The 72,089-nt window shown below is 39.7% G+C and overlaps 3 protein-coding genes across 3 annotated transcripts in view; 2 read left to right on the forward strand and 1 right to left on the reverse strand.

Moving 5' to 3' along the window:
* Positions 1 to 7,241: 7,241 nt before the first annotated feature.
* On the reverse strand, positions 7,242 to 21,186 carry PRSS55 (serine protease 55). The gene is made up of 4 exons (XM_059409940.1): positions 20,948 to 21,186; positions 19,349 to 19,599; positions 18,015 to 18,157; positions 7,242 to 7,559 (listed from the first exon to the last, which is right to left on the reverse strand). The coding sequence occupies exons 1-4, from the start codon at positions 21,184 to 21,186 to the stop codon at positions 7,242 to 7,244; spliced, it is 951 nt and encodes a 316-aa protein (XP_059265923.1).
* A 12,886-nt stretch (positions 21,187 to 34,072) lies between these two features.
* On the forward strand, positions 34,073 to 52,639 carry PRSS51 (serine protease 51). The gene is made up of 5 exons (XM_059410025.1): positions 34,073 to 34,078; positions 49,680 to 49,771; positions 50,784 to 51,049; positions 52,021 to 52,163; positions 52,343 to 52,639. The coding sequence occupies exons 1-5, from the start codon at positions 34,073 to 34,075 to the stop codon at positions 52,637 to 52,639; spliced, it is 804 nt and encodes a 267-aa protein (XP_059266008.1).
* Positions 52,640 to 66,430: 13,791 nt separating this feature from the next.
* The window catches only part of LOC132023964 (serine protease 52-like), a 29,046-nt gene continuing 23,387 nt past the window's right edge, over positions 66,431 to 72,089 (forward strand). The window contains exon 1 of the mRNA XM_059410098.1: positions 66,431 to 66,556. Coding sequence (XP_059266081.1) covers positions 66,431 to 66,556 — 126 coding nt within the window. The remainder of the gene's footprint in view (positions 66,557 to 72,089) is intronic.

The raw sequence follows: 72,089 nt of genomic DNA on the forward strand, positions 1-72,089 counted from the left end.
CTCCTCCTGACCTCCATTATAGAGTGGTAATTCAAGTTTCCCTTGGTAATCAGGATTCATTACCTCAGCTAACACAGTAAGGTCCCTTACTTGTCTGTTGTTGATTCAGAGGCATAAGGAATTCAGAATGGTCAGGTGGCAGTCTTCTCTTCCAGTTCAACGAAATCATTGTTATGTCTCCTTTTGGAAATATTCCTCTAGTTAGAACTAAAACCTCTAAGTATAAGTTGTGTGGACAGGAAGCAAAAATTTTACTAGCAGGTGAGTAAAGCTACTCCTCCTATTTCTAGTCCTAGATTCCTAGACCTGTAAATCCCCACTTTGGAAGAAACAGCATCATATATTGGTTGACTCAGAACATACATAACCTCCTGCAAAGAATTTTCCTAGTCTTACAAAGCATTTCTACCTGTCTGGCACTGAAATCAAATCCTCAAAGGCTATTCCGCTATTTTATAAAGCCAGATGCTTCAGGATGGTAGGAAACAAGGTTAGACCAGTGAATTCCACAGCATGAACCCACTGATGCACTTTATTTGCTGTTAAGTTAGTTCCTTGATCAGAAACAATGTTTTGTGGATTACTATGGATAATACATTCTGTAGGTACATGGATGATATTTTTGGTAGAGGCATTACATACAGGAAAAGCAAATCTGTATCCACAATAGGTGTCTATTCCAATAAGAACAAAATTCAGCACCTTCCATGACAGAAGTGGTCCAATATAATCAACCCAACACAAGTAGCTGGTTATCACCCTGGGGAATGGTGCCATATTGGGAATTTATTGTTGGTCTCTGCTGTCGCAGTTTGGGCACTCAGCAGTGGCCATAGCCAGGTTGGCCTTGGTGACTATGAGTCCATGTTGCTAACCCCATGCATAACTGCTATGCCTGCCACCATAGCTGCTTTGTCAAGCAGTGATTTGGAGATGACAGGGGTGGCTGGGAAAAGAAGCTGATTAGTATTCACAGAGTAAGTCCTTCTACATAGTGCATTATTAAAATCCTCTTCTGCTGAGATTTCCTTTTGGTGGGCATTGACATGGAACACAAGTATCTTCACTTTTTCACTCAATCAGAGAGGTTTATCCACACATTTCTTCTCCAGATTTCTTTGTCACCAGTTCTCCAATCATGTTTCTTCAAGTCCCTGATCCTCCAATCAAACGATTGCCTATAGCTATGAATCAGAATATAACTGTACATGTGGCCATTTTTCCTTCTAAGCAAAATGAACAACTAGGTGCACTGCTTAAAGTTCTGGGAGAAATCCTCTTCCTCACTTTCCTCCAAGGATTCCCCAAGAAGGAACTATAGTGCTACCACTGTCTACTTTCAAATAGTGACTGCATACAATACAGAACCACCTATAAGCCAGGGCTGAGTTTCCTCTTCCTTGGTCAATTGATCGTAAAGAACTCCTCCTGAGTCCATAGGTGAAAACTGGGAGATAGAAGGTGGTGTGGCTGGGTTGGAGTGAACCAAGGGCATTGGGATACTTCATGTATTTATTTCTTCAGGGCCTGCTTGAGCCCAATCTCATATATACTAATGTCCATAGGATGATGGAGTGCTGCTGTATGTACGTGCTCAATTTTATGTTTTGGTATATCAGATAACACTCAGTTAATGATGGGCAGCTCAGGTCATATGGTAACTTGGTGGCCCATGGTCTAGTGGTCAGTATCTACAAGTTCCAGCATTGGGCCAGAAACTGCTTCTCAAAAGGAAAATAGTTCTCTACAAAGGATGGAAGTACTTTGTTCCAAAACCCTAAGGGCCTATGCTATAATTTACATTTAAGGGCCTGCCACAGTCTCCCAACAGCATCCCTATCTGCCACTGATACTTCAAACTCCTGCTGGATCATATGACCCAAGTGGCAGAGAAGCTTATATAGCAGGCTGGACCTATTATAGAGCCTTCTGTCCTGGGATACATGTAGCAACTTTTTGGGTCACTTAGTAAATGGGCCAGAATAGCACACTCAAATGGGGAATATGTTGCCTCCAAAATCCAATGAGGCCCACTTGGTTATACCTCTTCTTTGGTTGCAGGAGGTAAAGTGACAATTTATGCTTTACCTTAGAAGGGGTATCTCAATATGTCTGACTTACTGAATCCCTACAAATTTCACCAATGTAGGAGGCCCCTGATATTGGTTAGATTTTTGCTCATTGCCTAGCATGTAAATGTCTTACCAATAAGTCTAGAGTAATTGATTTCTCTTGCTCACTAGGTCCACTCAGCACAATGTCATTAATGTAATGGAATAGTGTGATATCTTGTGGAGGGGAAAGTGATCTTATGATCAAGATCCCCATGAATTAAATTATAACATAGGCCTGGAGAGTTGATATATCCCTGAGGCAGGGCAATAAAGGTGTAATGCTGGCCTTGTCACTAGAAAACAAACTGCTCCTGGTGGACCTTATGAATAGGGATGGAGGAAAAGGCATTTTCCAAATCAGTAGCTGCATAGCAGATACCAGGCAATGTGTTAATTTGTTCAAGTAATTAAAGAGCATCTGGTAGAGTCACTGCATTTGAAGTCACCATCTTGTTATGCTTACAATAATCTTCTATCATTCAGTGTTCTGTCCAGGCCAGACAGAAGAGTTGAGTGGGGATGTGGTGGGAATCACCATCTCTGCAACCTTCAAGTCTTCAATGGGGACCTAATCTCTGTGATTCCCTCTGGGAATGCAGGATTGCATTCGGTTCACTATTTTCCTAGGTAAAGGCAGTGCCTCTTGGCCTTTTCCACCATAATATCCCTTACTCCATAGATCAAGGAACCAGTGTGATATTCTGCCAGCTTCTCAGTATGTCTTTTACAGTTATTTATTCCAGAGCTGAGGAAACAACCACATGGTGGATTCAGGGATCCACCCGACTTCCTGTGAGATGGACCTCAGTTAAAACCCCATTGATCACCTGACCTCCATAAGACCCTCCTCACACTGGAGGGCCACAGTTGTGTTTGTCTCTCCTGGAACCACTGTCCCTTCAGAGTCAGTGTCTGGTGGTCCCCCAAAATATTATTTTCCTTTTCCCCAGTGCACGATTATCCTAGTATAAAGCTGTAGGTCCCTGTAAGGAAGCCTTGGAAAATTAACAGTATAAATATTTTGTGTGTACTGAGGTACTTCCTCAAAGGTACCCAGCTTCCCTTTCTTTTTTTTTTTTTCTTTTTCAGCATAACAGTATTCCTTGTTTTTGCACCACACCCAGTGCTCCATGCAATCCGTGCCCTCTCCAATACCACCATCTGGTACCCCAACTTCCCACCCCCCGCCACTTCAAACCCCTCAGATTGTTTTTCAGAGTCCACAGTCCCAGCTTCCCTTTCATCTAAGTAACTCCAGGTTTGCAAACTGGCTCAAGTCTGAGGAGAAGCCATGACTATTTTTATAATTCAGATTAGACTTTTGTTCACTTGACCTAGAACTTCTCTGCTTATCCAGAACAAGTAAGATTTTCATAGGCTTCCTATCTGTTTCACCTCTAGGCACACTATGACCAACAGGCCAACACCATGATCCGTGCATGTCAGCCTATCCCTATCACTATGCTAACTCTGCTATCTATTATGGTATGCAGGCTCTCCTTGCCTTAGGCAGTTGAGTGCCACAATTAGATATTTAACACCCCCGGACCCAATTATTGTTATTGTGATTAGGTTTCCCAATTCAGAGACTGCAGTTCTTCCTGAAAGGTCTAACATACAAAGAATGATCATAGTGCTCTTCAAGGATTCTAAGATTCTCCTCACAGATTTACTTCTTACAGTGGTGGGGAAAGGCATGTCTTCTGGACCCTTCCAGGGTGGGTAAGTGGGTCTCAAATGACAAAACCACTCCAGCATCCCACCATCCCTGTCTTTGAATCCCTTTCTTCACATGAAATTGAGGGAGATCCAGCATTTCTCTCTCACTCACTGTGGGCCAACTTTTGGCCCATGCTTCAGCCCACCAACCAACCAAAGTGTTAGACCCTTTCTAATTCCCCAGGATGCAACGTTAAATAAAATTTTTTTAAAAAGTTAGCCCATATCAAATTCTGCCTGATCCAACATTATGTTTCTTCCATCATTATTCAACACCTTTAGTATCCATTACCACAAATATTCTTTCTGCATGAATTAGAAAACTCAAGTAGTTCTTTTGAAGTATAGCACACCACCTCATGGGTCATACTTTGTACCTCACCTTTAGGGTCCTGATGAGAACTGAGTTTACATATAGGTCTAGAGGCAAAGAGGGGTGGTGGGGGTGGGTCTTCAGAGAATCAGCATTGTCTTGCTTGGTAGTGGGGGAGGTCACTGCCCTCTCCTCAGACAATGTAGGCTTCAGACAGGGGTAAAGAGGTCACTTTTACTGAGGGTAGAGAAACTGCTTCCACTGTCAAAGATGATTTATCAGAATTTAGGTGTCTAGTGTTCCCAGCTCCATCAGGGTCTTCCCTGATCCCTTTCAGGATTCTATTCCTTCCCAATCAATGCCTTTAACAGTAGACACTCCATGAGGTCAGGAGTTCAACTCACATTGTATTTCAGTCAGATACAGAATGAGATTGTGAGTTTGATTTTTAACAATTTCAGCCTTGTGGTCATAGGAAAAAGGGTTTCTTTCAGAAAAAAAATGAAGACTTCAAGTTATTTCTGGGACTCTTGAGCTGGAAATTTGAACCAGGAGCTCATTCTTTTCTTTCCCCACTTTATCTAACATCATTAGGAGCAACCAACCGATCTCATTATACTTACTAGTTTGACAAAAATGTTTGAACATATCATAAATATGGTCACCCTGATCTTAGTTTCTTTTAAGTTTTGGAAAGGAATAAACAATGGTGATATTTTGCTTATCTCAATTGCCCCATCACACCATGGACTATCACTGCTCTCTTCACTACTAGAAATCATTAGTGTCTTTAAATCTAATCAGATTAGAAAACGAATTCCAGAAACCCCAGAATGAATTCAGAAAATTCCTCCTTAAAATTTTGTTCTTCTAGAAGCACTCTCAGGATGCCTCGGTGGCTCAGGTGGTTAAGCATCTGCCTTCAGCCCAGGTCATGGTCCCAGAATCCTGGGACTGAGTCCCACATTAGGCTCCCTGCTCAGCGAGAAGACTGCTTCTCCCTCTGCCCCTACCCCCTGCTCATGCTCTCTTTCACTCATGCTCTCTTTCTATCAAATAAAATCTTTAAAAAAAATTAGTATCATTCTCCATACCAAAATCTGTACAACTCAGAATTCCCCAGAGAAAAGTGTGTGTGTATGTGCATGTGTGTATGTATGTGTATAATAAGAAATTGCCTCACATGATCATGGAGACTGGTAAATTCTAATCCACTGTGTGATCTATCAGGCTCAAGACACAGAAAAGCTGATGGTGATAAACTCTGAGAAGACCACCCAGGAAAGGTGATAGTGCAGATGAAATCCAAAAGCAATGTATTGAAGAAAGTCTCTCTTTTTTGTGGAGGCTAGTCTCTTTGTTCTATTCAGACCTTCAACTAATTGGATGAAGCCCACCACCTTATGGAGAGCAATCTGCTTACTGGAAGTTCACTTATTCAAATGCTAATCTCATCCAAAAACCATCATACTTTCCAAGTTGAGATATAAAATTAACTGTTTTAGTCTCTCAGGTATCTTTCACATAGTATTTTGTTTTTCCCATATGTTAGAACTAATAACTTGCCAATACTTATCCTTACTTTGAGGACAACTTATTTTTACCTCTTTCTTGAGCAATGTTAATTTTTTTTCTCAGGACCCCCTGCTTAAAAATCACATTTTCATTCTCTACCTTAGAACTCTTCTCTTTGGGGGCAGAAGGGTTTGTTCTCTTTCCCCCTTGCTTTCATCTTATTACCAGTTTTCACTTCCAGTTTATTCTTTAGTCAAATTGATGATGTTCATCTCCAGTTAGCCGTGTTTGTTCTCTTTTCCACACTTGGAAAAACGTCACTTCTACCTTCAGTAGATTCTCCTCCATGTTTCAGTCTCTCTGAGGAGACTTCTGGGTCCTGCCAGCCCATGAAGATGGTCCCCTCTGTACTCTGCAGGATTCCTGGGTCCCAAACCCTCTAGCACTCTGTTGGAAGGGTCAGGTGTGGGACATATCAGTGTTTGCCAAAAAGCTTCTTGAAGATGGGATCCTGTCTTCTGCTAAATCCTCCAGCATCTGACTCTGTGAGCTATCAGTGTAAGACCAAATTACTGAGTGCTGCCATGTGACTCTTTTCTTTGGCTTCAGTCTCCATTGGATTCCTGGGCCACACTAAAGATGCAGTGACAATTTAGCAAATGCAAAACTTTAAAAGGAACCTGGGAATTTTCTCATGACCTACAGCATGGCTGATACTTCAGAAAAAGATTGTGAGACAAAGCACTTCCTAGTTCTTTTTCCCCCACTCTAGCCTTGCTGTCCCAGTGGTCCTGAAACAGCAATTTCTGGACATATTTTTCTTCAGAAGCACCTGGGAGCCTGGAATTTGGCTATCTTGGAGGCCAGCCAACCAGAATGTCCACCATCAAAGGACATCTTCAACACACAGTTCCCTTTTCCTGTTCATAGCATTTTTATTTCTGTGTAGGGCACCACCTGCACCCACTATCAGTTCACATAGTTCTAAATGGATGGCCCTTTGCTGGCTCCTGGAGTGGACTTCAAGCCTCACCTAGAAGAATGCCACTGTTAGCCACAGTGACTGGGGCAGCAATGGGCTGTGGGCTTATGAGCTATGAGAATTAATTGCTGAGATTATCAGGAAGAAGGCTCTCTCTTTTGACTGGGGCTATTAAACTGGTAGGATGCAAACTGGAGGTACTGGTAGTCATTATGGTCACCACTTGGAAGCCCTTTTTGAGGGTGATAACTCTAAAAAAAAAAAAAGTCCTTGTTGACATTTGTTGAGTCCCTAGATTCAGCCATGCCCAAAGCCAAATACCACTCCTGTTTTTTTTCTGCTATGTACATCTACATCTATAAATAACAGTTTTGACTTTAGTTTGAGATAGATAACTCACTTGCATTGGAAAGAGTCCTGACTAATGGAGGAACCCAAAACCTAGTCCGCAAGGCAAGGCTCCATCCTGCCTCTCTGGTCTTACTATCTATTGTCACCTTCAGTTCCTGGCCCTTAGATCTAATCTGTAGCCTATCTGTCTGTTGGTGGTACATTTTCACACAGCTTCACTGGTTGAGGAATAGCATCTGCTTTATTATCAGTAGAAAATGTCCCAGCATATCACGTAGGACAGAAGTGAAATCAGGATCCAGAATCTGGGGCTTCCTGGCTCTGGAAATTCTGCAGCGTGGGACCTCATTTGTTTCCTGTTGGGAGGAGCTTTCATTTCCTCAGCATCAAAGGGCCTTCCCTCTATCTCAGTCACTTTCTTAATCCAGAGGTTGTAATTTTCTAACAAGGTGTATATTCCTGGTGTGTTTTTCTGTCCACAGCTCTTGCCCCAGCTGATAATGCCCACCTGATACCAGGTCTTGTCCGACTCTGTGGTGCAGACCAGAGGGCCCCCACTGTCACCCTGTGGGCAGAGAACACGGTTCAATAGTCAGTCCCATTCTAGACTTCTCATTTAAGACAAAGCATAAGTCACTCATTGAGACAATGCACTGATCTCCCCTGTTCCAGGCTGCCAGAAGAGATGTTATCATTGCTGACCATGCCCACCCCTCTCCTGGGTCCACAGGAGCAGTATGCTGCTGTCAGGCTAGCTCTGAGAGTTATAGACAGTGGAGAGGACAAAACTGAAGAGGGAGGAGAGAGAGGGAGTTGGTGAGAGAATAACTGCATATAGCACAGAAGAAGGGAGTTGGAGGAGAGAGCAAATGCTGCACAGACCAAGAGGAGTGGAAGCTAGTTTTTTGGGCCTTACCAAATGAGCAGCTCTGGAAAGGGCTGTAAAAGAAAATAACAAAAGCAGGATATGAGAAGTATTGTTAGAGTTGGTAGAAATGCATTGAATCTCCTTTCGTGTTCTTCTAGAAGCATGAAGGAGAATGATGTTCCTTTTTAATTCTTTGGTGTGAGTGTCTGTCTGCAAGCGACCTAAAGCTTTTCTGAATGCATGACGCATCTGGGGTGGAATCACAAGGGCCTATGGCTCCCATGATTACATATATAGAAAATATATACCAAGTCCTCCTGTGTACCATCTATCTATCTATCTATCTATCTATCTATCTATCTATCTATATGTATATATATGTATGTATATGCGGCTTTCTTCTACCCATTTTAATATATGCAAAATTAAGTTTAAGGAGACTCTAAAAGCTTGATCAGAGCTACACCATAGCCCAGCCAGAACTGGAACCAGGACTTCCTGATGCCAAAGCACACATTCTTTCCACCTTGCTACTTGCCTTTCATGGAAGTTGCTGAGTGTCTACAATCATTCAGGAGTCCTTTCTGCAATGGAGAAATAGCCTCTTTTCCAAGATCATGAACAGGTGGCTAGAATGAATGGAATCTTACAACAAGCTCTAACAGAAGGAGAAGGATTACCTGGACACGATACATTGAGGCACAGTGTTAGCCCCTGGATTTTTGTTTCTCATCAATCACATTATCTCAGTGAGGTAGGTATTTTTTTTTTAAGATTTTATTTATTTACTCGACAGACAGAGATTACAAGTAGGCAGACAGGTAGGCAGAGAGAGAGAGGCGGAAGGAAGCAGGCTCCCCACTGAGCAGAGAGCCCGATGTGGGGCTCGATCCCAGGACCCTGGGATCATGACCCAAGCACAAGTTTAACACACTGAGCCACCCAGGAGCCCCAGTAAGGTAGATATTTTGATTCCCATTTTATAATTCCAAATTTGAAGGTTAAAGAGGTTTGATCACTCTCATTTAACAAATCTTCACTGAGGGAAAAACTAATCGTCAGGCCTTTGGGATACAAGACCTTATGCTCTAGTGGAAGAGATCAAAAAGTAAGCAAAAAGGATCAACTGTGTTTGATGGGACAGGAGTATGAACACAGTAAAGGAGGAGTACAAAGCAGGGAATAAATTGATTCTGTTGAGGGAAAGTTCTGTCAGGGTAGACTTCAAAGCATTTAGTCTGAAGGGTACATAGGAATTTGACAGGAAGTGTGTGTGTGGCAGGGGACTGACTGGAGGGGAATCAGACAGGAAGTAGAGGAACTAAGAGGAGGACATAAAAATGAAGATCTGAACCAGGGATGACTTTGGATATAAATGATTAACTAGTTCCCAGGTCATAGAGTGTGGATAGCAGAGATAAAGTGTAGAGGGGAGATAATGAATAAATGTGTTCAAATGGAGTTTGGGTTGACTGAGGGGTGCATCACCAAGCAGAGGGATACACAGAGCAGAATTACAAAGAGGTCATGGCTCAAGGACATCCAATAAATGTGGTACAAAATCAAAATTGCCCTTTCCAGTATAAAATGTTGTCTCTAACACTTGTCTGGTTTTTGTGGGTGTTTTTGTTTGTACTGGTTTTGTTTCAGTCATTGGGCAAGAACCAAATAAATAGAATCTCCACTCTACTAACTCCTTCCATAAATTTTGTTTTTATAATGTTCCTCATTTTATGAAGGGGTGAATGTTATTAAAAATCTCATTAGGAGCGCCTGGGTGGCTCAGTGGGTTAAAGCCTCTGCCTTCGGCTCAGATCGTGATCCCAGGATCCTGGGATCGAGCCCCTCATCAGGCTCTCTGCTCGGTGGGGAGCCTGCTTCCTCCTCTCTCTCTGCCTGTCTCTTTGCCTACTTATGATCTCTGTCTGTCAAATAAAATCTTTTTAAAAAAATCTCATTTTTCTGTTGCCTTGATTATTCGTTATTTTCTTATACAACTGTCCCCGGGCAAGTAACTCTTCTAAGCTGCAGTTTCCACATAGTTCAAGTGAAAATAATACCAAGTACTTGCCAAGACTGTCGGCAGATAAAATTTTAAGAATCTATGAATCACTCATCCCAGGGTAAATGCTATGTAGTAAAAGCCCTAGAAATATATTAATATTGTTATTTTTACCCTTATGTGTTACAAACATTGCTTGTATATTTAGGAAATAGAGATTCTCCTCACAGACTGCTGGAGCCAAGAAGGATGTCTGTAAATACATGTCCTTTTATCCATGAACCTTTTTTTTTTCTTTCTGTTGGAAAGAAAAAGCACACATTGCTTCAAAGGAGGGTCTGGTCTCAAACAGTTAAGGACCTGGTGCTGATGACAACCTAAGTGGGACTTTCTTCCAAAGATGAAGTCTGATAGCCAACTGTCTGTCTGATTAGAAACATACTGACCATGAGAGCCTGGAAGTTCACCTCTGTGAGACAGTTAATTATACCATGTCATTACTCCTCTCTGTTTTGGGGTAGAAGCAGATGACTCAGCTTTCAGCCTGGCACCACTACCACCTGGACTTCGCACAAGTCGCTTAAATTCTAATCCTTCTTTTCTCATCTATTAATCAGGGAAAGTGAGAGCTGCCCAGCCCCTTGTTCAGGGTAGTGGAGAAAATGAAAATATTGAGTATGTGTAAAAGAGCTATGAACTTATTACACTGCTTTGGATCCAATCAGATAGTGAAAGGAATTATAGATGATTAAAATAAATATTATCTCACCTGTGAAGCAGAGTCTTGATTAAATATTTCTATATATTTCTTCATAGTTTTTAAATCTGTGATTCTAGGAGCACCTGGCTGACTCAGTTGGTAGAGCATGTGACTCTAGATCTCAGGGCTGTAAGTTCGAGCCCTATGCTGGGTGTAGAGATTACTTAAAGTAATTTTTTTTTAAATTAAATAAAAATAAAGTGTCCGTGATTCTAAAAGTCAAAGAATCTATGTAGTGAAATAAGACATCTGTGACAGCAGCAGGGATGATGAGCTCAAGATAACACAGGGCAGTGGAACTACTCTGTATAATACTATAATGATGGCTATGCGTAATTAGACTTTTTTCTTAACTTACAGGATTCATAACACCATAAATGAACCCTAAAGTAAGCTACGAACTTTTGGTGATAGTGATGTGTCTGTATCAGTCTGTAGGTTGTAATAATTGTACCCCTCTGTTGGGGGATGTCGATAGTGCAAGAGGTTAGACATGTGGGAACAGGGGTAAATGGGAAATCCCAATACCTTCCTCTCAATTTGTTGTGAACCCAAAACTCTCTAAAAAAATAATGTGATAAAAAAAATAAATAAAGTGGATCAGGTCTAAATCAAGTCAGCTTGGCAGTCCCATAACCAGACTTCTCAGCAGCCCAGTTGGATGCCAGTTCTTAACCTGCAGACTCTTAGCCTCCTTGAGGACCTCTCTCAAGTGTCCCCTCCCCTAGGGCCATTTTATGGACAGATAGTTGTTGGCTTACTTGGAAGGTTCATCTATTTGGCAAACATTTTTTGAGGATTTTTCATGTGCCAACCACTGTGCTATGCAGTGAGAATTTACACATGAGTAAGACAACAATTCTGTTGGAGCTGAGAAGACAGACCTGAAAACAGTTAGTTCATTGTTATGACTGTTGCTCTGGAAAGTTGATAGTCCTTCACAAAAGTATTAAATTACTAGCTGGCGATAAGTTTGATTTTATATTGTTTGACTATGCCATTTAAAAATTAGTTTTTAATTAAACTTTTTAATTTTCATAGTGTAACCTGAGTAAGGGTATTACAAAGAGGAAAAGTGTTGGGAAATGTTAATGAAAAATCCATTTTTCCATTGTTAACACTTAATTTTAATTTGTATTTTAAGTATAGCATCATCATATTGTTATTATTTTGAACATATCTAAATGTTTTCATTATAAAATTATCATTTCCCTGAATTATATGATGATATGGTTTGTAGAAGTTTGCTAAATTTAAAAGCATGATTTTATTTTTAAAGACTATTTTTGAACCCAGGGGACTACCTGCCTAGTTTATCTGTTTTAAAGTGATGATAATATTAAATAATTTTATAAAAATTTCCTTGACTGCATCACTGTCAGCTTATTGTTAATGATAGAAAGCTGTCCAAACAGAAAGCAAAGATTTTCACTTCACGATTTTATAAAAACAAGGCCTAAAATGATAACCACACCTTAATTTATAATATTCTTAAGTAATAGACAATTAATTTTAGAAGTTTTCACTACAGTACATTTTGATGGGAGAGGTCTTAAAGAAAAAGTCCTAGATTCTAGATAGTGGATCCAGCCACTGCTTGAAGCAAAGGTACATAAAATGTCATCAAAGGTGACCCTTGATGCCTTTGAAGTTTGCCACAGTTGGCTTTGGCTGTTTGAATGTGGGACAGTGTTAAATCAAAGAGATTGAAATGGTCCAGAGGGAGTGCCCATGGGGCCTGATTGTTATATTCTTGGGTAAGCGGTGGGGATGACAGCAAGTCTTCCATGCCTGGCACATACCTCCCCTGCTGATCTTGTTCTGTCCAGCTCTCCAGACTCGTCTCTTATAATTTCTAGCTTCCGAAATCCTGGAGATTCCCTGGGCGCATGATGCTGTTTCAAGCTTTTATGATTTTTCCCACATTTTCTCCAACTTCCCTCTCATTCCAATCTTATCTGTTAAATGTTGTTTCCCCTTTTCTATTGATCTTGGGAGCCCTTTGGCTCATGCTTCCGTATGAAATAGTTGCTCTCTGAGTCTGTGATAGAGCTAGGATCTGAGATCTTTCTGTAACTGCTATTATTGGGAAGCTTTGTCTTCTTTTTATTATTTAATTTTGATATAACTGTGGTTGTGTAAGGCAATGACTGTAATGTTGTAATTGTATAATGCTGTTGTAAGAAGTGTATGTTATAATGCTAAAATGCAGTTGTAAGAAGTAATACAAAGAGATCCTGTGTTTTCTCCAGTAATAACATCTTTATATGTTTCTTCCAATAACAACATCTTACAAAACTACAGTACAATAGCACAACCAGGATGTTGGCATCTACACAGGGATCCCTCATGTTGCCCTTTCTGGGCTGCCTCCATGTCTATAATTTTGTCATTTCTAGAATGTTTTGTAAATGGAATTATTCGCTGTGGGACCTCTGGAGATTGGCTTGTTTCACAGAGTGTAAGTCTCATGAGATCCATCCACATTGGTGCATGTATTAACGGTGTATTTTTGTTATAGCTGAGTGGTATTGCATGGCATTGATGTATTATAGTTTAACCATCCACATCTTTAAAGAAATTTGTTTCCAATTTTTGTCTATTATGAATGCTATAAACACTCCTGGGCAGGTTTCAATGTGAACACAAGCCTTCATTTGTCCAGAATAAGTGCCTAAGAGTGGCATTAGCTGGCTTGTATGGCAGGAGTGCATTCCATTTTTCAAGAAACTGCCAGTTTTCCAGAGTGGTTGGACTATTTTACATTCCTACCAGGAATGCATGAGTGCTCCAGTTCCTCTGCATTTTTGTCAGCATTTGGTGGTGTCACTATTTTTTTTTTAATTTTCAGCATAACAGTATTCATTATTTTTTCACCACACCCAGTGCTCCATGCAATCCGTGCCCTCTATAATACCCACCACCTGGTACCCCAACCTCCCACACGCCCCCCGCCCCCCCGCCACTTCAAAACCCTCGGATTGTTTTTCGGAGTCCATAGTCTCTCATGATTCACCTCCCCTTCCAATTTACCCCAACCCCCTTCTCTCTAACTCCCCATGTCCTCCATGCTTTTTGTTATGCTCCACAAATAAGTGAAACCATATGATAATTGACTCTCTCTGCTTGACTTATTTCACTCAGCATAATCTCTTCCAGTCATGTTCATGTTGCTACAAAAGTTGGGTATTCATCCTTTTGATGGAGGCATAATACTCCATAGTGTCTATGGACCACATCTTCCTTATCCATTCGTTTGTTGAAGGGCATCTTTGTTCTTTCCACAGTTTGGCGACCATGGCCATTGTTGCTATGAACATTGGGGTACAAATGGCCCTTCTTTTCATGACATCTGTATCTTTGGGGTAGATACCCAGTAGTGCAATTGCAGGGTCATAGGGAAGTTCTATTTTTAATTTCTTGAGGAATCTCCACACTGTTCTCCAAAGAGGCTGCACCAACTTGCATTCCCACCAGCAGTGGAAGAGGGTTCCCCTTTCTCCACATCCCCTCCAACACACGTTGCTTCCTGTCTTGTTAATTTTGGCCATTCTAACTGGTATAAGGTGATATCTCAATGTGGTTTTCATTTGAATCTCCCTGATGGCTAGTGATGATGAACATTTTTTCATGTGTCTGATAGCCATTTATATGTCTTCATTGGAGAAGTGTCTGTTCATATCTTCTGCCCATTTTTTATATGATTGTCTGTTTTGTGTGTGTTGAGTTTGAGGAGTTCATTATAGATCCTGGATATCAAGCTTTTGTCTGTACTGTCATTTGCAAATATCTTCTCCCATTCCGTGGGTTGCCTCTTTGTTTTCTTGACTGTTTCCTTTGCTGTGCAGAAGCTTTTGATTTTGATGAAGTCCCAAAAGTTTATTTTTGCTTTTGTTTCCTTTGCCTTTGGAGATATATCTTGAAAGAAGTTGCTGTGGCTGATATCAAAGAGATTACTGCCTATGTTCTCCTCTAGGATTCTGATGGATTCCTGTCTCACGTTGAGGTCTTTTATCCATTTTGAGTTTATCTTTGTGTACAGTGTAAGAAAATGGTCGAGTTTCATTCATCTACATATAGCTGTCCCTGCCATCTTGTCCCCCTGTCACTATTCTTTTTAAGCCATTCTGAGAGGTATGGATTGATAGCTCATTATACTTTTAATTTTCATTTGTTTAATGGTTAATAACATTGTACTTCTTTTCATGTTCTTATTTGCCCTCTGTATATCTTGTTTAGTGAAATGTCTGTCCATGTCTTTTGCCCATTTCCTAACTGGATAGATTTTTTTCTACCATTGAGTTTGAGAGTTCTCTATATGTTCTAGATAATTCCTTTGTTGGATATCATCTCCCAGTCTATAGCTTTGTTTTCATCCTTTTGTAACAGCACTCCAATCAGTCTTAAGTGTTGACTTGCTTCATCTTAACACACTCCTTACTTGCTGACCTGAGTCCCCTGATCTCTAACAGAATGAACTTACTTTCTTTGAGGTTTTGTAGACCATGGGCCTTGAGGAGTGAAGGACTAGAACTTTCCCATGCCACAGAAGCCAGCAAGTCTATTTGAAACCTCCTCAGCTTTCTGATTAGCTAAAAAAAATTTTTAAAAAATTTAAAAAAAATTTTTTAAGGTCATACAAATGATTTTTACTGTCCTCTCTTTGTGCATCTGTAGACCTGGAACACCTTTGCAGAAAGAACAGAGTACTCCCAGTACCAGATCCCCTTACATTGGAATAATGCTTACAGCTGGCATCATCAAGTCTTCATGTAATCAAGAAACATGGCTGCCACTTCCTTTGCTGATTAACCACACTAAACCCCTTTAAAAATCCAGGACCAGGCAGAAACATAAGAGTTGGCTTTTGTTCAAAAGTCCATCTTCTCCCTGGGTTGCTGGTTTCCTGAATAGAGCTCTAATTTCTTTCCAGTCAAAAACCTGTCTCTTGAGTAATGGCCTTTCAAGTGACTGGGAAGCTGAACTTGAATTTGGTAACACTCTTAATGGGGTCTTTCACAGAACAAATTTTTTTTAATTTTGATGAGGTCCAGTTTATCAGTTTTTCCTTTTATGAGTTGTATCTTTGATGTTATTCTATGTCTCAAGGATTGCCTGTGTTTTTTACTAAACTTTTTATAGTTTTACATTTAAGTTCATGATGCATTTTGAATTGTTTTTCTTTAAGGACTATTTATTTGAGAGAGCATGAGCAGGAGGGAGGGGCAGAGGCAGAGGGAGAAGTAGGCTCTCTGCTGAACAAGGAGCCTGACATGGGGCTCCATCTGAGGACACGGAGATATGACCTGAGCCAAAGTCAAATATTTAACTGACTGAGCCACCCAGGCACTCCTTAAGTTAACTTTTAATTGAACTTATTCTAGGAATTAATGGTTCTCAATGAAAAATATAGATTTATCCTAATTTTTGGCTTTATTTTTCCTTATTTTCTTTATCCTATGATTATCAATAAATTAAATCCATCTCTCTATTCTAGCTATGACAGATCCTACCTAGAGTATTGCCTGGAGTATTAGGTTATGAGACTGGTTGTTATTTAAAATCTTCAGTTTTAATAGGTTTCTTTGAAACTGGAGTCAGGGAGAGGGGATAGCAACTCTTTACCATGGGATTGGGGTGGAAGCCCTGATTCCCCAACTCAGGCCTGTGATGACACCTAAGGGAGGAGCAGGAGTGCTCAGTTATTCCTAGGTGGGGTGAAAGTCCAAGTTTCTCAGGTGCCTCCACTGACATCAAGGGGGGCAAAGGATGGCTGGTTACTACTAGATGGTAGTTAAAGTCCTGATTCTCCACATAGCTGCTTCTGTAACCACCACTATGGGCTAGAATGAAGTCGAGGTTGTCCACTTGATCTTGGTTGATGGGTTGGGGGAATCAATTTTTTTCCTGTTCTTTTGTTTGAATACAATGTTTAATATCTGTTGTCAAAAAGTTTCTGCCTTCCTAGGTTGCTTCTTTCCTAGTCCAAAGAGAGGGAAATCTTTCTTGTTTTGTTCATTTTCATCTGCGCTCATTGGCATTCTGAGATGCAGACTCATCTAGCATCCAGTCTGGGATATATAAGAAGCAAAAAGAAAACCCAAGGAACTCACTGCTGGGTCCTTCCTTAAGTGTTGTATAGCCAATCAGTCCATATCTACCTTTCAGAGCCTTTATTTTTGTTCTATAATATAATGTCCAGTAGTTTCAGCTGTACTTAGTGGGAGGGATTGGGGGAACTATGTTTACTCCATTCTGTCTAGAACCAGAAGTTCCAATTCTCTTTTTTGTTTTATAATGTTAAATTGTCCAGAATGTGAAGAAAACACAAGGTTGACATGATGTTTGATACGATCTCTGGTTTTGGTCTGCACAATAATCACCATATGTGACTCCTGCTAAACAGAGTCATTTTTTCTCATGGACAGTGTTCATTCTTTCTCACCTCAGAGCCCCTCCTTTTCTCCCTGATTCCTTCAACCCCTATCCCAGCAACTCTCTTCCAAGACTTTATCTCACAGCCTAGCAGGAAAAATTATCATCTTCCAACAATGAACAATAACAGACAATTCTGTAGATAAACACTCTCCCCTTCCATGAGATAGCTTTTTCATTACTCTACAAAATATTTAACATCTGCATTCATAGTCATAGTTTTATGTCAGTGACCAGCAAATGAGTAGAGCTAAGTGGGCTCATTAGGATGATGATGAACAGAGCATCTCCAAAGACAAAGAGAATGGTTTTAAAGACAATACCCATAATTCATCCTTAGAGCCACAGGAAGCTAATTCCCAAGGTTTTCCCCCCCTATTTTTTCTAGCATCAATCAAAAATGTTTTTCTTTTTAAATTGTGGTATTGATTTTATTTAAAACTAAGATACCAGTCTTTTGTCCCATGAAATCCATATGTATTTTCCAAATATTATAAATCTTTATTCAATGGCCTGCCCAGAAGTTTGTGGACTCCTTTAGGTTAGAAACTGTGTCTCATTCATTGTTGGATTCCCCAGGGCTTAATGTGCTCAACAGTAAATTAATGAAATAAAATTATTCCTTCTATGAATCTCAAATCCTGCTTGGCTTTCTCTTTTTTAAGAATTCCAAAAAATGGGAAAGCAGTGGAGCCCTATTTATGTAGTATATCTAAAGAGTAGAAATATTTATACAGTGTTGCTACATACTGACTCATGGACATGCACTGACATTCCAAGGACCTGACAATAAGTACTTCCCAATTCATGTCCCCATTTCCATGGTAGAGCCCTGAATCCCACACATTTTACAGACTCTTAACTGTCTATTCTCTATGAAGAGGCGATACCCTGCAATGGCAGCCCTGAGGTGATAAGAGTCTATAGGGTGAAGTTGGGGATACCCCTTAGTTACCTGGCAAGCATCAAAACTCTCATTCTGATAGCCAGCACACAGCATATTCTTGGTAAGTTTTGGAAATGCTTCTGAGCATTTCTCCCAATCCATGATGATCATTGGCACTTTCATCAGATCAGTTTTCACAGAGCTTTTATCATCTAAAATCACATTAGAAAAGTCACTAGATAGCAGTCCCAGTGCTGATAATGCACCTAGATCACCCTGTGTATTCCTGTGTCCCATCAGCCACTTGTCTACTTTTCTTCATATCCTCCACTCCCCACTTCCTTCCAGTAATCCCATGCTATTCACTCATTCTACAATCCCAGGCTTTTCTAAACTATTCCCCACCTACTTGGATTATTCCTCTTATTCCAAATCATATTCCTGCTTCCAAGCAGACTTCCTCCTTGACTCCAACCAGCCCTACAGACTTGACTCCTTGAAACTGTCTATTGATCATTTCTCAGCATAAGACTGCCTCTTCAGCATGTATACCTATTGCTACTTCTTAGTAAATTTCTAAATTCTTCTCCTTATTGAGTAGTTTTAATTGCATAGGTATCTATCTGCCTCCTCCTCACTTCTAACTCTCCAGTAGTAGCCCAGAAACAGCGTTACTCTAGTTGTCTTCTCATTACTAAACGCCTGAAATACCTACCATCTTCCAGACCCCAGCTGGTTGTAAAGCTCCCCATGGACCTAGGGTCTTGTTCAGGCCTGAGACAGAGCTGTGCTGTTCCCATCCGTTCCCCAACCTATTTTCTTTGGGGATAGTCCAATGGAGCTTTCATAATCCCTTTCTGCCCTAGTACAGCTCTTCCTATCTTGGCCAAGTAACAATTTAACAACAAGTAACAACAAATTCATTTCTAAGAATGGCTGGGCAACACTCCAGGACCATCAAATATCTAGGCTGGGACAGGCTTCTTGAATGCCTGTAGGAACCAGGTGGGAAACATCAATGTGTGAATCAAAGGAAATGCAAGAGAATAAAGAGTATGGGGGCCCCCCGGCAAACTGGAGAGTTTAAATTCAGTTAAACAAACAAACAAGAATGCTCTGTGCTGGCTGAATATGACCACACCTGGCGACTGGTTTGGACCTGGCATCTCAACTAGGGGCCTTGAGGAGTTGTTTCCTTGGCACTGGGAAGGGGCTGAGAGTTGGCCTCTGTGAGCCTCAGGTATGCAGGGATTTGCTCTAATGCAAGTATTTTTCTCCTTCCTCCTTCCTTCACTCTCCCTCTTTTCATGCTTCTGCCCACATCTTTAGATTTACTGGCCTCAGATGCCCATGATGTGGCTCCTCCCCCAGTAGCTCTCAGGAGATGCTGAGTGGACACATACCACTGTTGGTCTGACCCCATCCTGCCACCCAGCATTTGTGCCACAAAGAAGGGCTGGGCTTTCCAGGTATGCAGATGGGCTCTGTTAGTCCATTGAACCTGATGGGTGAGTCCAAGAGCAGCAAGGCGATATCATTGTCCATGCTGAGTCTTCGAAATTCCTTGTGAAGAACTATGCTGGTAACCCCCTTTATTTCCAGGGATGAGCTGCTTAAGTCATTGCTTCCCAACACAACGCTCAAGTCTGTTGGACTGGTGGCACAGAAACAGAGAGGAGGAAGGAGGTGAGGAAGAGGAGTCATGAAGGGCACAGAATTTATGCTGCCCCAAACCTCTAAATCCCCTATAGTTCTAGGGACCTTTCAGACTTGTCCTACTGGGGCTGTTGCTCAGAAGATGTAAGAATTTGAAAAAGGTAGAGGGAAGTGAAACACCAGGGGTGTCAGACTATAGCCATATTGCTGCTCCAGCACAGTCCTAGAGATGTGAATGAGATACTCCTGTCTAATGCTACCGAGAAAGTACTTAGCTTTGGGTATTCCAAAGAATACACAGGAGGCCACTTGGCATGGCTCAAACTCACTTCAGATAGGTAAGGTGTTATTACATTGATTTGCCTACCAGTCACTTGGAGACTCAGGCACAGAATTGAATCTAGACTTACTATTGATTAAGCATAAAAAATCTTAAATAATAATTTAAGCATTCCCTCAGGGCAAAATGGCCAGAAACTTCCCAATAGCCAATCCTTAAGTATATAATGGAAGCATATGTGACAAGTTTCCTTGGATATGCCATGATGAAACTTTCTCCTGTTTTTTTATTAATTTTTTAAAAAGTTAGACTTTCCGTGTATCTTCAAACTTTCTTGAGGTGGTGTAGCAGATATAGCAGAAAGCATAGGCACTGGAGCCAGGATTTAAATTCTATTTTTGTTTACTATATGTGCATCATGGGTGAGTCACCCAGTCATATTGGGCCTGTTTCCTTCTCTATAAAAATAGTATTGTTCATTCTACCTGCCTCAGAGTGTTATTGAAAGATTGAATGAGTTAAAATGGGATTATTCATCTACCTTGTTCACGTAGCTGAATGTCAGAATGAATAAGTTAATACAAGTAATTTCTTAGCAGGTAACTGATTCATGATTAGTAAACAGTAAATGCTAGACTTACAACCAGTCTCTTGGAGTGCAGAGAAAACTCTCCAAGGAGCAAGTAAATATGGTGTCAGATAGCCCAGGATTCCTGACTTCCAAAATTAGCAGACTATCCTCCTAGAAGGTCTTACATGTCCTAGAAGAGGTGGGTGGAACAAGCCTTTGACCCTACAAAACCATGAATGCTCCTGAAGAGGACAGTGTTTGACCTCAGGGAAACAATAGTTATTTGTCCTGGGTGACAGTGAAGAGGGCATAGCAGATGCCACCTTCAGGTTCACTGCCTCCTCCTTCTTAGGGCTGGAAGGGTTCGGTGGTAGTCATTCCTGTCTGGCTCAGGACTGACCAGGTCTAGGATTTCCCTTAGCAATCAAGTTTTGCTGAGAGTGCCCTGGGAATGAACAGTGTCAGAAGCAACAAGAATGGGCTCTTAATACTTACAGTAGCTCTTCAAAAATTAAACAGTGAGCAGCAGTGACAATCCACCACTTGTTGATGATTGAGCCGCCGCAGAAATGTTCATTTCTTGCCTGAATACTCACCTGCCATGGGAACTCACCCACCTCAGCCTCCATCCCCCCTATGATTTTGGAATACTGAGCTCCTTCCTCAAAAATTGGTCTTTTACCACATTCTGGTGGATGAAAGAGAAAAAAAAAAAACAGGAAAAAATGCAACATTTTGTAATTGTCCACGAAGGCTTATAAGTAGTTATTATTATACCCTTTCCAGAAATGTGGAAACAGAGGCTGGCCCAGTGAAGCACCTTTAGGAAGACAAGTAAGCCAACAGATACTTTATTTTGCTGCAGAGGGTCTGGGACAAAAGTGTTGGCTCTGTCCCCTCTCTAGCATTGTGATCTCAGAAAAGTCACTTCATTGAGCTTGTTTCTAAGCTCTAGCCAAAGAAAAATGAGGGAAATATTTGTCCAGAGCCATCTCTGGAGTGTTAGGCAGAATAATGACCCCACCCCCAATAGATATCCATGTCCTAATGGACCATGCCCTGGAACTTATGACTCTGTTACCTTTCAGGGAAAGGGGGACTTGGGAGATGGAATTAAAGTTGCTAATTCGCTGACCTTAAAATGGGGAGATTATCCTGAATAATGTGAGTGGGCCCAGTGTAGTTACAAGAGTCCTTAACATGGTGAAAGGAAGCAGGAGATAGATATGACTATTGAAGAAAGGCCTGCAGAGATGCATGCTGCTATCTTTGAAGATGGAGGGACTACCAGCCAAGGAATACAGATACCCTGTAAACCTAGAAAAGGCAAAGCTAAGATTCTCCCCTAAAGCCTCATATTAGGAACAAAGTCCTGCTCACAGCTTGATCTTTGCCCAGTGAGACCTGTGCACACTTTTATCCTACAAAAATGTAAGGTAAGAAATGGGTGTTAAGTTTGTGGTTGTTTGTTATAGCAACCATAGGAAACATACATGCAGGAAACAAGATGACCCAGAAAGGGTGTGGACCTTCTGCAAGCCCTGAGCCTAAGCCGTTTTAGGTTAAAACATTCTATTCCAGGCAGAGGAGCTCCATGCCCTGAGAAGCTGAGAGCAAAGGCTGTGGCTGCTCTTGCAGAGAAGAGATATTCACCTCTGGACAGAGTACAGATCCAGCACCTTGCCCACAGGAGGAGAAGCCTGTCCATTTATGTTGGTTGGCTTGAAAATTGCTTTGTACTCTGGAACAAGGAAAGAGTTTGACTCTAAGGAGCCTAAGATCTCCTCTTGTCTCTTTCTTGATGGCACTTTTGCAATTTTTCAGTCAATAAAGGTTTTGAGGATTTTGTAGTGTGGGTTGGATTGACCAAATAGTGGTCATGTTTTGCTTAAAAAAAAAAAAAAAAGAAGAACAACTAGAATGAAAATTCAGCAATTTGCATCAAAAGACTTCAACTGTCAGTAATCTATAAAGGCTCTTTTGGATCTACACTCTTTTATTTACCAAACACAGAGTGCTTACTAGGTGTCATGCATTGTTACAAACACTCTACAAAGACCAATTTACTTAATTTTCATAATAATGCTATGAGATAGGTACTGTTATTATCATCCCCACTTTACAGTTGAGATAGCTGAGGGACAGAGAGGTTAAGTAATTTGCCCAAGGTAACACAGCTAGTCATGGCCAGACCAAAATTTGAACCTAGGCAATCTGACTTCACAGTGAGTGCTCTTGGCACTACTCAGTGCCCCTCTCTGTCTGGAATATTCTTCTCTCAGATGGTTGTGTGGCTCACTTTGTTTAAGCCTTTGTTCAAGAATCACTTCTTTGGAAAGTTCTCCCTAACCCCTCCTGTCCTGGTCTCTCTTTATCTCCTACCCTGTATTATATTTCTTCATCACTTTATCATTAAGTTGGAGATTATCCATCCCTTTTTGCCTCTGATATCAGAATGTAAGCTTCATCTGGGGAAGAAGACATGTCTGCCTTGTTGATAGTAGAATGATAGCATCATGATGAATTCCCAAAAGTTCATTTTTGCTTTTGTTTCCTTTGCCTTTGGAGACATATTTTGAAAGAAGTTGCTGTGGCTGATATAGAAGACGTTATTGCCTATGTTCTCCTCTAGGATTCTGATGGATTCCTGTCTCACATTGTGGTCTTTTATCCATTTCGAGTTGATCTTTGAGTACGGTGTAAGAGAATGGTCAAGTTTCATTCTTCTACATACAGCTGTCCAATTTTCCCAGCACCATTTATTGAAGAGCTGTCTTTTCCACTGTATATTTTTTCCTGCTTTGTCAAAGATTATTTGCTCGTAGACTTGAGGGTCCATATCTGGGCTCTCTACTCTTTTCCACTGGTCTATGTGTCTACTATGTGTCTATTTTTATGCCACTACCATGCCGTCTTGGTAATCACTTTGTAGTAAAGCTTGAAATGGGAAATAGTCAACAAAACAAAGAGGCAATGTATAGAATGGGAGAAGATATTTGCAAATGACAGTACAGACAAAAGGTTGATATCCACGATCTATAAAGAACTTCTCAAACTCATCACACACAGAACAGACAATCATATAAAAAAAAATGGGCAGAAGACATGAACAGACACTTCCCCAATGAAGACATATAAATGGCTATCAGACACATGAAAAAATGTTCATCATCACTAGCCATCAGGAAGATTCAAATTAAAACCGCATTGAGATACCACCTTACACTAGTCAGAATGGGCAAAATGAGCAAGACAGGAAACAACATGTGTTGAGAGGATGTGGAGAAAGGGAAACCCTCCTACACTGTTGGTGGGAATGCAAGTTGGTGCAGCCAATTTGGAAAACAGTGTGGAGATTCCTCAAGAAATTATGACCCTGCAATTGCACTACTGGGTATTTATCCCAAAGATACAGATGTAGTGAAAAGAAGGGCCAACTGTACCCCAATGTTCATAGCAGCAATGGCCACGGATGCCAAACTGTGGAAAGAACAAAGATGCCCTTCAACAAACGAATGGATAAGGAAGATGTGGTCCATATACACTATGGAGTATTATGCCTCCATCAGAAAGGATGAATACCCAGCTTTTGTATCAACATGGACATGATTGGAAGAGATTATGCTGAGTGAAATAAGTCAAGCAGAGAGAGTCAATTATCATATGGTTTCACTTATTTGTGGAGCATAAGAAATAACACGGGGGACATGGGGAGATGGAGGGGAGAAGGAAGTTGGGAGAAATTGGAAGGGGAGATGAACCAGAGAGACTATGGACTCTGAAAAACAATCTGAGGGTTTTGAAGGGGCTGGGAGTGGGAGCTTGGGGGAGCCTGATGGTGGGTATTATGAAGGGCACGTATTGCATGGAGCACTGGGTGTGGTGCATAAACAATGAATTGTTACACTGAAAAGAAATTAAATTTAAAAATAAATAAAACAACAACAACAACAACAAAAATAATGATAGCATCACAGCTGGCATCGAGGGGACACTCAACAGGAATGAGGAATCCTCTGACTCAGTGGCTCCACTGCTGAGAACTATCCTAAGGGAAGAATCTGGAAGGCAGCAATTGAAAGATGTTCACTACAGTTGATCTCTATAACAGTAACAAATTGAAGGCATCCTCAGTGTTATGACTAAAGTAGGGCACATGCATTCAGCCATAAAAGTTATGCTTATGAAGGGTTTTTAATGATGCGAGCCAAATGTTTAAGATACAATGTTGAAAGGGAAAAGTCAGGATAAAAAAAATATATGAACATACTGTTTTAATCATGTTAACAAGCTGCCCTGATGCTTGTGGGAGGAAATGTGTTATGACACTAAGAGTGATTATGAGCTTGAAGCTTGATCAAATTATGGATGATTGTTATGGGTACCAATCCTGTGACATCTCTGAGAAGCAGAATATGACATTTGATAAGAGGGTGGGCTCGGGTCCCACACCCCAAGACCAAATCCTGGCTCTGTTGCTTATTGACTGAATGATTTCAGTAAGCATTGGGGAAAACTACTTACCCTTGCTTACTCTCTTTCTTCATTATGAAAATGGACCTTCCCTATAAAACATGTTTTACAGATTAAATGAGATAGTGGGCATTGAGGTGCCCAACACAGTGCTTGGCACAAAGTAAATCCTCAAGCTACATTAGCCGTCAGAATTTCATTTCATCTTGCCCCAAAGGCTCCATGGGCCTCATTCTCCATCTTCATCCTGAGAACAACCAATATCACCAGTGTAGAATTGTGTGGACTTGTCAGTTAATACTAGAGCATAAAACCCCTGAGTAGTGATGGAGGCAATGCTGAAATGGGTGAGAAGCAGCTGCAGTTGTAAACACTGTAAAGGGGCACGTTCTGCTGGTTCTCTTCCAATCCCTGACTCACTCACATTTCAGCCAACACCCAGGCCAGAATCTTGAGGAAGGCCAGGTGAATAGGCTGTGTTCTTTTCATGGGGTAGTGTGCGGAGAGGGAAATGCAGGCCCAGAGTCAGATGGGTGCAAAAATCCCTGCCCACTTCTGCACTATGTGACTTGGACAAATCTTCAACCTTCATAAGGCACAGAGTTGGTCACAAATGCATGGGGCTGAGAGTGGAGACCCCAATATAATGAGGTGGAAATTAAACATGGGGAATTACCTTACCCATGAGAGGCACTAAGTAACCCAGCTCCCCTCCAACCTCATCCAAGCCTTAGAGAGAGAACCCATCAAGGAACCAATGGTGAGGAGCTGCCCATTAAGAACAGAAGGCCCTGGCCTTCTGTCTGCATGTACACATGTGAATGTGCCCAGTTAGGCTTCTGCTCTGTACCTGCAGTTCCCTAGAGCTCTGTCATGCTTCTGACCCCCATTCTCTTTTTCCCCCGATTTGGAAATCTGATGCTCAGCTCATTCTGGGCACTTACTTCTAGGCCCTCCATTACTCATTCAGAGATAAAGTTTAGGATTTCAAAACTGAAACTTAAGATGAGACAGGCTGAACTCTGGGCTGGGGAAGAGGAGAGGAGTGGGAAGTATTTTTTGTGGGGGAGTGGTATGAGGGAAAACATGAAGCTACTACTCTTGTGCCCTTGTGGGCCAGCCTCTTAATGACCAATTAGCTAGTTAATGAGCTCAATAACCACATCTCTCTCTTAGCCCTTAATGCTCACCACTGACTGGATGAAAGTGATGTGAGCAGGGCCACTGTCATGCCCAACCCCACCTGGGAGAGCTGTTCTGGCCACTGGGAGAAGAGACCACATACCAAAATGTACGCCTTTGACTTGGAACATGAGCAGCAGAATTGATAACAGGAGCATGGCCCTTGGCTTTGATGTTGGCCTAGGAGGTGATGGAGGCCAGGGATCAGGGATATGATGCTGATAGAGCCTCCCTTCTTATAGCCAGTTCCTGGCCAATGATGTCACAATGGGCTGTGGAGTTTAAGAACTCAGACAGGTCATGCAGGCTTCTCTTCTTGCCATTTTGTTTCTAAGAGGGTTGCTCAGGGGTGGTACCCCATCCTTGAAGGTGTCTAGTCTGAGCTTCCCTTCTCACTGATCTGGTTAGGACCCACCTCTCCCTGAGTCCTTGGCAGAAACCTTGCTTTTGGCCCTTGTCACTCCCATGTGTTTTAAGGCTCAAATGCAGCCTCTTTCACAAAGCCTGTCATGTCAGGGGCTCTCTGTGAATGTGTGTATAATGCCTAAGGGAAAGGTTGCCAGGCTGGGCCTGTAGATTGGGGAGGAGATCCAGGAGGCTCAGAGGCCTCTCCCAGCACTACCACCCTACCCAAAACATTTGCCCTAAGAGTTTTCTGCTCAGACCTCTGATCTTGGGCTGCTGGCATGAGCCTTCTAGACTGGGTTCAGAGGCTCTGGCTTCGCCTCATGCATAGCCCAGCAGGCTAAAATCCTTGCAGCCACCACTTTCATGGCCCCCAAATTTTCAGATAATCCCCTGTCCACGTCTCTAGATGGGAATATGAGACTCAAAGGTGGAAATGCCTGGTCTATGTCTTCTCCTTCTATCAGCAGCTCAGTCATAGGATTTGGACCTTACTATTTTTTTGCATACTTTAAGCACACTGACTGGGGTGGACTCTATCCAAGCAACTTCAGTGCTGCCTTCCTGGCCACTGGCCAGGACCAGTGGTTGGAAGAGAATCTCACTCATTTCAGTTCCCAAAGTGACCATAGTTCATTTTCCAGACCAGAGTGTCTACTCTTCCCTGCCTAGCTCCTGTGGTTTTCTCACCTGCTGAAAAGGAATAATAGGGTCCATCCATAAAGTCATTGTGAAGCTCAAAACCAGATTATGTGACTCGGGTGCTGGTCCCTCTTTACTTACCAAGGATGTGGCTCCAACTACTGAGAGGATTTCTCAGTAGTTTCTCAATTTCTCCTGAGAGGAGAAATTCCAGGGTAGGTGACTGACTCCTTCTCTTATCCCATGGGCCCCTGGAGATAGCTGTTCTTTGGCACCCGGGGTTCCACTCTGAGTGTTGGGCCAGGGCCTGTTGTGCCGTCATGAGGTGGTGTGATCCCCACCTGTTCTGAATAATATGTAATCTGCCTCCTCAAACAGAGGAGGCCTGACGAGTGGCTAACCCTTTTCTTCTTTACTGGCATATGAATAAAAGTACCAGAGCATACTGGGTCATGGGGCCCTAGTCTGACCACCAGGAAGCTCTGAACTTTCCCTCTGTTCTTCCTTTAGTTTCACCTCTCTCCCTCCTCTAGATCTGCTCCTCCCACCCCTGCTGAATTCTGGTGGCTTTCCCCTTTGCTCAAGTGCTGGGGTGGGTTGTGGAGGGGTGGAGCCTCCTGGGTCAAGGGTCAATTGGGTGAAAGCAGGAATAATAGACCCACACTAAACTGCTGCTCATTTTCTACAGAAGCATCTGGACAAAAGCAATGCTCATGTCTAGAAGATCCATTTCCTTCTGGGTCTCTATTCCTTCTATTAACACAACTGGGCTCTATTTATTGTGAAATACTCATACACTGCCCAGCATTATTTTATTTTATTTATTTATTTATTTATTTATTTATTTATTGTGTGTACCAAGCTTCTTTACAATAACAATAGATTGCAAAATGCCTGAACCAGTGGAGGGGAGAGATGGGTAGGGTCAGAGCTGCCATGCACATCCACATCTCCAGAGGACACCATTCCCATAGACCACAGTGGGATTACCTCACCCTGGAATTGGGCAAACACAGGGGATCAGGTGTGAAGAGAAACTTCAGTGCTCTATTAGGAATCTAGAGAAATCCAAAAGGCACTTGACGACACAGGTTGCCCAGGGACAACTGCCTGACTAATGCTTCCAAGGCCCCCCAGTGGTCATTATCATGGTGATTTTATTTACCCCATGATCCTGACCAATGGATCTCTAACTTCACTATGCAGCCTGGGGAACTTGTTCAGTGCAGATTAAGGTTACCAGATTTATCAAAGAAAAATACAGGATGCCCACTTAATTTTGAATTTCAGGTTTAAAAAAATGTATATTTCTAGTATGTGTGTACCCCATGCAGTGTTTAGAACATACACACACTAAAAATATGTATATGTTTATTTTTCCCCCTGAAATCCTAATGTATTTGGAGTTCTATATTTTTTTAAGATTTTATTTATTTATTTGATAGATCACAAGTAGGCAGAGAGGCAGGCAGAGAGGAGGAAGTAGGCTCCCCGCCAAGCAGAGAGCCGGATGCGGAACTCGACCCCAGGACCCCGAGATCATGACCTGAGCCAAAAGCAGAGGCTTAACCCACTGAGTCACCCAGGCACCAATGGAGTTCTGTACTTTATTTGGCAATGGCAGTGGCGATTTCCAGGCTTCTTCCTTCAGATGCTAATCCAGTGGATTGGAGAGGGGAGAAGAGCCAGATCTAAGTATTTTAAAAGAGGTCTGCAGATGATTCCAGTGGAAATTATCCTGGGCTACTTAGAGAAATGTCAGTCAGGCCTAGGGTAGAGAGTTTCCTGGGGTTTCTGGGAAGCTAGGATTGGAGTCTGACTCTACCTGGGAAATCGGGAGAGAAAAAGCGTGGCTGGCCAACCACTTAGGCTCTGGGACGGGACTGTGTAGAGGGACTGATTGATCCCCTAGTTTGTGCAGTGTGGGGTGCAGAGGAGAGAGAGCCAGTCAGGGGTGTCTGAGGATCCACCCACAGGGCTTCCCAGAGGGGCAAGAGGGCCCCACAGGAAAGAGGCTGGGGATGTGCTTCCAGGCCTGGGAGTGGCAGGAAAAAGGAGGCCTTCAAGGAACCACAGAAGAGCCCATGAAAACATCCCCCTTATAAGTCAGCGGGAAATTTCTCCTAGGCCCAGAGGTCAGGAAGCTGATGTTTGGGCCAGCTCACCTTTATCTGCACCCTCTCCCCAACTTCGATCCCTGCCAGGAGTGAAAGAGCAGCTCAAGGTGGAGGGAGATGAACAGGGGTGAGAAAAGAGGTGAGAAAAGGCCCTTGTCCCTAAATGGACCCAGACCAGGGGAGGGAGATTTAACAGTCAGATTTCAGCCTCTGGAGTGTGACTAAGGGTTTAGATATTCTAGCATCTACATGGAAACTAGATTTGGGACTCAAGTTCCTATAGCATTATTATCTCTGAACAATCAAAAGGTATACTTGGAGTTTTTTGGTTTTTTTGTTTTTGTTTTTTGTTTTTTTAAAAAATCTGGGCAGGACAAATCATCCCTCCTGAATGGAGTTTAAAAAAATGGTGAGGAACACAATAAAGCTGTGTTTTGATCACAATCCATGCATTGCACTGGTTCAAACATAGTAGTTGTATTGCCCATTGCATTCTTTAGTGCCTTTACAGTTGGGAAGGGTCTGGCTGGAACCTCATGATTTCTCCATTTACAGCAGTCTGCTGAACAGTGGCTGTGGGGAAGGTACTCATCCATACAGGCATGGGCAAGTCACCTAGCTCAGGGAGACAAATGTCTTGTACAACTGCCATGCTCCACCCACCGCTACCCCCCACCCCAGCTCTCATGACCGATGCGGCCAACTGATCATAACTCCTTCCTGCTGAGCCAAGGATTGGTCACAATATGGCCATTTAGGCAGCTGTTACCAGACGATCAGACAAAACCCATTGTTATTGTTGCACTATAACCTTACGGTTGCAAAAGCCTTACCAATAACAAACAGTTGATTAATACATATTTTGTATGCTACATATATTATATACTGTATTCTTACAATGAAGTAAGCTAGAGAAAAGAAAATGTTACTAAGAAAATCATAAGGAAGAGAAAATATATTTACAGTACTGTACTATATTAGCATCATAAGTTTACATCATCTGTTTACAAGATGAATTGTCAGTCAGTATCTACATCAACCGTCCTATATGATACAAAACATGGCAGATATTATACATATTACTAAGAGTAAACATAAAAAATGGAAAGAGAAAGTGAAAAAGAAAGTTGTGTTTTTTATAGGTATACTGATCTATGCATTGAAGCAGCAATATGGTTGCTCTGGGGTAACCTAGTGTAATTGATGTGATTGCTTCACAGTAGCCTCACTTATACACTAATGAGTGAATTGTTGTAAAAATGTTATGGCATGCAGTATTACAATCATATTCATAATATAGTATTAGTAACAATGCTACAGTTTTTTAAAAACCACTTAACCTGTGATAATAGGCTGATATGCAGTTTCTCCAATTATGAGGAATTTATTTATTGTTTCAGGCTTGATGGCTTTCATGGACTTTCTTACAACAATGATGGCATCTTCAATGGTGTCATCTTCCCAGACTTTCATGATGTTCTCTCTATTGGGGTTCCCTTCCATTACATTGGAAAAGTTTACAGACTGTCATGTATAATGGACCTTAAAAATCTTTACGATCCCCTGATCTAGAGGCTGAATTAGAGACATTGTGTTTGGGGGTAAGTAGACCACTCCAGTACCTTTGTATTGAACTCATGAGGCTCTGCATGGCCAGGAGAATTTCCAGTATCAAATGGCATTTCTTTAAAAGGCAGCCCCTTACCGGCAAGTATTTCCTGGCTCCAGGGGCAAGGCATCAATGGAACCAATCCAGAAAAGGGTTCTTGTTGTCTAGGCCTTCTTGTTGTACAACCAAAAGACTGGTAGCTGATGTTTATCTTTCCTGCTTCAAGACTCAGGGGATAGTAGCTTTATAGATAAGGGCACTCCTCATTATAAACTCAGCATTGGCATAAAACAGTAGAGCTAGCCTGTCCCTCCCTGTCTTAAATACTGGTGTTCACTCTTCTCCTTACTAATAATGTCCTTCGTGGCTTTTTTTTTTTTTTTCCCCAAATAGGGCACTTTCATCTGCATGAAAAACAAAAATCTGATCAGGTAGGTATCTTTTCTCATCAGTAATTTTGTTTTTAAAGATTTTACTAATTGTTTGACAGAGAGAGAGATAGCAAGAACAGGGAACACTGCAGGGAGGCTTCTTACAGAGCAGGGAGCCTGATGTGTGGCTCAATCCCAGGACCCTGGGATCATGACCTGAGCTGAAGGCAGATGCTTGATAACTGAGCCACCCAGGTGCCCCTCATCAGTGATTTTCTTAATGGCATCTGGGAACTCAGCTGCTGCCTCCTGGTCAGCAAAAGCTGGTTCTCCTGTTATCCTGACATGTTTTAAGCCAAACCTCTTTCTAAAATCATCAAACCATCCTTTGCTGGCATTAAATTCTCCAGCTTTAGATCCTTTACCTTTTTTTTGCTCTAAGTTATTATGACTTTGCTTTTTCTCAAGTCATAGTAGAGTCTAGAGGTATGCCTTTTTTATAGCAATCCTGCACCCATATAAAAGCTGCATTTTCAATATGAGATAAAAAGGCATTTTGCAAAAAGTACAAGGTTTTAGTACCTGCTGGCATAGCCACAGTGATGAGTTCATGGATTTCCTTTTCTTTTTATGATGGTCCTATGCTAGATTGATTTATCTTGAAATGGTGGGCAACCACTGCTACAGACTTCAGGTTATAGCATATATGAGGGAATTAAGCTTTTTCTTGTAATGTCAGGAATTTTTTCTGATTCTTGGGAACACTTTCAGCATCAGTGGTAGCACTTTGTATGGGTCCATAGTGTTACTCTAGGTTTACAGTATTGCACTAAACACAATGAAAAATACATAAGAACCATGAGAGATCACTTTTTAAATGCAATACACAATTTACTGCAAAGACCAGCGGGACCAGCGGTTTACAGGGGAATGATTGACATCACAGCATTTTAAGTAGATATTCCCAACACTGAAGTTCACTGCAAGAGCAACAGAAGAGGGCTATGAAATCATTACAGTAATATAGTATGAACTACTATATGTAATATAGTAATATGTATAGCATAGTACTACAGTAATATACTATATAGTATATATACTGTATATATATTTATATAGTATATATGAAACTATTAAAATCAAATATAAAATATAAAATATAAAAATTATTAATTCTATAAATTAATTTATTAATTAAATATTTATTCTAATCATATCTATTTAATATTTAAATAAATTAAATTAATATTTTTAAATATTTTGATATATTTAGAATATTTAATATTATTTTATAATAAATTGTTAAATTTAATAAATTTATTTATTTAAAAATATTAAATTAATTTCTAATATTATTTAATATTTATTTGATTCATTTACTATTAAATTAGTATTTAATATTAATATTTTAAATTTTAATATTTAAAATTTAAATGAATTAAATTGATATTTTATCATTAATTAATTAATTTGATTAATGATTTAATTAAATTATTTATTAACTCAATTTATGAATTAAATATTAAATATTAAAATATCAAAATTAAAATATAAATTTATTTTTATAATATATATTATATATATTTTTATAATATATATATTATATAAATATATAATATATATTTTATATATATGCTGTAGTAATATAGTATAGTATAGTGTTGTATAGTATAGTATTGTACAGTAATATAGCATGCACTACTACTATTAATTTTTTACAGTTATTATTTAATATTGCATCTTTCCATTTGCTTATATTTCTCCTGACCATGAATGATTCCATGTACAGTCTGTAAATTCTATATGTGTGCATAAATCTTCACTTTTTGTAAAAGATTTGTGTGTATTTTATGGCACTAAATGATATAATAGTCTAGTATATACATATATTTTATGCGTTGATGACACACCAAACTTTTTTCTTCTAAAGAGTCACTTATTTATTTTGGAGAGAGAGAGCAGGCGCTCATGCACACATGTGCATATGTGCGGGGAGGGGCAGAGGGAGAGAATCTCCAAGCAGACCCCATGCCAAGAACAGAACCCAACACAGGGCTTGATCTCATGACCCCATGAGATCACTACCTGAGCCAAACCAAGAGGGGACGCCTAACCAACTGAGCCACATTTAAATGTTGATGAGAAAGATGTGAAAGAGAAAAAGAGCATGAGGACTAGGGAGGGAACAAATAATTGATAGTATCAGATTCCCAAGGCTGTAGGAGGATTGAGAGTTTCAGAGGACATGTGGAGCGATTATCTTTAATCAGGAGGCATTGCTTCTCTTTGGGACGTTTTAGTAGTATTCTAGACACCAACACCGTCTTCTAATTTTTCTACAGTACTTCTGGTAATTGCCAGCTTCTTATTCCAGCCCTGCTTCCTATATAGCACCATAAATGTTGTCAGTTCTTCTGGGCTCACCCCTTGGCCTTCTTTGCTTCTCTCTCCAAACCTTCTCAGTGAACAATCCCATCCACTCCATGACTTCAATAGGCTGATAACTTTCCAATTGATACCCCACCCCCAAATTTCAGATCTGTACTTGGATCTAAATGCTCATCTTATAGAGCTCATCAATCACATTATTTTTATATTCAACCTCTTTGGGTATCTCTCATTTACATCTGTTTCTTGGTAACTCCACTATTACGGGCTGAATTGTGTCCCTCTTAAAATTCTTATGTGGACATCCAGCCCCCTATACCTCAGGATGTAATCATATTTGGAAATAAAATCTTTGAAGAGATGCTTAAGTTAAAATAAGGCCCTTATCCAATATAACTGTTTTTCTTATAAAAAGAGGAAGATGGTTACCAGAATGGAGGTATGCAGGGAGATGGGTGAAATAAGGACAGAGATTAAGGACTGCACTTGTGATGAGCACTGGGTGATATATGAAATTGTTGAGTCACTATGTTGTACACCTAAAACTAATATAACACATTATATGTTATTAAGTTATAATACGTTAACTACACTGAAACTAAAATTAAATCAGGAGTGCATGTGCAGAGAGAAGACCATGTGAAGAGGCAGTGAGAGAGTGGCCATCTGCACACCAACCAGAGAGACCTGGAACAGATCCTTCCATTATGTCCCTCAGAAGGATGCCAACCCTGTTGACACCTCAATCTTGGACTTACCAGCCTGCAGAACTGAGAAATCTCTGTTGTTTAAGCCAACCACTGTGTGGTACATTTTTATGATAGCCTTAGCAAACTAATGCATAAACCCTCTTTACTACTCTAGGCCATCATCATTTTTCATCTACATTTCTGGAGCCACTTCCTAAATTATATTCTCTTTTCTATTTAATCCTCTCTAAAATAATCTCTGTGTAACACTCAGAGTAATCTTTTCATGCATATGTGACTATGTGACCCACTTTCATTCCACCATTCTCCCCACTAACCTCACAAGAAAATTCAATCTTCTAAAAAGTCAGAGCAGGCTTTGAGATAAAAAATATGAAAACTCACCCAAAGACCCATAGCTTTTTGATGCCAAAGCATATGATAGAATACATGGTCCCTCAAGAGGCTCAGAGTCAAAAGTGGGAAGGGAATGTGCAAACAAAAGTTTGCCTAACATGGTGTCCCTTTATTCCCCACTATGGAGAGAATATAGGGAAGGATTAGCCACACAGACTCATTAAGCCAGGCTGCCCCGCATCCCCTGTTTCCTCCGCAACCCTGGGCTTACTGTGATGTCACCCAAGACTAGCTCTGCCATGCATTTGTGATGGCCCCAACTGAAGCAGCTGCAGCTAGCCCTTTATCAGCTTTGGTTAAATGCATAGGTTGGGCAATTCTGGACTGGAATGAAAAGAAGATGCTCCAGCTTCTAATTCCACTGCTTATGGTGCTCAAGGGACATGCCCTGGAAGAGCCAGGTCTGTGCCAGGCTAACCCAGGGCAAAGGATGGAAAGAGGCCTACAACCTCTTACCTGGTTCCTGTAGACTTGATTCTGAGTCCTGAGGGGATGATGTGTTAGAGAAAATGGCTCAGGAAATGAGGAGATTACAACTGATTAATCAAAGTAGATGTTTTGGGCTTAGTGAACATGCCATTTAAAATGATCCCCCAGGGTCTGGACCCAGAATTCTGGAAATACAGGGGACTTGGAGCAAGAGTTTAGCAATTGCCTCTGCTTCTCCAGTCTTATAAGTCTCCACTGACTTTATAAAAAAGTCTCTGCTCCCTTCTTTATAAATGTATTAAGGATCTTTCTAGGCGCAACACTCTGGGACAAGTAACAGAGTTGTGGTGGAATAAAGGCCTCATTAATTTAGACCACCTGTATGAGATTATGTAACCTCATAAAGTGGGAAAAGTTATAGGACTATTATAGGAGCAAATGAATTAATGCAGCATTTTCAAGTATGTTCAATAGAATTCCTGTCCTGTTAGAAAAGTCCTCATGGTTAAATAAGATTTTAAAAATGTTCTATTTCATACTTTTTCTGTAGAGTCACAGTGAATATTCACATATTAAAGGTTTTGAGAAATCTCAATGTGAAGAAAATAGTTTAATTTTATTTAATCTGATATTTCTGAAATATATCTGGCCACAAGACCACCCTTTACCCCCTTATTTGTAGCATTTTCTTTAGTTGTAACATTTTTCATTTATCCTTTTGAGAATTACCAGTTCCTATAACTTTCTCATTTTTCCCATTTGAATGGGTGTTGTTAATTGGTTTGTAGGACCTTTTTAAAATTTTAATGACATTAACCCTTTGTCTCTTTTGTGTGTTGCAAAATCTTTTCTCCTAATTTTTTTTTTAACACTCTTAAAAGTCTATTTTGGACCAAATGTAAAAATTTTAAGTTTATGTAAAAAACTCATCAGTATTTTTATTTGATGTACTAGAAGGACCTTTTCATCCCAGGTTATAAACACAATCAGACCTGTAGCAGCATATTGAGTTCTAAAGTTAGACTGACAGCAACTAATTACATTTCCTTCACATACTTGCTATGTGATCTCAGAATAAGTTAGTAAATATCTCTGTATTTGTTTTCTTATCTGTAAAATGGCAATATTAGGGTTTTTGTGAAGATTAAATATGCCTAAAGCTCTGAGAACAATGACAGACACTTTGCAGATACTGAAAATTTGTTAGCTTTCATTATTCCAGAATTTAAATGATTTTATATATTAAATTAACATTTTTCCCATCCCAGGTTGATAAAGATGTTTCCCTATGTTATTTTCTAGAAGTTTTATTTTTCATCTTTTATATTTAGACATGCAATTTGGTTTCAAATTTTATGTACAATACAAGGTAGAGTTCAAGACTAATTTTGTTTTTAAAAGAAAGTAATCTACAAAGAAGCCCTCATTTGGCTATCTTCTGATTTCCCAGCAGAAAATCTACAGGCCAGGAGATTAGAATGACATGTTCAAAGTGTTGAAAGATAAAACTTGCCAGCCAAGAATACTTTATCTAGCCAGGTATCCTTCAGGTATGAAAGAGAAATAAAGCCTTTTCTAGACAAACAAGAGCTCAGGGAATTCACCACCGCTTGATCTGCCTTGCAAGAAATGCTGAAAGGAGTTCTTCAGGTTGAAATGAAAAAAAAAAAAAAATCCTTATTAGTGACATAAAAGCAAATGAAAGTACACACTACTCTAGCAAAAGTGAAAAATAAACAGAATTAAGAAACTGGAACTCTATATTAGAATGCTGGGTTAATCAATTACATTATAAAGATTAAAGGAAAGGAACATTAAAATAACTATAGCTACTATAATTTTTCAATGAAATTTTCAGTGAATTTACCTTTCAATGAAAGGTAAATTGTGACATGAAAAATATAAAAGCAAAGTAGTAAAAGGGTGGAAGTTTATAGGCAAATGAAGATTAGGTGCTATCTGCATAAGAAGAACTATTTTATATATGAGATGTTTTTTGTAAGCCACATGGTAACCACAAACTAAAAACCTAGAGAAGAGTCACAAAACATAAAAGGGGAGAGTAAATTACCATGGAAAACCACCACTTTATAAAAGAAGACAGAAACAGAGGGAAAAAGAAACAATGGAGATACAAAACAACCAGAAGACAAATAATATGATGGCAGTACTATGCCTTAACATACCAATAGTCACACTAAATATAAAAGAATAAAATTTACCAATAGAAAGGCACAGACTATTCTGGGTGGATTAAAACAAAAACAAAACAAACAAGCAAACAAAAAAACAAGAACCAACTACATGCTGCCTACAGGAAATTCATTTTAGCTCTAAAGACACACCTAGGCTCAATGTAGAGGGATAGAAAAAGATACTTCATGCATGTGGAAAACAAAAGAAAAATGAAGGTAGCCATAGTTACATCAGATAAAGTAGACTTTATGCTAAAAAAGACAACAAGAGATGCAGAAGATCATTATATTATGATCAAAAAGTCAATATATCAAGAAGATATAACAATAGTAAATATATAGGTACCCAACATTGCAGCAATGGAATATATTAAACAAATACTAATGGATTTGAAGACAGAAATAGTTAAAAATATAATAATAGTAGTAGTATATTTCACTACCTCATTGTCAACAATGGGTAGGACATCCAGAAAAAAATCAAAAGAAAATATTGGAATTGAATCATAATCCAAAACAAATGAATTTAATAAACATGCATAGACCATTCTAACAAATGGCAGGAGAATATTCTTCTAGAGTGCACAGGTAACATACTTGAGAATAAATTGTATGGTATGGCACAAACAAAAAAAATCTTAGAAGTTTGAAGAGGATTGAAATCATATCAACAATCTTTTCTGACAACAATGTAATGAAGTTAGAAATGAAGAAGGGAAAAGCTGAAAAGTCTTTAAGTATGTGGAACCTAAACAACAGACTTCTGAACAATCAATGGATCAAAGAAGAAATCAAAAGAGACATTTTACAGGGTAGCTCAGTTGGTTGGTTAAGAGACTGCCTTCAGCTCAGGTAGTGATCCTGAAGTCCAGGATCAAGTGCCCCATTGGATTCCCTGCTCATAAGGGAGTGTGTGTCTCCCTCTGATCCTTCCTCCTTTCATGCTCTCTCTCTCTCCCTCTCTCATTCTCTCTTTCAAATAGATAAATAAAATCTTTAAAAAGAGAGAGAAAGAGACATTTTACAAATATCTCAAAACAAATGAAAATGGAAATGCAATGTATCAAAAATTATGTGATGGGGCACCTGGGTGGCTCAGTAGGTTAAGCTTCTGCCTCCAGCTCAGGTCATGATCTCAGGGTCCTGGGATCAAGCCTCACTTTGGGCTCTCTGCTCATTGGGGAGCCTGGTTCCCCCCTCTCTCTTTGCCTGCCTCTCTGCCTCCTTGTGATTTCTCTCTCTGTGTCTGCCAAATAAATAAATAAATAAAATTTTTAAAAAACTTATGTAATGGGGCAAAAGTAATTGAGAGGAAAGTTTATAGTGATAAATGGATATATTAAGAAATTAGAATGATCTCAAATAAACAACCTATATTTATACTTCAGGGAACTTGAAAAAGAAGAACAAATCAAGCCCATAGTTAGCAGAAGGAAAGAAATAATAAAGATCAGAGTGAAAATAAGTGAAATAGAAATCAGAAAAACAATACAAAGTGTCAACAAAACTAAAAGTCAGGTTTTTTTTGAAAGGTTTTATTTACTTATTTGAGAGACACAGCAAGAGAAGGAATACAAGCAGGGGCCATGAGAGAGGGAGAAGCAGGCTTCCCACCAAGAGACCAATGTGGGGCTCAGTCACAGGACCCCAGGATCATGACCTGAGCTGAAGGCAGACACCCAAAGACTGAGCCACCCAGGCACCCCTAAAAGTCAGTTTTTTAAAAAAAGGTAAACAAAATTTACAAACCTTTAGCTAGACTAAGAAAAAAAAAAAAAAAAAGGAAAGAAGAGTCAAATGATAAAATTAGAAATGAAAAAAGACATGACAACTTATACTACAAAAATACATAGGCTCATAAAAATTATATGGCAACAGATTAGATAACCTAGAAAATTGGACATATTCCTAGGACATAAAACTTACCAAACTGAATCATGAAAAAATAGAAAATCTGAGAAGACCAATAATGAGTAAGAAAATTGAATGAGGAAAGGAGGGAAAGATGGTGGAGGATTAGAGGATCTTATTTCAACCGGTCTCCTGAATTGAGCTGGATATCTACCAGACCACACTGAACACCCACAAAATTAGCCTGAGATGTAAGAAGATATATCTGGATCTATACCAACAGAATATCTCTGGCAGCTGGTTTTGAGGTGTGAAACGTGGAGCCATGATTCTGCTGGCAGATATTGGAAGATAAACAGAAGGAGATGGGAGCCTTCTGGGATCCTGCACCACCAGAGCACAAAAGCCTCCTGTACTGGGGACCGGGCATAGACTTGCAGACCAGTAGCAGCAGGGAAAGGACTTTAGGGCAGCCCCCAGACTGAAATCCTGTGCTGTGGGGGTGCATATGCAAACTGAGGGTGGCTGGTGGTTTTAGAAGCACAAAGGGCAGAGACATGCCTGGACCTGGAAGTAAGGGCTGAGAGTGCTGCTTTGGGGAGCACAACACAGGGTGCTGTGGTTTTTAGGAGGAGAGACAAAAATGGAGACAATGTGGCCTGGAGGGTTTTCTGGTGGAGAACAGACTGGGATCTCTCTGTTCTGAGACAGAAATTTGGATACGGTTCACTCCTGTTCTGACTCTCAGAAGGTATTCAGAAAGCTGTCAGGGAAAGATGACAGAGAACAAAAGTCCCCCCAAAGCCAGTTTTCACTGAGCCCATCACCCTCACAGGGGGGACTCTGCTCAAATAGGGTTGCCTGAGTAACAGTGTGGCTGGCCCCTACCCCAGAAGACAGGTTGGAAGAATAAGAGGCAGCCAACCCTACATTCCCTATAAAACAAGTGTATGTTGCTTCGGTTGTGGTCAATAATTGGACTCCATACATTCCTTCAACCATCCTTCAATAGAATGACTAAGAGGAGGAACCCCCAACACTAAAACTAAACTAAAGTTTAGTTTAAGAGGAGGAAACCCCAACACTAACACTAAAACTTAGTTTTAGTTTAGGAAAAACTAAAATACTGTGACCTCTGCCACAGAATTAATGGATATAGATATAAGCAAGATGTCAGAAACAGACTTCAGTGTATGCAGACAATAGCTAGGTTGGAGAAAACCATTAATGACAACATAGATTCTCTAAGGGCAAAAGTTAAGAGTTGATCTGGCAGAACATAAATATACTACCAATGAGAACCAATCTAATCTAGATATTCTAACAGCTAGGGTAAATAAGGCAGAAGAATGAATTAATGATCTAGAAGACAAAGAAATAAAAAAGAAGGATCAGGAGGAGGCCTGGAACAAACAGCTTATAATCCATGAAAACAGAACTAGAGAAATAAATGATGCCATGAAATGTTCCAGTATCAGAATTACTGGGATCCCTGAGAGGGTGTAGAGAGAGAGGGAGGTAGAAGATATATTTGAGCAAATCCTAGCTGAGAACTTCCCTAATCTGGGGAATGAAAAAAAGATTCATGTCCTAGAGGCAGATAGAACACCCCCCAAAATCAAGGAGAATAAATCAACACCCATGCATGTACTAGTAAAACTTGTGAATCTCAAAACCAAAGAAACAATCTTAAGGGTAGCTGGGGGAAAGACATTCCTTATGCACAAAGGAAGGAACATCAGAACAACATCAGACCTGTCCACAGAGACCTGGCAAGCCAGATAGGGCTGCCAAGACATATTCAGGGTACTCAATGAGCAGAACATACAGCCAAGAATACTTTATTTGGCAAGGCTGTCATTTAGAATAATTGGAGAGAGAAAGAGCTTCCAAGATGGGCAAATCTGAAAGAATATGTGACCACCAAAGTTGTCCCAGCAAGAAATATTAAGGGGGTTCTGTAAAAGGAGAAAGACCCCAAGAGTGATACAGAAGTTTACAGAGAAAATCTATAGAAACAAGGACATCACAGGCAACATGATGACAATAAAATCTTATCTTTCAATAATCACTCTCAATGTGAATGGTCTAAATGCTCCCATAAAATGGCACAGGGTTGCATATTGGATAAAAAAACAGGACCTATCCATATGCTATCTACAAGACACTTGTTTTGGAACCTAAAGATACATCCAGACTGAAAGTGAAGGGGTGGAGAACAATCTTTCATACCAATGGACTGCTAAAGAAATCTCAGGTACCAATTCTCTTATCAGACAAATTAGATTTTAAGCTAAAGACTGTAGTCATATATACAGGAGGACAGTATATCATTCTTAAAGGGTCTATCCAACAAGAAGATCTAACAATTGTAAGTATCTATGCCCCCAACACGGGAGCAGCCAACTACATAAGCGAACTGTTAACCAAAATAAAGAAACATATTGATAAGAATATGTTAATTGTAGGAGACCTTACCACTCCAATCTAAACAGAAAACAGATAATTTAGGCAAAAAATCAACAAAGAAACAAGAGCTTTGAATGACACATTGGACCAGATGGACCTCATAGACATATACAGAACATTCCATCCTAAAACAAGAAAATACTCATTCTTCTCAAGCACACATGAAACTTTCTCCAGAATACAACACATACTGGGTCACAAACCAGGTCTTAAACTGATACCAAAGACGGAGATTATTCCCAGCATATTCTCAGATCACATTGCTTTGAAATTGGAACTCAATCACAAGAAAAAGTTTGGAAGAAATTCAAACACTTGGAACCTAAAGACCATCCTGCTTAAGAATGTTTGGGTCAGGGGCGCCTGGGTGGCTCAGTGGGTTAAGCCGCTGCCTTCGGCTCAGGTCATGATCTCAGGGTCCTGGGATCGAGTCCCACATCGGGCTCTCTGCTCAGCAGGGTGCCTGCTTCCTCCTCTCTCTCTGCCTGCCTCTCTGCCTACTTGTGATCTCTCTCTGTCAAATAAATAAAATCTTAAAAAAAAAAAAAAAAAGAATGTTTGGGTCAACCAGGAAATCAAAGAACTTAAACGATTCCTGGAAATCAATAAGAACAACAACAAAAAAAAATCCTTCCAAAACCTAGGGATACAGCAAAGGTGGTCCTAAGGGGAAAATACTTAGCCATCCAAGCCTCATTCAAAAAAATAGAAAAATCCTGAATATACAAACTGTCTTTAAACACTAAAGATCTGGAGAATCAACAACAAATTAAGCCTAACCCATGCACAAAAAGGGAAATAATTAAGATTAAAGCACAGATCAATGAATTAGAAACCAGAAATACAGTAGAACATATCAACAAAAGTAGAAGGTGGTTCTTTGAAAGAATTAATAAGATCAATAAACTACTGGCCAGACTTACCCAAAAGGAAAGAGAAAGGACCCAAATTAATAAAATTATGAATAAAAGGGGAGAGATCACCTCTGACAACACTAAGGAAATAGAAACAATAATCAGAAACCATTATCACTACTGTTATATGCAATAAGTTAAGAAACCTAAAAGAAATACATGAATTCCTGAAAACCTATAAACTTCCAAGACTGAAACAGGAGGAAATTGACAACCTGAACAGACCAATAGCCAGTAAGGAGATTGAAGCAGTGATCAAAAACCTCAAAAAAGAGTCCAGGACCAGAAGGATTGCATGGGGAATTCTACCAAACATTCAAAGAAGAAATAATATCTATTTTTCTGAAGCTGTTTCAAAAAAAGAGAAACAGAAGGAAAACTTCCAGGCTCATTCTATGAGGCCAGCATTACCTTGATCCTCAATCCAGGCAAAGACCCCATCAAAAAGGAAAATTTCAGACCACTATCCCTGATCAACATGGATGCCAAAATTCTCAACAAGATCCTAGCTACTAGGATCCAACAGTATATTAAAAGGATTACCCACTACAACCAGGTGGGAATTTTCCCTGGGAATAAAGGGTGGTTTGACATTCACAAATCAATCAATGTGACAGAACACATTAATATGAGTGAGAAGAACCACATGGTCCTCTCAGTTGGTGCAGAAAAAGCATTTAACAAAATACAGCATCCTTTCCTGATTAAAACTCATCAGAGTATTGGCATAGAAGGAGCACTTCTCAATTTCATAAAATCCATCTATGAAAAACTCACAGTGAATATTATTCTTAATGGGGAAATGCTGAGAGCTTTTCCCTTAATATCAGGAACACAACAAGGATGTCTACTCTCACCACTATTGTTCAACATAGTACTAGAAATCTTAACAACAGACAACAAAAAGAAATAAATATATTCGAATTGGCAAAGAAGAAGACAAACTCTCTCTCTTCACAGATGACATGATACTTTGTGTGGAAAACTCAAAAGACTCCATTCTCAAATTAATAGAACTCATACAGCAATTCAGTAATGTGGCAGAATACAAAATCAATGCACTGAAATAAGTTTCTTTCTTATACACTAACAATGAAACTGTAGAAAGAGAAATTAGAGCCATTTACAATTCCATTTACAATAGCACCAAAAACCATAAGATACCTTGAAATAAAAGGTCTATAGTCTTGGAACTACAGAACACTCATGAAAGAAATCAAAGATACAAAAAGATGGAAAAACATACCATGCTCATGGACTGGAAGAATAAACATCGTTAAAATGTCTATGCTACCCAGAGCAATCTATACTTTCAATGCCATCCCAATCAAAATACCAATGGCATTTTTCAAAGTGCTGGAACAAACAATCCTAAAATTTGTATGGAACCAGGAAGAACCTCAAATCACCAAGGAAATGTTAAAAAAAAGAAAAACAAAGCTGGGGGCATCACATTGCCCAATTTCAAGCTATATTACAAAGCTGTAATCACCAAGGCAATATAGTACTGGCACAAAAACAGACATGTAGACCAATGGAAAAGAATAGAGAGCCCAGATATTTACCCTCAACTCTATGATCAACTAATCTTAGACAAAGCAGGAAAGAATATCCAGTGGAAAATAGACAGTCTCTTCAATAAATGGTGCTGTGAAAATTAGACAGATATGTACAGAAGAATGAAATTCAACCATACTCTTACACCATACACAAAGATAAACTCAAAATGGGTGAAAGACCTCAATGCGAGACAGGAATCCATCAAAATCCTAGAGGAGAACATAGGCAGGAACCTCTTCACTATCAGCCACGGCAACTTCTTTCATGACACATCTCCAAAGGCAAGGGAAACAAAAGCAAAAATGAATTTTGGGGACTTCATCAAAATAAAAACCTTCTGCACAGCAAAGGAAACCATTAATAAAACAAAGAGACAACCCACAGAATGGGAGAAGGTATTCACAAATGACACTACAGCCAAAGGGCTGATATCCAAGATCTATAAAGAACTTCTCAAACTCAACACCCAAAGAACAAATAATAAAGTAAAAAAAATGGGCAGAAGATATGAACAGACACTTCTCCAAAGAAGACATACAAATAACTAACAGGCACATGAAAGAATGTCTATTGTCATTAGCCATCAGGAAAATTCAAACCCAAATCACATTGAGTCACCACCTTACACAAGTCAGAATGGCAAAAATAGACAAGGCAAGAAACAACAAATGTTGGAGGCTGTGGAGAAAGGGGAACCCTCCTACACTATTGGTGGGAATGCAAGTTGGTGTAGCCACTTTGGAAAACAGTGTGGAGGTTCTTTAAAAAATTAAAAATAGAGCTACCCTATGACCCAGCAATTGCACTATTGGATATTTACTCCAAAGATACAGATGTAGTGAAAAGAAGGGGGATGTGTGGTCCATATACACAAGGGAGTATTACTCAGCCATCAGAAAGGATGAGTACCCAGCTTTTGCATTAACATGGATGGGACTGGAAGAGATTATGCTAAGTGAAATAAGTCAAGCAGAGAAAGTCAATTGTCATATGCTTTCACCTATTTGTCAAACATAAGGAATGCATGGAGGACATTAGGAGAAGGACGGGAAAAACGAAGGGGGGAATCAGAGGGGGAGAAGAACCAGGAGATACTATGGACTCTGAGAAACAAACTGAGGGTTTTAGAGGGGAGGAGTGTGGGGGGATGGGTTAGCCTGGTGATGAGTATTAAGGAGGGCATGTATTACATGGAGCACTGGGTGTTATATGCAAACAATGAATCAGGGAACCCTACATCAAAAACTAATGATGTACTACATGGTGACTAACATAAAAAAAAAAGTTTGAATCAGTAATCAAAAGCTAAACAACATAGAGAAGGACAAGACCTGACAGTTTCAATGGTTCATTCTACCAAACATTTAAAGAAGAATTAATGCCAATGCTTTCAATCTCCTCCAAAAAATAGAAGAGGAAGGAACATTCCCAAACATTTCACAAGACCAGCATATTCTAACACCAGAGCCAGATAAGAATGTAATAAAAGAAAAAAAAAAACCTACAGACCAATATTCCTGATGAATATAATTATACAAATTCTTAACAAAATATTAGCAAACAAAATTCAATAGCACATTAAAAGGATCATAAACCATGATTGAGTGATATTTATCCCTAGGATTAAAGAATAGTTCACAAATCAATACACGTGGCATACCACATTAACTGAATGAAAGATAAAAATCACATGATCATTTCAGTAGATGCAGAAATAATATTTGACAAAATACATTAGCTTTCCATGATAAAAATTCTCAACATATTGGGTATAGAAGGAACATACTTCAACATAATAGCCATATATGACAAACCCACAGCCAATACTACACTCAATGGGGAAACATTGAATGTTTTTCCTCTAAGGCCGGGAACAAGACAAAAGTGCCCATTCTCATTTACTCAGCAAAGCACTGGAAGTCCTAGCTAGAGCAACCAGTCAAGAAAATAAAATAAAAGGCATCCAAATGAAAAAGGAAAATTGTTTTGGATATAGATGATGTAATTTTTTATATAGAAAATATATTTACAACACTGAAAAAGTAATCAATGAACTCAGCTAAGTTGCAGGATACAAGATCAACATACAGAAATCAGTCTGATCTGTAAATCAGACTAACAACATTATATCTGAGAATGAAATAAATAATCCCATTCACAATAGAATAAAAAAATAGGAATAAAGTTTACCAAAAAGATGAAAGATCTCTACAGTAAAAACTATAACTTTGATAAAAAAAAAAAAACCTGAAGAAAACACAAGCAAATGGAAAAATATCTTATGTTTATGGATCAGAATTAATATTGTTAAAATGTTGATACTACTCAAAACAATCTATGGCATCAATACAATCTCTATCAAAATTCCAACATCCTTCTCAGGAATAGAAAAAACTTAAAATTTTTATGGAATCATCACAGACCCTGAATGGCCAAAGTAATTCTCAGTAATAACAAACTGGAGGCATCACACAAAGCTTCAGGGAATAAACTCAGACAGAAAGACCAATGGAAACAAACTGACAGCCCAGAAATAAACCCTTACATACTGGGTCAACTAATATTTGACAGGGACTCAAGAATATTCAATGGGGAAAAAAGTCTCTTCAATAAATGGTTCTGAAAAACAGGTTAGTCACATAAATTAAATGGGAACCTTACACCACACATCAAAGTTAACTTGAAATGGATTAAATTCTTAAACATAAAAACTAAAACCATAAAAATCCTAGGAGAAAACAAAGGGAAAAAATTCCTTGACATTGTTACTGGCAATAATTTTTTGGTTATGACACCAAAAACATAAGCAATAAAAGGAAAAATTAGTAAGAGGAACTATATCAAACTAAAAAGTTCTGCACAGCAGAAGAAAAAGTCAACAAACTAAAAGGCAACATATTGAATGGGAGAAAGTATTTGCAAGTCATATATCTGGTAAAGGCTTAATATCCAAATTATATAAAGAATTCATACAATTTAAACTTTCTTTTGATTAAAAAATAGATAGATGAACTGAATTTGGGAACTTCTTTCCCAAAGAAGACATACAAATGACCAAAAAATAGGTGAAATATGAACAGATACACTGACATCAGTAATCTTCAGGAAAATTCAAATCAAAGCCACAATGAGATATCACCTCACAACTGCTAAAGTAGCTTTTATCAAAAAAAAAAAAAAAAAAAAAACCCAAGAGTTAACAAAAATTGGGAAGGATGTAGAGAAAAGGGAACTCTTGTGTACTGTTAGTGGGAATGTAAATTGGTACAACCATTTTGGAAAACAGAATGGGGTTTTCTTAAAAAATTGAGAATAGAATTGCTATACGATCTTGCAATCCCATTTCTGGGTATATATCCAAAGGAAAGGAAAACAGGATCTCAAAGAGTTGTCTGTATTTCCACATTCATTTCAGCATTATTCACAAGAGCTAAGATAAGGAAACAACCTAACTGTCTGTCAATGGATGAATGGATAAAGATGTGATATATGTGTGACTATTATTCAGTCAAAGGAAAGAAGGAATTCCTGCCATTTACAATAACATGACTGGACTCTGAGGGCATGATGTTGAGTGAAATAAATCAAGACAGAGAAGGACAAAGACTGTATGTTCCCACTTATATTTGGAATCTGAATAAAACAAAGTTATAGAAACAGAGTGGAATGGTGGTTATCAGGGGCCAGGGGTGTGGGGAATAGGAAGAGGTTGATCAAAGGATCCAAATTTCCAGTTAGAAGATGAATAGATTCTGGGAACCTAATGTATAATATGGTGATAATCATAGGATTAACAGTACCATAGTATATACTTGAAAGTTGCTAAGAGAGTAGATCTTACATGTTCTCACTACAAAAAAATGGTAACGGGATGTGGTGGAGTTGTTAGTTAATGCTATGGTGCTAATCATTTTGCAATAGACAAGTGTATCAAATCAACATGTTGTCCATATTAAAGTTTCACACTGTTCTATGTCAGTTATATCTTAATCTGGAAAACAAAATTATCCTCAGCAAAAGACACTAGATACTAGATACTGCAGAAGGAAGGGACTTTTTTCCTGGTTCTTGTCTGGCATGCTTCTGTTTGTTTCTCCTTGTTCCTACAGTATGATTGTTGCAGGGCGAGAGGACATCCAGAAGTGCTTGGCTCCAGCCATATAGGTCATAAGCCTAAGCCTTGTCCCCTGTCTAGTGACCTCCTGATATGTAAATGGCTCCAAAATGGCTTCTAACTTTTTACAATCCATTTGTTTTCTTTTTCTTTTTAAGATTTTATTTATTATTATTATTATTTTTTTTTTTGAAAGAGAGAGGTGAGAGAGAGCATGTGTGGGGGAAGAGGCAGAGGGAGAAGCCGACTTCCCACGGAGCAGGGAGCCCACGATGTGAGGCTCAATCCCAGGACCCCAGGACCATGACCTGGGCAAAAGGCAGTTGTTTAACTGACTGAGTCACCCAGGTGCCCCATCCATTTATTTTCAATAAAGCCCAACTTAGCAGTTTTTAGATGTTGAAAGCCTGCCTATTTTGCACACCCGGTGAAACTGCACCCAATATGTGCTAGTCATAGATAAGATAAAGCCTGTTGATTATCAACACTCACACCATTATTTGCACTTAATTGCTCTTTGACTCAGAGACTCCCATATCTGCTGCTGAACAGCATTACCTAGATGTTAAACACCTTCTCTGATCTCTTGCCCCTGGGAGTTCCCTTGTCCTCCTCCCCTTCTGGATGGTGGCCCTTGGAGTTTCTGGATGGTCTCCTGCTGTTAAAGGGCTTGTAGGACATACAGACCTACTGAAATAAAGCTTGTGTGTGCTACTGCCACCTTGTGGTCATATCTTTTTCTTTGACATGTCCCCCAAATCCTTCCAGTCTCCTTAAACCTCACTGCAGCTGTCCTAACACACACAAGGACATCCCAGGCCTTGTGCCCTTTAGCTAATGAGCAGACTCTTGATACCTAAGCTCCCTCCTGCTCACCTCTACCTGCTTAGCAGGAGGGGTGTTACAGCTTCAATCTAGCTGTACTTCAAAGGGATGTCTCCTGCTTGTGTAGCAATAGAACTAGCAACCTTCTGTTTTCCCTTGAACTGCAAACTCACATTATCCAGTAATTTCTGAACCTGAAACTTAGGGAGAGTCTCCTCTGCCATGTTCAGTCCCTTCACTCTACTCTAGACTTATGGTATTCTTGGAGTCCTGTTGACCGTTTGTAGTCTTCCTCTGTTATAATTTATGATTCTTGATATTGACTTTCCCTATTCAAATTCTACATGGTTGCTGTCTCCTGAATGGATCCTACGTATCTTTGGCCCTTTTGCATTGCCACCCCAGTGTTTTGCTGGTGTTTTCTGAGCCTCTGCCTCTCTGTGCCCCTCTGCGCCTGCTCATTTATTTCACTCAGCTTCATTACCAGTCTAAACTTGGAAGATGGTGAGAATACCTGATAAGAAGTATTTCTCCATGCTCCTCATGTAAAAATGGCTCTTTCGTTTCTCTTTCAAAGTTCATTGTGGCCACCGACCTGCCTTTTCAAATTCATCATCGTTATCATTTCGTGAACTGTTTGAAGTCCAGGAAGGTGAGTTCCCATGGCAAGTGAGTATCCAGATCTCACGGAAACACCTCTGTGGAGGCTCAATCATACATCGGTGGTGGGTTTTGACAGCTGCCCATTGCTTCCCAAGAACCCTGTAAGTTTCTGAAGCATTGTCTTAATTTGCATCAAATTTCCTCAACATTTTTAAAAAAGATTTTGTTTATTTATTTGGCAGAGAGAGATCACAAGAAGGCAGAGAGGCAGGCAGAGAGAGGGGGGAGGGAAGCAGGCTCTCTGCCGAGCAGAGAGCCCAATGCCTGGCTTGATCCCAGGCGGTGGGGGGAGTGGGGGAGAAGCAGGCTGAGCAGAGAGCCTGATGCGGGGCTCAATTCCAGGACCCCGAGATCATGACCTGAGCTGAAGGCAGAGGCCACCCAGGGGCCCCTTTCCTCAACATTTTGTCTGGGCTGCATAGTTTAATGGATTAATGCACAAGGGTTATGAACCCATGGACTCTATACCCAGTTTGTTCCCATTGGCTTTGTATCAAAAAATCTCTTTTCTATACCTACTTTCTCCTTTTAAGTGAACCATATCCTAAGGTTGGCTGCTAGTTATGACTATGCACCCAGTATTGGAAAATCAGTACAAGTTTCTCCTCCTCCTGCCTGCCATATGTGCAGACAATGCACTATGTTTGTTCATTGTACACATACTCATTAAGCAGAACCATGGGCTGTTCCAAGTGCTGGTGATATAGCAATCAACAAGACAGTCAAAATTCCTATTGTCAAGGAATTCACATCTTATTTTCTTAAATGGATTCATTTGTCTTTCTTTGGGTTGGGGAGATCTTCCTGGGCTGATAATTCACTAGCTTAGACATTTTCTTGAGCCTGGACTCCTGATTCCTGCCACTCTGATCTTTAGCCAGTCTCTAGGGCACTACACATCCATTTCATTGGATTTCTCAGTATCACTTGTGAACGCTGCTGTTTACAAATGTGTCTATAAATGTGAAATTCAGTGTAACTGTTACTATAGTTTGGAGTTATTATTTTCATTTTTTAGGTTAAAAATGACATTGGGAAATATTACCGTGGTCATGGGAACCAAAAGATTCAGTGATGTCCACTTGGAGAGAAAGCAAGTGCAGAAGATAATTATTCACAAAGATTATAAACCATCCCACCTTGACAGTGATCTCTCCTTGCTCCTTCTTGCCACACCAGTACAATTCACTAACTTCAAAATGCCCATCTGTCTGCAGAAGAAGGAAAGGATCTGGGACCGGTGTTGGATGGCAGAGTGGGTGACAGCTTATGAGCATGGTATGTGTCTTCCCTTCAAAATCCATAGAAAGTTCACATTGATGTTTCCTGGGCTAGACAGCATGATGCTTTGGAAGACTCAGGTCTGAACTTTGGTCTCACGACTCTAGCTTTGTGATCTTGAGCTAGTTCCTCCACCTTCGTCACGCTCACCTTTTCTCACCTGTAGAATGACAGCAATGTCTCCCTCAAATCAGTTATGTGGATTAAATTAAATACAATTATATTGTAAAGTCCCTAGTGAAAGCCTGGAATATAGAAGAATCTCAAAATATGAGAGTGAAAATTTGGGGGGGGGGGCAGAAACACTGGGCGCTAGAAAGCCAATTTGGATTCTTCCTTCATGGGTTGTTTTATAATGTACATCTCTCCATCTGTTTATCATTTGATGAAAGTCAGTGATCAAAATAACTGAACCAGTGATTCTTCAACCAAGCTTTGTCATCAATGACTCTACTCTTTCTCCAGGGTGCAAGGCTGGCCAGACAGCGAGAACCTCTGGGAGGGTGAGAATGGGATGGGGAAGCTAGAAGGTCCTCTAGAATTAGTTTTTTCCTTCCCACAAATTGGCAGTAATAGGTGGGTCATTTTCCTGATTTCTCCACTGACCTAGCAGAGACACTGGACAACACTGACTCAGAAGCTGTGTTATTCTGAACCTCAGCACAGGGACCAACCATGCCTGTGGAGAGATAGTAGAGCCATGGAGAAAGTTTATTCTAAGTTTACCTGGCAGGGACTAGTGCTTGGGGTTTAGTAGGCTGCTTCCAGAAGGAATGAGTTGCCCAAAACCACTTATTGGAGATCTTAAGGAGGAGATTGAGTGGGGAATTACATTAGGTCACCTCTAAGGCCTTTCTACCCTGTGAGTCTATGGTTTGCTAAGTGTTTGCATCATTCTGTGTCTTCCACCGTGATCAACCACTTTCAGTGGTTGATGCAGCACTCATTCTCACACTAGCTTCCTCATTTCCCAGACCTCCCTGACAACTTAAACGTGTACCTGCAGAAGCTGAGAGTGATGCAGATTAGCTGGAGAGAATGCAGCAAGAGAGTAGATCAGCTCTCTAGGAACATGGTTTGTGCTTGGAAGGAACCAGGCACCAAAGGCGATTGCCAGGTACTCAGCCCCTGCCTCAGCCCCATCTTCCACATGCCCCACCACTTTCTACGTTCTCAGGATAGTACCCTGGAGAGAGGCCCTTAGTCCATGCCACTAGGGCCCCCTCATCCTGCCCTCTTTTTAGAGCTACTGTGGATTCCTTGCAGACTGTACCTTCTCCATTCTCTCATTCTCAGGGAGACAGTGGGGCACCTATGGTCTGTACTACTCATGGAACCCAGAGGCTCTTCCAAGTGGGTGTCTTCAGTTGGGGCACAAGATCTGGCTTCAGGGGGAGGCCCGGTATGTTTGTGTCTGTCGCTCAATTTATTCAATGGATCCAAGAGGAGACAGAAAAGGAGGGAAAAGCCTATACCATCTCAGGAGCCTGGAGAAGCTCCCTATTTCATGTTCCAATATACCCATTATTGTTGGGCTTGGGTTCTCAAATGTTGTTTGCCACCATGTTTACTAGTGATAAATCAAATCACTAAGCTTTAGACCCATCTTTACTTCTCCTCCTCCTTCTCCTTTTTTCCCCTCCCATTTTTTCAAAAACATCTATAAAACATTGATATGAGTTTGGCTTCTCTGCTAAACCCTGGAAGTTAGACACTTAGTCTCCCAAATATTGCATATTGCAAATCTAATGAAGCAAGTCCAAATACAGTACTAAAAAGAGGTACAAGCTGTACATTGGGGATCTCAGAGGAATAAAGATGACCTCTAAAAAGGTCAAAGAAGGCTTCAGGATAGTGTTGGAAATCAAACCTTGAGAAGTCACTTCATGTTTTTGGACCTTGGTTTCTTTATCTATGAGTAAGGAGATTTGATTACATGAATTTCAAGGTCTTTCATCACTCTGACATTTTGTGTTATTGAGTGAATTCTTTTACTTCTTTCATGGAACATAGCATTGCCAAACTTGTGACCAGCTTTAATTCTGTCATCCCAGTGCTTTACACAGACCCAAACACAGGGAGATGCCCAGCTGAGGTAAAAATGCTTTCATCCACTGGGCCAGTCATGAAGGAAAGTCTATCATAGAGTTAGGATCAGGAGTTTCTTGTCCTATTTAGAGTTGAAAGGAGGGTGATTATGACTTGAGACTTAGAGATTAGACCTTTCTTTCCCTCCCCTTAATATCACCAACTAAAGTTAGCCTAATGAAGTGGCTTGGTGGAATCAGCAAAATCTGCCCTTTCCATAGACATGGGTAACTGAATGAGGGCCACTGTTGAGTGGTCAAAGTCATTACTTCTAAAATGGGAATGGATGAAAATTTAAGGACAAGAAAGCCAGTAGGTCCTGTCACTGAGGGGAATCAGAATAGGTGGTGTGCCCAAACAAAAATACAAAGGATAAGAATTTGTTCTTAGAAAACTGTGAAACAGTGTTTAAAGATCAGGGCTATAAAATGCAGTCAGAGACCAGTTGTAGTCTTTCCAAGGTTCGTTCTTGGTTGAGTCAACCTGACATGACATGACGCAAATTAGAAGATGCAAAGAAGACAGTCAACAATACGTCACCCCCATGAGAGTCCATAAAGAGAAAAACACTCATTCATTCAGATACCTTGTGAATAATGAATGTGTACTGGGCATTGTAAAAATAAAGGGATGTATCAAGAAGATGTGGTATATATACACAATGGAATACTATGCAGCCATCAAAAGAAATGAAATCTTGCCATTTGCAACAACGTGGATGGAACTAGAGCGTATCATGCTTAGCGAAATAAGTCAAGCAGAGAAAGACAACTATCATATGATCTCCCTGATATGAGGAAGTGGTGATACAACATGGAGGCTTAAGTGGGTAGAAGAAGAATAAATGAAACAAGATGGGATTGGGAGGGATACAAACCATAAGTGACTCTTAATCTCACAAAACAAACTGAGGGTTGCTGGGGGCAGGGGGTTTGGGAGAAGGGGGTGGGGTTATGGACATTGGGGAGGGTATGTGATTTGGTGAGTGCTGTGAAGTGTGTAAACCTGGTGATTCACAGACCTGTACCCCTGGGGATAAAAATATATGTTTATCAAAAATAAAAAATTAAAAATAAATAAATAAATAAATAAATACTATAAAATTTAAAAAAAAAATAAAGGGATGTAAATATATAAGGTTCATGTCTTCAAATGTGTATGAACCACATTTATGTAGCCACAATCAAATTTATGAATCTTCTCAAGGAGTCTCAAAGTGATTATTTTTATGGGATATTATTATTTTACTGACCATATTAGAGTTCTCCAGAGAAAGAGAAAAAGTTGTGTATGAGGGGGAGGGAGAGAATTAGAGTTTTATTTAAGAAATTGAATCATGCAATTATGGAGGCTGGTAAGTCTGAAATCTAAATGGAAGGCTAGCAGACTAGAGACCCAGAGAAGGATTGATGTTGCAATGTGGAGTCTGAGACAGTCTGGAGGAATCTTTCCTTCCTCCCTAGGACTAAAATTATCTGGATGTCTGCTAAAAATGCAGATTGCTGGATTTTATCTCAGCCTTACAAAATTAGGAGCTCTAGGGGTGAGGCCCAAGGCATCTGCATTAGAAGCTCTCTGGGTCATTCTTTTAAATTTTTAAAGTTTTAACAGCTTTGCATGTACAATAAATTGTACATATTGAAGTTTAGAATTAGATAAGTTTTGACATATGTATACACTCATGAAATGAATACCACAATCAAGAGAATGCATGTATCTATTAACCCAAAGCTTTCCTCATGACTTTTGAGGCACAGAAGTTTTTAATTTTCATGAATCCCAATTTACCAACGTTTTTTTCTATGGTTCATGCTTTTGGTATTATAACTAAGAAACCTTTGCCTAACTCAAAGTTGAAAAGACCGTTTTTGTTTGTTTGTTTGTTTGTTTTGTCTTGTTTTGTTTTCACTTTAACATTTTAAAAATTTCATAGACTTTTTGGTATTCAAAAAAATGTTATTGGGGTATAATTAACATTCAGTGTGATATTATTTTTAAAAAATCAATGATTCTACAATATTATATGTTATTTAGTGTTCATCAAGATAAGCATATCCTTACCCAGCAATTGCACTACTGGGTATTTATGCTAAAGATACAAACATAGTGATCCAAAGGGTCACGTGCACCCAAATGTTTATAGCAGCAATGTTCACAATAGCCAAACTATGGAAAGAACCTAGATGTCCATCAACAGATGAATGGATAAAGAAGATGTGGTATATATACACAATGGAATACTATGCAGCCATCAAAAGAAATGAAATCTTGCCATTTGCGACAACATGGATGGAACTAGAGCGTATCATGCTTAGCGAAATAAGTCAAGCAGAGAAAGACAACTATCATATGATCTCCCTGATATGAGGAAGTGGTGATGCAACATGGGGGCTTAAGTGGGTAGAAGAAGAATCAATGAAACAAGATGGGATTGGGAGGGAGACAAACCATAAGTGACTCTTAATCTCACAAAACAAACTGAGGGTTGCTAGGGGGAGGGGAGTTGGTAGAAGGGGGGTGGGGTTATGGACATTGGGGAGGGTATGTGCTTTGGTGAGTGCTGTGAAGTGTGCAAACCTGGTGATTCACAGACCTGTACCCCTGGAGATAAAAATATATGTTTATAAAAAAAAATTAAAAATTAAAAAAAAAAACTAAGGAAAACAGAAAAAAAAAGATAAGCGTATCCTTGGTGTCCTTTATCTATTTCACCCTTTACCCACCCACTTCCCTCTGGCAACCACCAGTTAAAATAGTTTTTGAGTAGGTACAGATTTACAGAAAAATTGAGCAGAATGTACAGAGATTTGCCAAATACTGCCACCCCCTCCCAATTTCCCCTATTTTTAACATTTCGCAGTAGCATGGCACGTTTATTACAATTATTAATTCAATATTAGTAGATTATTAACTGAAGTTTATAGTTTAGAGTTCATTCGTTATGTGGCACATTCTACGGGTTTTAACAAATGTGTAATGACATGTCCACCATTACAATATCATACAGAATAGTTTAAAAATCTTTAAAAATCAAGTGTGCTCCTCCTATTCATCCTCTACTCCTAAATTCCTGGCAACTACTGATTTTTTTTACTGCCTATGTAGTTTTGCCTTTTCTGGAGTGTCCTGTAGTTGGAATCATACAGTGTGTGGACTTTTCAGATTGGCTTATTTTTAGACTGACTTGTTTTAATGTGAATTTAAGCTTCCTCTATGTCTTTTCTTACCTTGATAGCTCATTTCTTTTTATTGTTGAAAATGACTCCATTATCTGGATATACTGGATGTCCATTCACCTACCAAGGGACATCTTGGTTACTTCCATGTTTTGGCAATTATATGCAAAGCTGCTATAAAATATTCATGCCAGATTTCTGTGTGGTCCTAAGTTTTCAACTCATTTGGGTAAATACCACGAAGCATAATTGCCAACAAATTAAGTTTGTAAGAAACTGCCAAACTTTTCCAGATTGTACCATTTTTTATTCCCAGCAGCAATAAATGAATTTCTGTGGCTCCACGTTCTCACCAACATTTTATATTATCAGTATTCTGGACTTTAACTATTTTAATAGGCATGTAGTGATATATTTTTAAAGATTTTTAAATTTATTGATTTGTCAGATTGAGAGAGACAAAGCACATGTAGGGGGAGTGGGAGGCTGAGGGAGAAGCAGGCTCCCTGCTGAACAATGAGCCTGATGCAGGACTCAATCCCAGAACCCTGGAATCATGACCTGGGCCAAAGGTAGACACTTAACAACTGAGCCACTCAGGCACTTCTATCTATTTATTCTTGAGTGAGTTTTGGCAGTTTGGTAATTTGTGTCTTTCAAAGAATTTGTCTATTTCCATCTAAGTTATCAACTTTTTTGGGCAAATGGTGTTTTCATAATGTTATTCTTCAAATATCTGTATAACCTTTAATTGTCCTTTAAAAATATGTCCTAACACATACATTGTGTAACTTGAATTGCTTAAAATTTATTAAGACTATTTTTATGACCCGGAATATAGTCTATCTTGATAAATGTCTTGAGATACTCAGGGGGAAAATGTGTACTCTGTTGTCATTGGTTGGAGTGTTTGATAAATGTAAATTAGATCAAGTTGGTTGATCATATTGTCAATGACTTCTATATATGAACTGATCTGTCTATTTATTTACCAATTACTGAGACAGGAGTATTGGCATCTGCAACTAAATTTGTCTATTATTTCTCAAAAATCTATCAGTTTTTGTTTTAGGTCTTTTGAAGTTGTTGGGTGCACAAGGTTTGAGATTTTTATTTCTCTTAATTGGCCACTTTATAATTATGAAATAACATTTATTCTTGTTACATTTTTTGCTCTAAAATCTATTTTCTCTAATACTAACATAGGCACTCTAGCTTTAATTTAACTAGTTTTATCATGATATAACTTTTCCCATTCTTTTACTTTTAATGAATTTGTGTCTTTATATTTGAAGTGACTTAATTATAAGCAGTACATAATTGGATACTGCTGTTTTACCCAATTTGGCAACATCTGCATTTTAATTGGTGTATTTATAGTTGATGTAACTCATGATATGATTGGATTTAAGTTTAGCACCTTGTAATTCCTTTCCTATTTGTCCTTTTAAAAACACCTTTTCTGAGTTAATTATTATTTATGACCCCATTGTATCATCTTTTTTTGGCTTACTAGTTAGAAATTTTTTAAAATTTTATTGGGGCTCCTGGGTGTCTCAGTCAGTTAAGCATCTGCTTCTAGCTCAGGTCATGATCCCAGAGTCCTAGGATCAAGTCCCACATCAGGCTCCTTGCTCAGTGGGGAGTCTGCTTCTCCTCCCTCCACCTTGCTCCCATGGCTGACTTGTATTCTCTCTCCCTCTCACTCACTGTCTCTCTCAAATGACTAAATAAAATCTTTTTTAAAAATAAAGATAAAATCTGGGTATTCATCCTTTCTTATGGAGGCATAATACTCCATAGTGTATATGGACAACATCTCCCTTATGCATTCATCTGTTGAAGGGCATCTTGGTTCTTTCCAAGTTTGGCGACAGTGGTCATTGCTGCTATGAACATTGGGGTACAGATGGCCCTTCTTTTCACTACATCTGCATCTTTGAGGCAAATACCCAGTAGTTCAATTGCAGGGTCATAGGGAAGCTCTATTTTTAATTTCTTAAGGAATCTCCACACTGTTCTTCAAAGTGGCTGCACCAACTTGCATTCCCACCAACAGTGTAAAAGGGTTCCCCTTTCTCCACATCCTCTCTAACACACATTGTTTCCTGTTTTGTTAATTTTGGCCATTTTAACTTGTGTACTTTGGTATCTCAGTGTGGTTTTGATTTGAATCTCCCTGATGGCTAGTGATGATGAACATTTTTTCATGTGTTGTATCAACACAGACGGGACTGGAAGAGATTATGCTGAGTGAAATAAGTCAAGCAGAGAGAGTCAATTATCATATGGTTTCACTTATTTGTGGAGCATAAGAAATAACACGGAGGATATGGGGAGATGGAGAGGAGAAGGGAGTTGAGGGAAATTGGAGGGGGAGATGAACCATGAGAGACTATGGACTCTGAAAAACAATCTGAGGGTTTTGAAGGGGCGGGGGCTGGGAAGTTGGGTGAGCCTGGTGGTGGGTATTATGGAAGGCACGTACTGCATGGAGCACTGGGTGTGGTGCATAAACAATGAATTCTGGTACACTGAAAATAAATTTAAAAAATTAAAAATTAAAAAAATAAAAATAAAAAAGTAAATGTTTTATTTTAGTGACTGATTTAAGGTTTATATAGGAGTTGGGAAACTATGGCCTGTGGGTGTTTCTGTAAATCAGATATTGGAAGGCAGCCACACCCATTCATTTACATTGTCTATAGCTGTTTTCAAGTTAAAACAGAAGAGGTGAGCAAATTGTGACACTCTATGGCACACAAATCTAAAATATTTACTACCTGTTCCTTTAAGAAAAAATTTGCTACCCTGGCTTACATTATACATTTTTAACTTGTGACAGACTACCCTCACATGATATACAATTCACGTTTAGTATAAAAACCTTTTAATAGTACCCTTCTTCCCCTCACATTTAACCTTTATTCAATTGCTATCATACAATTAGCTTATTTACATTATAAACCAAAAGAAAGAGAGAGAGAAAATGGTTTCTAATTTTGTTTAAACAGTTATCTTTCAAAGATACAAATAAAAAATTATGAGCTATCATTTGGCCATATTCATGTAGCTGATGTTTGAGAACTACCAGTTTATTGCTTTAATGGAGGCAAAAAGTAGAGCTGAACATACTTTTTCGTTTCTTCTGTATTTCAGTCTTTCTTTGTTTATGGCACTTGTTGGGATGGGGTGGAGTTACTTTCTGAACAAACTTTAGACTATTCTCTGGGGTTAACCATGGGTAAACTTAACTCCTCTTTTGTAGTGAGACATAAGTAGACAGTTTTAAATCCTATTTAAGAATAGTTGTATATGTATATATACACATATGTATCTGCACATATTAATTGTGCTAATATGTGCATTAATAACTCACTTCACAGTATGAAGTATTTTGTGCATTAAGAGGGGGCACAGGTAGACCTTCCTGAGATGTCTGGGGCTTGCAGGATAGGTAGGATGTGAAAATGGGCATGATTCAGGGGATGACATTTAAAAGGATACTTCAAAGGGAAACATTAGTGTTTCACAGAAGCTGTAGCCTAGGAGTAAAGATTTTCCTTCTCTAAGAGAGGCTTGTTCATACTTTATTATGTCATTAAATAGGGAAACCTTTAAATTGAAGCAATGGAGCTTTATTTAAATTGGATAACAAAAATTTTCCCAAATATTTCCTGTTTCATACACATCACTCAGAAGCTTATGAAATCCTGAACCTTGACTACTTTTGAAAACCTCTTGACTGTAACTCTGGATATTCCTGATGTAGCCCACAAATCCTGTCTCTCCCACTGATGTCTCCACTTCATTTACCAGGCTCAACCATACTGATCTTTCTACTCTTCCAATGGGACAAGTTCTTTTCTCCTCCAGAGCCTTTCCACATTCTTGTCCTTTGCCTGGAGCATTCTTTTCACCAATCTTCCTTATGCTAACTCTTGCTTATTAGCCAGGTCTCATTTTAAACATCACTTCTTCAGAGTCCCTGGTCACTCAATCTGAAAAATTTTCCCTCCTACTCTCAGTTCTTTTATACACATTCATGCTTGCTGTAGCAAATTGAATTATTGGCCCTGTCCTTCATCTGTTCTTGGGTCAACACCCTTTTCACTTACCAGGGTAGCTGTACTTTTGGGGAAAGGAGATTACTCAGATATTTTGAAAGCAGTTCTGGTTTCAAAGTTTGAAAAAACTTTCAAACTTTCTGGCCCAAGTTTGAGTTAAAGTAGATACAACTGATTTAGGGACCCCATCTAATAGATTCATTTTTCTGGTTCTTGAGTGCACACAGGATGGTTATACTTAGCAGCAAGCAGAATCCGGACCCCTCTATTCATTCTCTAGTTTAAGAACATTTATAGTAGAAAAACCCTGATAATGTCACCATTGATCAAGATAGTTGTCATAGTTTGGATTCCTTAGGAAACAGATTCTGAGACTATCCAAGAGGTTTGTTAAGGAATGCCTTTAGGATAAACACCTGTGGAAAGAATGAAGTAGGACCAGCTAAAGGAAATCCTGGACTGTGATACAAATTCAGTAAAGGCCTCAACAACTTCATGAGGTCCTCTGAAGCTGGGATGGCCTTCCACAGTTGTCTCTAATGGAGGTGAGGAAGTTAGAACTTTATATTCCCTTCACTGATAAGTCATTCAATGTGGGGTTCCTTCGGAAAACTTCAGTCATGACTTTAGATAAAGAGGCTCTCTTCAGCCAAGGCAATTCCCAAAGAGATATGACAGATAGGGTAATAAGTCAGAGAGATTCAAATGGAGAATTTGAGCACCACATCACAATTTCCACTATGATAGTTATCCAGAAGCAGTACTGCATCCCAGGTGAAATTGCCAATATTAATGCCACTCTCAAGAGTTAAAGAAGAATCCCCATTATTTCTCCATTCAATTCACTGGAAAGGTCCCTGCAGAAATCCAGATGAATCATGGCAGACAATAATATACTTGCCATACATTTTATCAATTGGCAGCCCCAACTGAGCTGTTATGTCTTATGTGGCATCATTATTACAACCCATACTCTGCCACATGGTATGTAATTATTGATCTGGAAAATTCATTCTTTTCCATTTCCTCTAAGAAAGAAGATTAAAATTGGTTTGCATTGACCTGGAAAGTATAGTAGCTCATATACATTGTCTTGCCCCAGGACCATGTAAACTGTCTTGCTCTCTGTCACATTATAGAGTATCACATTATTCCACTATATTAATGTCATCTTGCTTATCAGCCCTGGGGATTAGGAAGTGGAAAGTACTTTGAATGTCCTGATTAGACTTATCACTCCAGAGCAGAGAATGAAAGATAAATATTCAGAGGCCAGATACATTAGTAAAGTTTCTAGGGGTTCAATGGTCGGAACATCTCAGGGCATCCACTCTAAGAGAGAGGACAACTTACTGCACTTACACCTCCTGTCACTAAGAAAGGGGCACAGCAGTTGGTGAGTCCTCCTTGGAGCTTGTAGATAGCATATACCATCATTGAAAATAATGCTCCAACCCACTTATCAGTACCTCAGAAGGTTTCCAGTTGATTGTGGAGCTCAAAGCAAGAGAAGATTTTGCATTGAATTCAAGATGCAGTACAAACTGACCTGTCACTTCGGCCAGATGATCAATAGATCCAATGATACTAAATCAATGTGAGAATAAAAACTTTGAATGATCCTGAAGGCTCATTTTCTTCCCATTTTTGATAATTCAACAGAGGCCTGGTTCAGTAGGCCTGAGTTGGACAGGCCTATATGAAGGACAATATTATAATAAAAAATTATTTTAAAAATTGCAAAAAAAAAAAAAGAAGAAGACGAAGAAGTGGCTAACACTCTTTATTGCTGAGCTCCTGAAATTCCTCTTTTCAGACAAGATCACTTTCTCAACCCATGAAACATCAAATGTTACATAGTTGCGGAGATGTTCCTTGTTTTCCCCCATCTAGTACAAATGTAGAGAATTATGGCCACAGAGGTTCCTCTCTCCTGGAACACTAATGATGGTATTTACAGACTGTCTGTGCTCAGACTAAAGTAATGAGAGTTCAGGGGATCGTGTGTATTCTAATACTTCTCCATTATAACTTCCCCACCCTAATCAATACCACAATATATGTGTGTCCGTGTTACTGTGATAGATATAGACATTGTATGGAGTCTCTAGCAAGCCATAATAAGACAACTGTAGACTGTTATGAATCTGAAGCAATCTGCCTTTTGCAGCTGAGAATTTGTAAAGCAATTCCTGATGAGCTAGAGTTATAGCAGAGTGAGCACCTAGCCATGACACATCAAGTAACTATGGGACAAGAACTACCTATCATAAACCACCAATTCCCATGATTTGGCAGGCTAGAAACACTCCATATTCTAAAGAAAATTTAGGATTGAGCACAAGCAAGTCTAAGTAATTAACACAAACAGGTTGCTTAGGCCCCCGTGTCCCCTCTCTCTGTTGCAACAAAGCTTCTCTCTCTGCTTATATATTGACTTAAAAAGAGGCCCTATGCCAGCTGATGGCAGAGGAAAAGCTCTCAGTCCTGGTTGCACAGAGGCCATGAAGATGGACTTCTGCCACAATAGAGTCCTGCTCAGGGCTGACCTTGAATGATGTGACAACGAGGAGCAATACCCTTGTCAGCAGAGCTCTGAAGAGTGCATTTTGTCATCTCCTTTGTATGGAGAAATAGATAGTATGAAATAAGACCTCATGGGCAGTGGTAAACAGCTTGGCTGGCTGGTCAAAGGCTTGGGAAAGCAAGATTGAAATATCCAAAGTAAAAAAGTCTGGAAAAAAGGCAGGTGAGTGGACCTAAGGAGAAACTTCTGTGTTTCGCATCAATGCCCACTAGAGAGTATTCACTGCAGGGAATGTTCTGATCAATGAGGGGGATCAATGCCTATAATGATAGCCTATGTAACACACAGTAAGGAGTAGATCCTACATCATGGCCTAGGACACAAACATGCGCACACATACACATCTGAAGGTAAATTTTCATGAAACAATACATATCCTTCCTATATACTAGTTACCATCCACTAAATTGCATGGCTCATTAATAATAGGACGTGAAATGTGAATCACCATTTGAAAAACACTGATGGAAATCCATCTTAACCTTCCTTTTATATTTAAGGAAACTGAGCTCTAAAGAAGGCAAGGTTTTGTTAAAAGTTATGAACCGATTCAGGACTAAAATTCATATTTCTTGATTTTCAGATAAATTTATTTTGGAGCATCTTTCTCACATTTGTTAAAGGAAATAAAAATGGAATATTTCTGAGCTAATATGGGCTACAAGATAATTTGAAAAAAATTTCTTTTTAGTAAACATCTACAAATGAAAGCTAAAATCCAACAGACATCCTTCAAAATGCACACCTGATCCCATAAGAAAGTAAAGTTTAGGGAATCAAATACAAAATAGAAGTAGGAGTCCAGAGTTGTTATCAAGAACAAAAACCCAACAAGAGGTCTAGAACATTAAGTTATAGGAACAGGTTGCATAAATCTAGACTTTTGGATTTTAATGGTCATGCGGGGGACAAGAGCTTGAGCTTTTGGAAGGTATGTGGTACAAACTGAGAAGTATTCTCAAAGAATGGACACTTAAAGGATTACAAGTTGGAAAAAAAAAAAAAACAACATCCTCTGCAAAAGGAGATTGTTCTTTGTTATAGCCTCAGCAAGAGATGGGAGAAGAATTCTCAGAGGAAGGGTATACATGACCCTATCCTCATAAGTGTGTTGCAGCTCAAAGTGAACTTTGTACATAACCCAGAAAACACCAAACTGAAAAAGTGGTCCCAGTTGGGTGTATCCCAGGAAATCTCTCAGAAATAGGAGCAAATCTTCTCTAGAGACAAGTATCTTCATATAGGTAAAGCTGCCAGATAAAATATATGTCGCAAAGTTTAATTTGAGTGTCAGATAAACAATGAAAAAGTTTTCATATAAATATGCAGCATGACATATCTGAGGAATATTTAAGAAGTATTAATTGGTTTTCTGAAATTCAAAGTGACTAGGTATCTTGTTTTTTCCTCTAAACTGGCAACTCTAATCCTAGTTCCCTACAGATGCCCACAGATAAGTTCAACAAATCATGGGTTCAAAATATAAAATTACATACGTGATGTCCCCATTCATTGAATGTGGAGACACATATGAGAATGTAGTTCTTCTATTAAGTCAGAAATTAAAGAATTTTGTAAAAATGTAAAAGACTGATATATCACTGACTTCTACCTCTGAAACCAATAATACATTATATGCTAATTAACTGAATTTAAATAAAAATAAATTTTAAAAATTCAACTGATAAACACACAGCTTAGGCCATTTATTATTGCTGGAGGAGGTAGAAAGACCCACAGAGACCTTCAAGTAGGTTCATAGTGTTTTGTTTCTTGAAGTGTGAAGTATTCATGGTTTTACTATATTATCATTTGTACCACTTTTGTCTTAAATATCTTACCATAACTTATAAAATGAAATAAAAAGGAAAAAGAAGAACACTTTAAATGTTTATAATCTCTTCTCATTTTGCAAAGCAAGATGCATAAGGAAGAGCAAAACTAGTACTTATGAGAGATGGTTAAAAGGAAAATAAGGATAAAAGAAGAAAGCATATCTGGGGAAAGTTAGCAGATAGAAACTCACTACAAGAGCAGGATTAGTTTAGTTTCAGTGACCACTGCTGCTGCCTCCCTTCTACATCTCAAATACTGGCAAGGAGCATCTCATTGGACCCCAAATCACATCTAAAATGTCAGTGCAAGGGAGCTGGAAACTGCAATTCATAGGCTAATAGATCTCACAAAACTGAAAAATGAGGATTTAGGTTTTAGGGAACTGGATTTTGAGTGCTACTAAAAACTAGCTAGAAAACCCAGATCACTTTGGCTTCTCTGCTTGCATATACAAACTTCCACTATGTTAAAAATTCTAGAAAACAAGAATAACAACAATGGCAGGCATCTGCCCAACACAATACAAATATTTTTCATAGAAACACAAGCACTCTGATCCTCTTCCTCAAAGCAGGAACCAAAAGTCTCATAAATCACAATATCCATCTCTGGGTGATAATCATTCCTCTTTCAGGAATTCCCACTTGGGTCTTTGTGTCACTTTAGATCCTCCAAGAAGTAGATACTAAGAATTATATATAAAAGGGATTCATTGGGGAAAATGCTTAGGAAGACTAAAATGCAGGGAAGTGGCAGTATGCAGGGCATCTTCAAACTCCAGTGCAGACCTGAGAAAGTCTTGATCAAATTGATGTGAGCTCCTGAGCAAAGATTGCCATGTTGGATAATAATGGACCTGCTCTAGTACCCCCTGCCTGTGACTCTCAAGCATTGCCTGGATGCAGCCCAAGAAAAGAGTGTTCTTGGCTTGACTGCCTGATGGATCCAAAGGAGCAGCAGCTGAAAGATGTTACCAACTACACTCTTGCAACAGCTTCTCCCGAAGCAGATCTGAATGGTTCAGCTCCTTGGTCATCCCAATCTTGTATCTAAAGACTAAATAATAGGGACACCTGGGTGGATCACTCAGTTATATGTCTGCCTTTGGCCCAGGTCATGGTCCCAGGGTCCTGGGATTGAGCCCTCCATCAGGTTCCCTGCTCATGCTTTCTCTCCCTTTCTCAAATAAATAAAATCTTTTCTTAAAAAAAGACTGAATAATAAATTTAATGACCACCAACAGGAGGTTGGTGGGAAGGAAAAAAAGGAAATTGGTATACACAAACAAGAAAATATGGGCAGCTGCTACAGTTCTTGAGTAAAAAACTGGAGCCATGGCTGGTGTGTGTGAACTCCTTCATCCAACTTGAACGAAGCTCAGCTGATTGTGGCTCTTTACTTGGTGATAGGACCCAAGCTTTCATTTCTGAGCTCTTGGTGGTTTTGCCTATGTTGAGTTGTTATAGTTTTCAGTTTCTCCTTTGGGATAATGAAATACTAAGAGCATCCCTGGAAGATTTCATGGACTCCTTCCTGTCTAAAGTCTACTTGCAGTAAAATTCTTCTCTTCATGAACAGTGTCAGTCATTTCAGTCAGCATCTTAACTCCTTAGTTTCTTGGTTCAATGGCATGGGGAGCTCCAAATGGGCTGGTAGCAGTCTCAACCCACAGGTCAATAGATCCATTGCATTTCCTGGAAGGAGCAACCCTCCTTTGGAAACCAAGACCGCTAAACCTTCAAAGCTCAAAGTTGTGGTAAAATGGGGTAAAACATTTTTGAATGGATCATTAGGTGAATAGTAATTGAAACCAGTCCCATTTCTATCCTTTGATTTACAAACCTATGTTTTCTAGCCATGGGAGAAAACATGGCACCATCTATTGAATACAGGTTCTTAATATACTCCGTTCTTTGTAAAAGAGCTTTCCAACCTCATATATTGTTAAACACAACAGGCTCGGCTATGGAACCTTCAATAGGCCATCTGTCTGTTCTAGAAGACATGCTGCTCCTGAATGGTAAGATGCAGGGTAAGATCAGTGAACCTCATGGGCATCAGCTTATTGCCTCACTTCTATTGCATTATAACCAGTGGGTCAGAAGTTATGCCAATTGGAAAACCATATGATGAATAACAGCATTTAGTAATGGGGTAGCAAAAGCATGTGGGCAAAGTGGTCACATCTGTATACAAAATAAACGTCTATTACTATGATTTAAAAAAATTGTTGTCTATTCCACAAAAGAAGAGGTCAAGTGTAGTCAATCTTCCCCCAATCTTTGTTTGTGTATCACATCATTCTCAGCCTGCAGATGACGGTCACGACAGGGTATTTTAAGAATGCTGATGCGCCTCTCGGTAATGATTTTTCAATGCCTAATCTAACACAGTGTCCTTGGGACTCATCTGAGGGATAGAGTTAGAGGGTGGGTGAGAAGGTCACATTTAATAAATCCATTCTGACAGTCTTATCCAAGGCTTTGGATTCCTTCTTTTAGACTCCACAAAGGAATCTCATTTCAGGTAGGACATTATTTGTCAGTCATTTCCAGCTGCTTCAGCTAACTCATTTAAATACAGAATTTCTCTTATGTGTAAATTTGACCTAATCACATTTTACTTTATCCCTCACCTAACCCGGTCATAATTCATTCTCATACATTAGAATATAGTTCTTTTAATGCATATACTTTGGGGGTCAGATTTGAACTGATCCCCTACAAAGTCGATCAGAATGACTCTACTTTTAGTTTTGACTCCTATGAGAGGTGTGGTAGGAGTGTGTTGAGAGAATCAGCATCACCTGGGAAAAGTGACTATTTCAGCCAAGTCATTATAGTCTTCAAGCAAGGGAAGACAGACCTTCCAAGAAAGAGGTAGAGGGCTGCCTCTGACAGGATGGAAAGCTCAATGGGATTTGGGGTCTTAAAATACACTGATTAATCTTAATCCATCCAAATATGCTATTGCAAGTTTCCTGGTCACCTTCTTTTCCAATTAATCACTTTTATGTGAGCCTCTAAAGAAGCTGTGAATTGAAGTTGTGTTGTAATTCTGCCACCTACAGGAACTACTTTGGGTTGGATTTTTGATACAATAGATATGGGATTCTTTTAGTGCAATTGTAGAAGCTTCTCTGTCCCTTGGATAAAACCTTGGAGTTGAAAAGCCCCAAGATTGTTGGGTTTGTTTTCTGTAAGCTGTCCATTGCTGTAGTCCTAGTACTTATCTCTTCCACCAGAGTATTCTATTGCAAAAGCCACCTGATCTCTCTTAATAGGTAACTGATTCCAGGGAAGGCAAGTAATAACTCAAGAAGCTGTTTTGACACTGTATACCATGAGCTCCCAGAATCTCACTTTTTAAATTGCTTTGAGTACTTTGTATTTCTTCCTCTGGATTGACATCACTGTCTGGTGTTGAATCCTCCCTCCAGTATAGCTCCATTCCTGCCTCTATTCTGTGTGCTCTTATTGTTATATATGCTAAATCTTTTATGTTATCATCCCAGCAGTAGGATTTTTTTATTGTGTTATGTTAGTTTTTGATGTAGTGTTCAGTGATTTATTGTTTGTGTATAATACAGTGCTCATTACTACACGTGCCGTCCTTAATACGCATCACTGGGCTACCCCATTCCCCCACTCCCCTCCCTTCTGAAACCCTCAGATTGTTTCTCAGAGTCTGTTGTATCTCATGGTTTGTCTCCCCCTCTGATTTCCCACCCTTCAGTTTTCCCTTCCTTTCCCTAATGTCTTCTGTGCTATGCCTTATATTCTACATATGAGTGAAACCATATGATAATTGTTTTTTCAAGATTTACTTATTTCACTTAGCATAAATTCCCCTCCAGTTTCATCTGTCTTGACCCAAATGGTGGGTATTCATCCTTTCTGATCCATTGTATATATGGACAACATCTTCTTGATCCATTCATCTGTTGAAGGACATCTCAGCCCCTTCCATAGTTTGGCTATTATGGACATTGCTGCTATGAACATTGGGGTCCATGTACCCCTTCTTTTCACTACATTTGTATCTTTGGGGTAAATACCCTGTAGTGCAATTGCTGACTCATAGGGAAGCTGTATTTTTAACTTCTTGATGAATTTCCATATGTTTTCCAGAGTGGCTGTACCAGCTTGAATTCCTACCAACAGTGTAAGAGGATTCCCCTTTCTCTACATCCACACCAACATTTGTTGTTTCTTGCCTTGTTAATTGTTGCCATTCTAACTAGTGTAAAGTGGTATCTCATTGTGGTTTTGATTTGAATTTCCCTGATGGCTAATGATGTTGAAGATTTTTTCATGTGTCTGTTAGCCATTTGTATGTCTTCTTTAGAGAAGAGTCTGTTCATGTCTTCTGTCCATTTTTTTGACTTAATCATTTGTTTTCTGGGTGCTGACTTTGAGAAGTTCTTAATAGAAATTGGATACCAGCCCTTTATCTGTAATATCATTTGCAAATATCTTTTCGCATTCTGTGGGTTGCTTCTTAGTTCTGTTGCCTGTTTGTTATGCAGAACCTTTTTATCTTGAGGAAGTCCCCCAAAGTTCATCAAATTTGGGGAAGGGAAACAAATTTTTGCTTTTGTTTCCCTTGTCTTTGGAGACGTGTCATGAAAGAAGTTGCTGTGGCCAATGTTGAAGAGAAAGATTACTGCCTGTGTTCTCCTCTTGGAGTTTGATGGATTCCTGTCTCACATTGAGGTCTTTCATCCATTTAGAGTTTATCTTTGTGAATGGTGTAAAGGAATGGTTCAGTTTTATTCTTCTGTATATGGCTGTCCACTTTTCCTAGCACCATTTTTTGAAGAGGCTGTCTTTTTTCCATATTTTTTCCCGATTTGTCAAAAATTAGTTTACCATAGAACTGTGGGTCCATTTCTGGAGACTCTATTCTGTTCCACTGATCTGTGTCTGTTTTTATACCAATACCATGCTGTCTTGATGATTATAGCTTTGTGATATAGCATGAAATCAGGCAACATGATGCCCTCAGGTTTGTTTTTCTTTTTCAACACTTCCTTGATGACAGAATCCCATTTTCTGCCAGTGACAAGGTCAATACTGTCTGCACATCAAACTAGGTCTGACAATAAATAGATTCCCATCTTTGTAGTTGAACTCCCTGGAATTACTTTTAGTACCAAATACTATATCCAACAATATTCTATCAGGATAACAGAAAACACAATGTATCTCAAGTAGAAGGAGATATAGGGCATAAAAACAGATGCTTACAGAACTATTAAAAGGGCTTGAATGCAAAAGTCAGGAAAAAGTTGCTTGCTTTTCAGAGTTTAACAAACTTCAAAAATCATGGGAACCCACTGCTAATGATCTTACTCTCTTCAGCATTAGAGTGGCCATTTGCAGGAACATACTCAAAGATAATGGTAAGAACCTCACAACTGTCATCTGCTAAGATCTGTGTGTCTGCACTTAGCTGATATTGGAAAATAATGGTTTCTCCCTGTTCTCTGCTTCCTGAAACTTGGCTACGGTTCCAAATTTGAAAGCTGCTGGAATTCTCAGAAATGTACCCCCGAGCTTTCAGCTTCTATAATTTTTAGGGGAGTTTAGAAAGGCAGAGAGGGTGCCCAATATCAACATAGAATATTTGGCATGTTGATCTACTGAATGTGGAAAACAAGAGTCATTTTCTCAGATACTTGCTATAAGGGTTAAGTGAGATAACACTGGCAAAGCCCTGAGCACAGGATACATGAAAAAGCTTAATGAGTAGCCTGATATCTTTATCAGCCCTAAGATAAGAGTGCCTTATAGCTTTCAATTCCATTCTCTGGGATAAGCACTAGATGATTCCATATAGCTAATTTCCATTTGTTCCCCCCCATTTCCCTACTGCAGATGCCCTTCCCTGGGTCAGGTAGGCCAGCTCCTAGGGACCGAAGTCAGCTGAGACCCTGAATGTTACTTGGCTTGCCCTCAGCAGTGTGAGATACTGATACTGACAGAAGGTATAGGCAGGAGGTGAGGGAGCTTGGAGGTATTTCCTCCCTGTCCCTTCCCATTCAGACATTGTGCTGCCAGTGGTAGAGACCCTCCTTGACTCCGTCCCTCCACACCTGCTATTCTTGGTGGATTCCAATAAGTATATTTTCTCTCCTTGTCTTACCTTCTCTTGCCTGGAATGCCTTCTACATATGGGTCTTTTTAAGATGCCCATAATTTGGGCGCCTGGGTGGCTCAGTGGGTTAAGCCGCTGCCTTCGGCTCAGGTCATGATCTCGCGTCCTGGGATCGAGTCCCACATGGGGCTCTCTGCTCAGCAGGGAGCCTGCTTCCTCCTCTCTCTCTCTCTGCCTGCCTCTCCAACTACTTGTGATTTCTCTCTGTCAAATAAATAAATAAAATATTTAAAAAAAAAAAAAAAAAAGGTGCCCAAAATTCTTTCTTAGTCCTTTCACTAAAGTACTTTTATTCGAATTTTCTGAGGAGAATTCTGTTTCCTTCTCTGGACCCTCCCTAATTGATACACTCAGGGTTATCTCCCTTCACCCTGGGGCCTGAAGCTTTAGAGCCCTCAGAGGCCTGCATGGAAACTCTGCGTTAGGGGAGTGCTCAGTGGCAGGTCCAGCAGTGGAAGGATGGGGAACACAAAGACTTCGTCCACCCCTCTTGACAGATGAGCTATCAGCAAACAGGTAGTTCCCTCATGGAAAAACATATCTGAGGACCCATCTTGCGCCCCTGTCCAAAATGGAATCTGCAAACCCAGGGGTTGAGTCTCTGTAGCCTTGTGCCCAAATGTTCCGAGCAGCCTGCAACAAGAAAGAATTAGGGCACAGCTGAAATCCAGAAAGGAAAGGAAACGGGCTAAGATCCACAGGGAACAACGTCTATTTCTTAATCTGTCTCCTGCCCCAAATAGCTCTACTCTCCTCCCCCACTTGTGTTTACCGTGTCTGTTTCTTTCTCTGGCAGCAGATGCCACCAGGCATTAAAGTAGGTCACAGAGGGCGGTGATAAACCCACAAAGGCCCTCAGGCCACGACCTCCCCTGACCTCAGTCAGAGGAGGGCTCCCGGGTCTGGAGCCAGGGGGCTCCCGGGTCTGGAGTGGCAGAGCACAGACCCAGGGGACCCCGTGCTCTTCAAGACCCCCTGGCAGGGCCCGAGCTCCCTAGAACCACAGCGGGGTTCCTCAGTCCAGGCTGTGAGTGGCAGGGGCCTGTTCTGAGCTGGCAGCAGAGAGGCCAGCACTGGGCTGGGCCGCAGCCCTCCCTTCCTATCCTGCCCCAGCCCCTCCAGCCCCTCCT

This window comes from Mustela nigripes, chromosome 1, assembly GCF_022355385.1.
Source record: "Mustela nigripes isolate SB6536 chromosome 1, MUSNIG.SB6536, whole genome shotgun sequence".
Taxonomy (NCBI): Eukaryota; Metazoa; Chordata; class Mammalia; order Carnivora; family Mustelidae; genus Mustela; species Mustela nigripes.

What these genes read in the sequence shown, in the direction of transcription:
- PRSS51 (XM_059410025.1), top strand. An exon ending in AAGGTGAGTTCCCATGGCAA is followed by an intron (nt 49,772 to 50,783) that starts GTGAGTATCCAG and finishes TTCATTTTTTAG; the next exon opens with GTTAAAAATGACATTGGGAA. An exon ending in AGCTTATGAGCATGGTATGT is followed by an intron (nt 51,050 to 52,020) that starts GTCTTCCCTTCA and finishes CTCATTTCCCAG; the next exon opens with ACCTCCCTGACAACTTAAAC.
- PRSS55 (XM_059409940.1), bottom strand. Translation starts at nt 21,186, where the DNA reads ATGTTGCATTTTTTCCTGTTTTTTTTTTTTCTCTTTCATCCACCAGAA. An exon ending in TTAATTTTTGAAGAGCTACT is followed by an intron (nt 19,600 to 20,947) that starts GTAAGTATTAAG and finishes CTGTGCCACCAG; the next exon opens with TCCAACAGACTTGAGCGTTG. An exon ending in AGAGTTTTGATGCTTGCCAG is followed by an intron (nt 7,560 to 18,014) that starts GTAACTAAGGGG and finishes CTCTGCCCACAG; the next exon opens with GGTGACAGTGGGGGCCCTCT.